Source organism: Pezoporus wallicus, unplaced genomic scaffold (assembly GCF_028554395.1).
Source record: "Pezoporus wallicus isolate ANWC-B61680 ecotype Strahan unplaced genomic scaffold, APGP_CSIRO_Pwel_v1 contig_8218, whole genome shotgun sequence".
NCBI lineage: Eukaryota > Metazoa > Chordata > Aves > Psittaciformes > Psittacidae > Pezoporus > Pezoporus wallicus.
The window spans coordinates 119108-177433 of NW_026636063.1; the positions used below are offsets into that span (position 1 = coordinate 119108).

The 58326-nt window shown below is 45.1% G+C and overlaps 3 protein-coding genes across 7 annotated transcripts in view; all 3 read right to left on the reverse strand.

The window, feature by feature from the left end:
* Positions 1-2764: 2764 nt before the first annotated feature.
* On the reverse strand, positions 2765-11618 carry LOC130593647 (extracellular tyrosine-protein kinase PKDCC-like). Its single transcript, XM_057398959.1, has 7 exons — positions 10752-11618; positions 10437-10559; positions 8085-8356; positions 6892-6971; positions 6695-6799; positions 5035-5211; positions 2765-3631 (listed from the first exon to the last, which is right to left on the reverse strand). The coding sequence occupies exons 1-7, from the start codon at positions 11616-11618 to the stop codon at positions 3528-3530; spliced, it is 1728 nt and encodes a 575-aa protein (XP_057254942.1). The 3' UTR covers positions 2765-3527.
* Positions 11619-12697: 1079 nt separating this feature from the next.
* On the reverse strand, positions 12698-34913 carry LOC130593649 (cholesterol 24-hydroxylase). 5 transcript variants are annotated; one of them, XM_057398965.1, is made up of 15 exons: positions 34758-34913; positions 31065-31142; positions 30682-30763; positions 30060-30133; positions 28454-28540; positions 27677-27815; positions 26700-26810; positions 25759-25915; positions 25371-25433; positions 24225-24297; positions 23696-23780; positions 21728-21838; positions 21383-21471; positions 20430-20496; positions 12698-12867 (listed from the first exon to the last, which is right to left on the reverse strand). In XM_057398965.1, exons 1-15 carry the CDS (start codon positions 34883-34885, stop codon positions 12742-12744), a joined length of 1470 nt encoding a protein of 489 aa, XP_057254948.1. In that variant the 5' UTR covers positions 34886-34913; the 3' UTR covers positions 12698-12741. The 5 variants fall into 5 exon arrangements, with proteins under 5 accessions (XP_057254948.1, XP_057254951.1, XP_057254947.1 ...); XM_057398968.1 differs by having other exon boundaries at positions 12698-13126; XM_057398964.1 differs by lacking the exon at positions 12698-12867 and adding an exon at positions 17962-19552.
* Positions 34914-43494: 8581 nt separating this feature from the next.
* HHIPL1 (HHIP like 1) overlaps positions 43495-58326 on the reverse strand; it is a 21036-nt gene continuing 6204 nt past the window's right edge. Inside the window, exons 2-9 of the mRNA XM_057398970.1 lie at positions 57624-58270; positions 55243-55386; positions 54675-55003; positions 52694-52820; positions 51674-51819; positions 48572-48653; positions 46706-46788; positions 43495-44110 (exon numbers count right to left, since the gene is read on the reverse strand). Of these exons, the coding sequence (XP_057254953.1) occupies positions 43509-44110; positions 46706-46788; positions 48572-48653; positions 51674-51819; positions 52694-52820; positions 54675-55003; positions 55243-55386; positions 57624-58270 (2160 nt within the window). The 3' untranslated portion in view covers positions 43495-43508. The remainder of the gene's footprint in view (positions 44111-46705; positions 46789-48571; positions 48654-51673; positions 51820-52693; positions 52821-54674; positions 55004-55242; positions 55387-57623; positions 58271-58326) is intronic.

Genomic DNA, 58326 nt, shown 5'->3' on the forward strand with positions numbered 1-58326 from the left:
ACAAACCAACCACATGGGCCCACAATCTGTAGAGAAGATGCTTGCTCCTGTAGCCTCCCCTTTGGGCTGTGATCACCCTGGGTATTTCACACAGCCCTGGTGCAGGAGCTTGGTGGTCACAAGCTGCTCACTGCAGGCTAGCAGAGAATTCATTCTACATGCTTTTAAACTGGCACAGCCACTGGAAAAGGTTTCTTAGCAGATGATAACAGAAAGAAGATGGGTAAAGCAGGGTGGGAACCACTTTTTCCAGTGACTGTGTTTCCTCAAACGCATGACAAACTATAGCTGTAGATGTGGAGGGGCGATAAAACATTTTCCCTCACCCAACATTCTCTGGGCACCACTGGGCTGCACTGGGATGTCACTCCAAACCACTGAAACTGGTATGCCCACCAGGTGCTACGTGCTGTGGGGAGCTAGCAGACATGCAGTGAGAATGGTGCATATGCTTTTACCAGCATATTTGCAGCACCTTCCAAGTCTCTAGCACATGAACAGAATTGGACATAAATGTATGCCTGTGCCCTATCCCTTTGTCTGTGCAAGTGTCCTGGGTTCAGCAGTAGCAGTCGTTTTTCTCCTTCTTAGTAGCTGGTGCAGCGCTGTGGTTTTGCCTTTCAGCCTGGGAACAGCACTGATAACACCGATGTTTTTAGTTGCTGCTCAGTAATGTTTACTCTGAACAAGGACTTTCTTGAGTCTCACGCTCTGCCACGGAGGAGGGGAAGCTGGAGACAGGACACCTGACCCAAACTGACCAAAGAGTTATTCCATACCACAGCACGTCATGCCCACTATATAAACAATGTGGGGGCAGTTACCTGGAAGGGCGAGATCACTGCTCAGGTCGGGCTGGGTATCGGTCGGTGAGTGGTGAGCATTGTATTCTCTTCCCTTGTTATTCCCCTTATCATTATTATTATTGGTGGTAGCAGTAGTGATTTGTGTTATACCTTAGTTACTGGACTGTTCTTATCTCAACCCGTGGGACTTACATTCTTTGGTATCTCCTCCCCATCCCTCCAGGAGCAGGGGGGGAGGAAGCAGGGGAGTGAGAAAGGGGCTGCATGGCTGACTGAGTTTAAACCATGACAGCTAGCACAATGAATGTGCTCATAGGGGTCCAGGTCCTAAGAAGGCACCTACTTGTTTGCAGGGAGTGATCTAAATGCCCTCGAAAAGCCACTTGCAATGGCAAGAGCAGATTGAGCATTGGGATTCCTTGAAGCCTGGCTTTCCTTTTTATTTATTTATTTATTATTATTTGCTAAGCACTGTGTCCTCAAACCTTTTAAGGCAGGAGGATAGGGCCTCTGCTCCCAGGCACTAACTGCATGTTTGAAGCTGGAACCTGCATTAAGACAAGTGACAGTGACATACCCTGCCCCATGTGCCAAGGGGTTGAACCTTACTGCCTGACAGGCAATTGCACAATGAAAACTTGATGGAAAATTCTGCAGTGTGAAAGGAGCATCACATGGCTAAAATACACACATAAATTTTTTTACCAGGAGAGATTTTTAGGGCAGGAAGATTGTTCTAACACAAACCGGAATCAGTTTAACTTTTGTATTTTCTCTCTGTTTCTTCCTCTCTGAAATGACCTCAGGCTGGCCCTTGCCCTTGCTCTGGGGAATGTACTTCTGATTTGTATCTCAGGAGCCTGAGAGATATGGAATAAACACTCATTACCTCTTGCTAATGTAAAGCACCACACAGCAGATGCCTGAAGCTCTGCTCAGTGGGTTCAATGTAAAACAATAGTGGACCCCTGGCAGGAGCTTTCCTTCAACTTCCAACAGGACCCACTGTAATCGATGGAGTGGTCTGTGGCTGTCCATTTAAAAAGTGTTGACATCACAAAGCCTGTAGCAATGTGGCCATTACTAAGAAGAGCCTTCTTGTTGTGCTAACTAGGAATTCTCTTTAACTGATATCACTATCAGAGTCCCCCAGCTTTAGTGTAAGCAGCAGGCGTTGATGTGTATGAGAAAGCACACATGCAATGGCATTGCTGTGGGTTAATAGAGTACTAACAAGCTGAAAGGTGAGATCCTGCACTAGGAAACACAGAACCAGATCATGAAAAATAGCACAACCCCGGGCAAGAACTCAGGCATTTTTAGTCAGGGGGTATCCCAGCTGCTACAGAGGTGCACATGGAAATACCCACAACTGTCATAGGCTACAAGGAGTCAATGGCAATGTCCCAAGAGCTGTCATTTCCACCAGAATTATGGGCTAAGTGGAAAACTCGGTATGGCATTGCACAGAGACCGCAGTGTGGCTCTCCTGCACGAGGCTGGGGACCTTCCTTTGCAAGGCATGAGGTGAGCAGTGCTTTGGGCTTTCCCCAACTGCACTACAGCAGAAGAGGTACTGTATGAGGTACTGTACGATCACTGCTTCCAGGCGCTCTCAGGAGTGGAACGTTATGTTGCCATCTAGCCTGAAACTAGACTAACCCCTGCCTTTTTTTCATTGGCCACATCTACAATGGGCCCTTTTAGCAAAGGGCATAGGCAGGAGGCTCTTGGGACCAGACTGTTTCTTCTTCACCTATGAGTCTGCAAGCAGAGCCACAGAACATCCTCCAAGACCTAAGTGCCTAAGGGGCTCAGGCATATTTGTACACAGGTTAGAGCACTCACAGATTGTCCTGAGGAGTGGGTATGATGCAAGCTGAGCTCAAGGTGAGAAACGATTGCATTTCTTCATTTGGTTGCAGTAAAGACTTAGACAAAAACTTCTCACAGTGTGCTTAGAATAAACATAGTAATTCTTTATCATACAGAGTCACACCTTACACATAAATAATTTGAATGTCTTGTTCTTTCATGGAAAGTAACAGAGAAAAACCTTCAAGGTTGATACATGGGATCTGGCATTACAAATCACATCGGGTCAAACCCAAATCCTGCATCCAAATATGCAGACATTTGGCTCCACAGCTGACTTATACACCACCTCCCTCCCCTGCCCTGGAAGGAATGGAATCAGGACCCTCCTTGGAAGACCACCCCCATCATCAACCTCTGGTTATAGACCCCAACCCTGCAACCTTGGCCCCATAGCTCAGATCCAGTCTTTTACATCTGCAGTGGTATGAAATCCTGGTTGGCAGCTGCAGAAGGAGCCATTGTCTTCTCCAAGATGTGTTATCCATAGGTTTTCAGAGGTGACTGAACTAACTAAGCATACCCAAGCTGGAGCCCGTGCAGCTATTTCTATTTCTTGGCTGACAAGCTGGTTACCAAAGCAGCAAGGCGACGGATTGTACAGTCTAGCAACATTTGACTACAACTGGGACTGCGGAACAGCTGTGTGGGAACAAATACCGAAGCTAGCGGGGCTGCAATGAGAAATCTGAGTTTTGATCAAGGAGGCAGCAGCATCTGACTCTATCTGGGCTGGCAGGGTGATCGCATCCCAAAGCAAAAGAAAATAAGCCATTCTTTTCAGCAGATGAAATTCTCCCCAGTGGTTTGTTCCTCCCAGGATCATTTTATGTGATCTCATTGTCTCTAAAGTCTTTCCCCTGAGGAAGGCGATCGTTTAACATAGACTACGGCGTTATCATCCGGTATTAAATCAGTCAGGCTACTCTGAAATGAGGCGAGTGGGCGTCCTGGGAAGGAAATAAAAACCCAAGTTTAATAGAGGACATAGGTTCACTTTGACCCATGCTATTTGTTACAGAAGACATAGCAACACACAGCTCGCTCAACAGAGAGCCACTCCACCCTGCCAGAGATGTATTTCACACTCCCAGCAAACTCCACATGCTTACTGAATGTGCACAACTAACACACAACTGGACCCCAGGGGCTTTTACATCTTGATTTGCTTTACCAAGCTGCCCTAAGAGGAACTAAGCATGTTCCCACAACTTTTCTTAATCCAAGTGGCAAAGTTAGGCACTCGGCATTTCAGCCATACACTTTCGGCATCTTTGGCTGCAAAGATGAGCTGTAAAAATGTGGAAGAAAACTGGCAGGAAGGGAAATATTAACAGACCGCAGGCATGGTGCAGGATGGCAGGGAACAGCATTCAAGCCAGGAGCAGCAGGAAGGGTCTTCTACTGCTGTTTCTTCATCCCCACTGCTGTTTTAAGGGGGTTCCTTGCAGCCAGGCACTGAACACAGCAATTAACAGCTGCCTTGTGAGAAACCAGATGCAATGTGTTGGGCACAGCTCACACAATCCCTTGTTGGTGTGAAACAGGCTCAAAGAGCATTGCATCGATATAAGTGTCCTTATGTCAATAGTTAGCCACATTCCAATTGCACACGAACCAATGGAAAAGCTGTGGTTTGGGCAGTTTTGGTGTTTGGGGTTTTTTTTAAATGTCTTCTAAGCCAACTAAGACATGATTCTTTGGCACCATCATGAGTGAAAACACCCATTTACCTCACTTAGTGTTTCACTTCATAAGTAACAATTTAGCCAGTGATTGAAGTGTCAGTTAAATGAGGTAATTTATAATAATTCTGAAAACCTGCTAACCATAAGAAGGTATAATCAGAGCTAATTACAGGGACAATTTGGAAATCCATTGGTTTAGGGCTTTAGTTTTGATAAAGGGGATAACAACTTGTAAGCTATGATTCTTTTAATTATAACAATAGCAACCACCTTCTTTTACATATCTTCTTTCATCTATAGAAACCCCCACAGCTTTTAGCAAACTATACATACCACAGGAATCATTTAGCCCAACACCAAAGTGAGGCTATCTCTACATGAAATAAGTAACTGTTTAATAACGCCTAGCAGTCCTGTGCCAAATTTGCAGAGGAAAGAAAGTGCAGAAAGTGAATGTAATTTCTTTCATGTTTTCTTATGAACACTCAGGGGATCCTTGGATGCCCACCACAGCAGCCATCTGATCTTGCGATTAAGGAAGGCAGTTTTTGCATGCACCCATAGACTCATGGCAGTACGAGGAGGACAGCAGCATCATCCCCACTCATGACTAAGGAAGCAGGGGCACCACATGGCAGGACCCCATCACATTTGCCTAAACTCACCTGTCCAGGTCCTCTGCTGGGTGATGATAAAGCTTTGACACTGCGATTGGGAGTTACAGATTGCGGCAGCTTCCTCAGCACTGTGAACAGAAAGCAGGCATCCCAGATGGCTGTAGGAGGGCCAGCACTTGTAGTCTTCTCCTTCCACCATTCGGAAGCCCTTTAGGGAGATGTAGTCTGGAAACAGGAGGAAGGTTTTTAGGGAAACTCTTTAGCTGCATTTCCAGTGGCTGGTTACACTATATACTTAGTGTGTTGCACTTCAGTGAAGCTGTAAGGAATGTGATAGTGATAGGTTGAACTGATGTACCTAGATGGAGTGAGTGCAGCTGCAACGTTCAAAGAAACTTAAATCGTGACTTTTGGTTCTGCTATGTAGCACACAACAGCAGTTTCTCCACAGATGTAAGGGAGGGATCAGAGCTCTCAAGGGTGAAGGGGCAGGGAAGCGACCACAGGGGTGTGTGAGAGGTGAAAGCTGATGTGCTTCTTCTCCAGAGAAGCCAACACCACAATGGCCTCTCCTACACCCCAGCCCCAACAGCTGAACCAGCTCATCACAGATCCAGCACTCAGCTACATGGGGCACATGCTGGCCCACCCATAGGTGTGGGAGACTTAGGAACCTCACTGGGGGAAAGGGAGGCCAGGTCTTGCTCCAGTGGGATACAAAAGACCTGACAAGCCTGAGCAGACATGTTCAGGCTATTGTTCGTTGACTGCTAAGAGTATCTCCCTACCTTCCCACACCCCTAGGATGGTGATTGTTTTGGCACATTGCTACTGGGCAAGTTGTGAAGCCAACAGGTAGGTGTTGCTGGAAAATACTAGTAATTTCTGTTAAAGCTGCTGGTCCTTCAGTGCAAATGACAGGATATCTTTGTTCATAATGGTGCAAATTCCAGTTCTTTCACACATAAAGAGATTTCCTTTGGCAGGCCACCAGTGCCACTCCATCTCAAGTGAACGCTCAGGAAAATGTAAGCCACAGTAACCACTGGGCTTTTGAAGCATTTCTTTTGATTAGCCTCGTTTCTACCACCAAATGGGTCTCTTCCTCATAAAAGTTCATTTATCTATCCACAGGTCCAATAAGATGGTCTTCAGAAAAAAAGAAAGTTAGAGGGCACCAGTGCCCCAGCTCCTCTGCCACATTCATCTCAGTGTTGTCACCCCCCCCACTGTACATTCCCACAATAACTTGTGCTAAACAGCCAGAAGCTACCAAGTGAAACAGGAAGTTACAGTATCAGCCTGGAAAACTGACCTATTGGTCCATAGGATAAGCTGACCCTGAAGAGAGACAGGAAACACTCAGTTTGCCACTCTTGTCTAGTCACTTAAGCAATCCCAAATATATTCACTTGAAACACTGGTGTGCGTTATAAGAATTTAGAAGTATTATAAGTATTTAGAAGCAGTGCAAGCATACCTCCATATGGAGGCCAGATTGTCTGCACTGCTTTTACTTTGCAAAGCAGTGCAATCATGCATAGCATCCATGAAAAAACAACAAAAGACTGCTCAAAAAAAAGATACTTTTGGTGCTTTTCCCAGTGACTACACCCTGCCTGAACGTATGGGAGATCAGAATTTGACCAGTTACCAAGTTCCTCACTCCCTCAGTAGTCATGTTATTAAAGCATTCAAAATCATGTACCTTTTAAAAGCAGAGGTCTTTTCTGCAGGTAGAGCCCAGACTTGTAGAGATGTAAAACCTTTTCAAAAGCTTTCAGGGTTTCATTTATTCCATATTGTAAATCACCTACATTTAAAGGAAAAGATGACAAGATGAGCCATTCCAAAAATAACATTTAGAGAGTTCTAATAAAGAAGTTTATGAATATTAGCTGGTACCTGTTGCATTCAGAATATCGCTCAAGAAGGGTCGCAAAGCTGGTGGTGCAGAGTGTGGCAAAAGATAGGTGAAAAAATACCTGCAAAAATCCCACATACTGATGAGAATGCAGTCGCTTCATTTCCATGGTAATTAAGTTGTCTACGTTTTCCTGTGACTCCATCATCCATATGCAACTAGTAATTCTACTTGTTTGTTGAGCTATGCTTGAGCCCTTCATTGGTATCTCACAGACAGCTCCTGTGACTTGGGCTGAAAGCTTGGTCCTTGCAGCACGGCATGCTGGCAACCACTACATGAAAAGCCTTGCAAAGGTGCACGCAATGGAGCTTTCCCTCATTCTCAGGGCCCATTTTGTACACTAAGCAGTGCATTTCTCACCAAAAAAAAAACAAAAGAAGACTCATGCAAGACCCTTCCCTTGCCCTGTAAATGTTTGGCATTCTTATTGTCCCTGGAAAAGCAGGACAACTCATTCCCTCAACCTTCCAGAAAACTGTTCTACAAGAGACAAGCTCGCTAGTGCAAGGCTGCAATAATCTATGCGGGATTTGCCCTTTAACACTGAATCCTGCAAATTCAGGCTCCCTAAGTCCTTCTATGTAAATATCCAGCTGCCAAGGTTTGCCCCCACTCTCAACCTGCCAAGCATCAATGGTGAGTGAAGTCCTCACACTTTCAGCTGGTGGTCTATAAGAAATGCCACAGCAGTCTCAGCCCCTTGCCCTTTTCCTGTTTCACTGCTCTTCCATAGGTTCCCATAGTCTCCACAGGGATACTTGGAGTTAAAGGGAAGAGTTAGCCTGCTTGATCCCAGCAATGGGGACTCAAAGCTGTCAGGCTGTGGCAGGCAGCTGGCACTGCCTTCCTTCCAGCAAACACAGCCGGCGGAAGTCAAGTGCCAGAGCTTGTTTGGCAAACAAATTCACAGGTGCAACCTTTGGGGCAGGTTTCTAGAGGGCACTGGGAAAGGGAGCAGCAGAAGAAAGATGCCTTCATTCTCACCAGACAACAACTACACTGTTTTCCTGCCTTATAAGGAAAATAAACTTGCTTCAAAGTAATCCTTAACTACCGTTTGACAGAGGTGAAGGGGAATCACTGCATGGAAGAAACACAAGATGCCAGAGGCTACACGGCAGAGTGTGAGCTCAGCCACCCCAGATCTTCCCCCTCATCTCGCTGGACATACCGATATGCATTGAAAAGATTCTTCTTTTCATTTATTCCTTCACATTTCCCAACTGCAGAGCAGTTGAGAGGGAAGCTTTTTGTAGGGAAGTCAAGTGTGCAGTCATTATCTTCCTTGCATGACAGTTCCTCAGTGCTGGCATCATCCATGTCTGTCACTTTTAGGTTTCCATCCACCATAACAAACTGCCTCGGCTGGAAATCCAAGAGGACTATTGAACCCAGAGGAGAATGTGCCAAGTAAAACAGCAGTTCCACAAGACTCAAGCAAATCTGAGAAAGAGATGAATATGCATGGGAAAATCAGATGAAAACCGGCTATTAAATTGGAAGTAGAACAAAGGGGAGAGAGTATTCAATGAAATTAAAGGCAAAAAATGCATATGGTACTTAAAAGGTAATTATATGTATGCTACAAAATTTATTATCAACATTGCCACAGGATTTGACTGGTAAGTAGTTTAGCAACGTTTTTAAAAAACATGCATATACAGACATTTGCAGTTAGAGGAACTAGAGGAGAAAGCTGTGAGGAAAACAATAGCAGCCTTCATGTTTCAGGAGCTATACTAGCTAGCTGAAATCAGAAGGGTTTTCTCCCACTCCGGCAAAGAATTAATACATTCCCCTCCCTTCCCCCATGCTGCTCCATACAGACTGAGGCTCCATGGTCATTAATACCAGATTCATGCCTTGCTGCATCACTCAGCAGTATGAATTTGGGCACACAATCGTGCTTCTGCTAAATTAGCCAAAGCACGCAATGTACTTATTGCCAACTTTTTTGCTTCTATGTCATCTTTCTGGCAGCAGGGAAAGGTCAGGCAATACCTGATCCAGCAAAAAGCTCGGCAAATGATTTTTTAACAAACTAGAGCTAGAAGAGTATATTCACAGTGCAACAGCACTTTGTTAAAGTAGCTTTTTGCAGCAGTTTTCAGTCAGTATCGGGAGCCCTGGCACCAGACTATCATCAGCGAGGTGTGCCAGGCAGACCCGCGCCACCCCTCACTGTCTCTGATAGTGATCTGTGCAGGCTCGAGGGTTTGTTCACTTGGAACAGCTTGCAGAATCCCTGGTATCTGATGTGGCTCATCAGAGGGGAATCCCATCCGTTTAGACGCCCTAATTAGTACACAACAGGACTAGACAGTACCAGTGTAAATCCTGAATCCATGTCTTTATCACTTAAAAGATTATTAAAGCCTTAATGCCACTGTGCCAGACCTTACCAACAGCTAGTCCAGCATCATGGGTTTCTAGCTCTGCAGGATAGCTTTGACTAATTTGAGATGAGGTGCTGGGAAAGCTGTGTAGAAGCCAGTATGAAACAGTTTGTAAGCAGAAGGGGAATTCTGCAGGCCAACAGCAATGACTCTGGAAGCTATGACACTATTTTAAGTTGATTAGTGAAGCAACCATAGGAATCCCAGCTTCACATCCCACTGCTGAGCAAGCGCAGTTGCCACACTCCCCTCTGCCTTGGATGGCAAGGCTCCTCTTCAACATTAGGGACCACATGCAGGCAGGGATTTTTATTTTGGGACTTCTGCTGTGTTTTTATTTTGCCTAAAGCATTACTTGGTGACATTAAGGTATCCATGCTTCTATCTGATGCTCTCTTTCATCCTGGGAACCAAGCAAGTAGGAGTGAACCCCCATCTGAGACCTTGAGGCAAAATGTAATACAAGCTATAACCAAAATAAGTGCTATGTCACAAGTTATTTATGTTCCTGGGGAGCTTAAGAGGATGCTTAGGATACAAGGCAGATCTCACTAACAGGGATGCAATCCTACAGCAGAAGGAAAGCAATTTAGTAGTGTTCGTACTACAGTAATGCCTAAAGGGCTATGATGAGGAACATCAGACATACACATGGCGAGAGACAGGCTGCTCAGCTTGCTGCCTCGGACAGGTAATACATAGAAACAGCAAGCTTGGAGTGTGGCAAGGCAGTTTTCCCCAGTCAGACCCATCCTGCTGAGGGGCCTCGCTACGGAAGCCCCTCTGTGGATTGGAACAACATCGAAGCAAAATCAGCAATATAGTGTAATACTGGGTATTAAACACCACCCCTCTGCTGAGAAAGATTCTGCGGCCATTTCATCCAGATGTAGCTCTTTTAACATCGCCCTAGAGAGAAGGACAATAACCCTGATACGCCAGGCTAGGGCAATGTTAATGTGCTTTAAAAGGATTGAAAGCAAACCGATCTAAGGACAATTTGCGGGAGCAAACAGAGTGTCAGCATGACAACCCCGTTTGCCCAGCAGTCACCACGGGCTCTTCGCATTTACCCAGTTTGCGGTCTAAAAGCGACTGATAAAACTCCCTTTGTCTTGTTTTCTTACTTTAAATCTCTCCTCCCAGGGGGTCTGCAGAAGCTGAATCATCTCCAGGGGGGATCCCAGCTCCAGCATAGCTGTGACCCGTATTTCAGGATCTCCGCTATTATCATAGCATTGACCGTGCAGCTGTGGGGATGGAAAAAGCGATTGTCAGAGGGATGCCGCTGCCAGTGAGAGTGGGTCTGCCCCCTCCCCCTCCCCCTCCCCCCCCCCGGTGACACGGAGGGCAACAAGGGCGGATCGACCTAGCCCCAGCAAGGAGCCTCCCCCCTCCCCATCCCCAAAGGTTTCCGTGCCGTGGGCGCAGCTCCGCCGTACCTGTACGATGCCGGGATGCCGCAGGCGCTGCAGTAGCGTCACCTCCTTCAGCAGCTTGTAGGCGGCCAGGCGGCGGCAGCCGGCCGGCGCCCCGTAGCGCTGCACGCACTGCCGCACCTCCCGGCCCGTCCCGTGCACCGATTTGAGGGCCACGGCGCCGCCGCCCGCCAGCGCCGCCCGAGCCACCACCTTGGTGAAGCCCCATCCCAGCACGCTGACGCCCGTCGCCATGCTCAGGTCGCTGCAGCCCAGCCCGCCCGTCGCCGCCTCGCCGCCGCCCGCCGCCGCCTTCAGGCGCCGCAGGTCGCGCCGCCTCTGCCGCAACTCTTCCCGCAAGCCCGGCGGCAACTGCGGCAGCGGCGGCGGCGGGGATCCCGGCTGCCCCACACCGCTGCCACCACCACCGCGCCCGGCCGTCAGCGCCAGCAGCGCCAGTGCCAGCAGGGCCAGCAGCGCCAGTAGGGCCAGCAGCGCGGCCGCGCTCAACCGAGCGCGCCGCCACGCTCGCCCCACCGCTGCCGCCGCCATGGGGAGCGGGGCTGCGCCGCAGCGGACTCCGGCCGCTCTGCCGCCCGCGCTGCTCCGCACCGGGGAAGGCGAGCGCTGCCGAAGGGGCGTGTCGGGCAGGAGCCCCCCCGCGCCCGAAACCTCCACCCCCGGCCCGGCCCGGTCTTGCGGGGGCAACCGCTCCCAGAGGGGGGCCCCCGGGGCTGCGGTGCCCGGATCCCCTCGGGGAGGGGTGGGCGCTGCGGCGACAGAGCCGAAGAGGTTCAGGGAGAGGCGGCCCGCGGTGGGAATCAAAGCTGCCGCGAGCAGCGGTACATCCCCGCTGACGCCTGCCCCGCCCTCCCGACGGAGGCTGTTCATGGCAAAACCCGTGGATCTTACGGGTGTGAAATCCGTCCGTCGTGCTACGGCTACCGCAGAGTGCAGCCGAGGGATGGAAAACGGACTGAAATTAGCACAAGTTGAGATATCACGTTCCCGTGCCTCCGAAAAGCCGCAGATTAGGTTTCTAAGAAAGCAAACGCTGGAAGTCTCTCTGGTTAGAAGGTTGAAACAGCAAAACGCTGGTGAAAGCATCGAACTGTAATTCTTTTCCAGGAAAAACGCCACCAGAACCCCTCTGCCTAAACCCGCCAATCCAGACAGAAAATGCAATATCATTTATTTGTGAGGACATCCATATGGCTGGTGGTACACAGGCAGCGCAGGGCTGCCTTCTGCCACACGCAGACATCTGCACAGGGGAGAGCGCTGCCGGGATAGCTGCGAGGAAGCGGAGCGGAGTGCTGCCTCCTCTCTGTCCCTGCGTTTATACACCTGTCTGCACCGGGCGCTGCTGCGCAGAAGCTCGGTCGGGTTAGCTTAGGCCAAAGGCAGATGCATTTTATCTGCTTCTGATGTAGGCAGTATGCCGCTAGCTCTCCTCACTGAGTGGCCTGAAACACCAGCCCCCTCTATACTACTGGGTTAGAAATTAAACAACGGTCTGCCTCTCTGCCTGCTTTGCTTCAGTATCTGCTGTAATCTCTTATGGCACAACTGGCCTAAGGGACCCTCCCCAGAGGGAGCAGGGTGACATTTAGACTGGTGACGTAGCCTCCTCATGAGCACTCCTGCCAGCACGAGGAGACCAGCGGTTGCGGTGGGTGAGATTACACAGGGGTTGTTCTAGCCATGATCAGGCAGCGGGACCACTCAGTCCTGCAGTATCGGCATTGCCCTGGGACACGTCTGCTCCTCCTTGGCTCACTCAAGGTACAGCAGTGCTGTTGTCTCTCTCCTGACTCACAACACAGAGCACACTGCTCAGGTTGCTTTCTCAAGCCACCCCTGCAAAGGAGCCTCTGTGAAATCTCCCTAAGAAACTCGACTTTAATATCATGGCCCATAGGACAGAGATTTTCAGAGACTACAGCAAGACAGTTATCATGACCGGTGACTCCCCAAGACCATTTAAATAGAAACAATGAATACGAGTGATCACTTATAAATAGTTTCCTTCCCAAAAGCCTGCAGAAAGTTCCCTCTCCACTTCCTGTTGGTTCAGCTTCCCTGGAGCATCCTGTGGGACAGGGTATGACCAGGAGCACTGGAGCAGGGCACAGTTGCTCTGTAAGGCAGCAGGGAAAATGAACTAAGGATTCACCAGGACATTTCCAGAAACACAGTTGGCCACAGTCTGTTCCAGAACCCACAGTCTGCCAGTGCATAAAATAAACGAGGAAATCTCACTGCCTGTATTTATCCACACACATACAGGTTAGAGGCATGATCCCAGCATGGCTCTTTCAGGAGCTGAATTTCCTTTGTTGTTTTTTAACCTTAATAGTTCTTTAATTACCATCCTTATTTTCAAATCAAGTATACATCTGTGTCATAATATTGTCACCAAAGAGCTATTAAATGCATTTTTACCTGTGTTTCCAAGGGAATAGATGCCAGCTGAGCATAGTATTATCTAATTTAGCCTGTCCTCAGCACTGTAATAATATCAAGATCTATTAAAGAAGACTCACAGATACATACAAATAATAATGGTTGATTATTTATTTCCTTTATAGTAGCACTTGAGGATCCCTACCAATATCATGGCTCTGCTGTGCAAGGCTTCTTGCAGACAATGGCTCAAGAGGTGGCCTCACCTTTAGAGCTGATGCCTTAAATGGGAAACATGGCAAAATACTGCAGCAAGGATGTAGCAGAAGAGTACGTGGTCATCCGAATGTCCTTTTGTTCCTTGGAGGCACTGCACAAAAAAAAGAGGGGAGAGGAGGTAACAAGGGAAGAGATGGAAGGTGAGGGTAAGCAAGACAAGGATCAACCCTTACCAGACAAGCTTAAAGACCCCACAGAACTGGAGTCTTCCCTAGTGCTTGGCACCAGTATCCCCTGCAAGAATCCACAGGGTGGATCCAGCATAAACTCTTACTGGATGCTGCTGGTGCCTCAGGTACTGGAGATGCTCCAGTGCCTGCTTGTAGCTTACAGTACTGTGATCTTTTGATGAACTGAACCAAGAATGAGGCTTAATCAAATAAAGTCCATTTGAAAAGGAGGAAGCAGTTCTTTAATATTGTTACAATAGGTCTGTACTGGAGGAACAATTTCTCCCACACCAGTCCAGTGAGGACAGTGGCATGGGTTAAAGAGTGCAAGACCCTCAACTGGAGCTCAGTGCGGGGGCACTTTAGAGCAGAAGCAAATCCTACAGGTGGACCAAAGAGGAGAAAGACAACTGGACCATGAGACATCAGTGTGGTGATGTTTCCAGAGAGAATGAGATGTGTGGAAAGCAGCATTGCTGAAAGAGGGAGGGCATAGAGCTGAAAGGGAAGGATGAGAGGCAGAATTTCGGAATTGGAACTAAACAAACTGCTATCAGGGTTAGCCTATCAGTACAGACTGACTCTAAAGGTGGGCAGGCTTCGCACTAGTACAGACTGGAAAAGTTAAAAGTGACAGATACATTCCTAGGTCACTGGTACATGATCTTCCCCATAGCTACATTGTTAGAGCAGCCCCTGGCCACTGTCACTCTCCTGACAATTTCTGGTATGATCTTGGATGTGCCAGACAGGCTTCCTGATACACAAGTTGCACATGACCACCCTATTTTGACGGATAAAAGAGCTCGACAGACACAGTTATTCTGTCTCAGTCCACCTCAGTGCCAGGGAAAGGTCCAGGACATACTTCCTTTGTTAATATAGGCGTCACCTAAGTGTTTTGAAGAGAGAGGAGGAAACAGTACCAGTGTTTGAGGAGGTTCTGCTTCTGAGCACTGCCTCACTCCCAGCAAATCTGGGGGCCTTCGCTGGCAGGAAGAGGATCAGAAGATGGCTTGTTCTGAAAAAAATATTGATTCAGAGTAGATCTTATGTGTATTGTGGGTCCTGGGAGGGACGAAGAAGTGCTGAACATAGAGAGAGCAAACTCCCTTCAGAGAGGAGTCTACCTGCTCACTGTAGTGGGAGGCAGATAGCTTTGACCATGTCCATGTCCACCACAAAGCCTGTTGAGATAGCAAGACAAGTCCAGGAGACACTTCAGGGCTTGAAGGGAGAATATTTGAATCAGTACCTCCTCTTTCATAAAATACCCATCACTGCCAGTTCAGTGACAGACAAAAACCACTTGCAACCTCACACAGACCCGTGCATGGGCATGGTGAGCAGGGCAGGACTTGCCACCAAACATTTCACATGGAGACCTCACATGAGAAGGGAAGGCACAGTAAAAAGACTTCTGAGCTCACTAGCTTTGACCTCTTTATGTCATTTTAATTTCCATTTTCTGAGCCTCCCTGAGTTGCAGCACATGCAGCTGGGGGGCTGCAAGTCTACAGCAAGGGGCTGAGCTCACAGGGAGTAAAACAGAGGAAAGGGCCCCCTTCAGTTTCAGTGTAACCTGGGTGCAGCCTCCAAACTTTACCACGAGGCAGACCAGCAGTGATTAATTACAAATAATGTCACCAAGTGTCCTGTAGAGCAGACTAAAGCATTGGCATGGGCAGCAACATAGAGAAACCTTAAAATGATCCCACTGAGGCAGTGTTCCATTGTGGGCAGTTCCTCCACCCTGCTGGTGCCTCCCTTGTCACTGGTATCACTGAAGGAGGGAAGAAGAGCGAGCCCACTGCCTCAGTGAGGAAATGTCACCTCGTCTGCAAGTACTTCTTTTGTCTCTAAGTCCAGAAGAACATAAGATCTTGCAATTTGTGGGAAAACGGAGAGAAGGCACAACAGCTCTGTCTGACCCAGTACATGCCATCCCTCTTGTAACACAGCAGAAAGAAGATTCTGTCTGACATTATTGCCTTTGCTAGCATATGAGCTAGAAGAAAAATGGGCTGTGTTGTGGAGACCTGCTTTGTGACTGTGTTGTCTCAATAGCAGATGTTGCTTGGATGCAGCAAAGGTCTCCTTCTACAGCTCTCATCGTATAACCACACTCAGCACAAATACATGTATGGTTAACCTGCATGCTCACACCACATCCTGGGAGCCCCAGGTTTTTTGAACATACAGTGACTAAATGTGCCACATGCACCTAGCACAGTGCTCTAAAGCTGGTGCAGTGAAGAAAGGAACTAGAAGTTGACCATGGCTGGATAGATGATCCTGAAATATCCTGGTTCTTGCTCTGCATACTTGGCTCCAGCAAAGAAAGACAGTATTTTATGCTTTCTTATGTACACTCAGTCCTCCAGAGGGTATAGATGGAGCAAAAGGCTGTCCACCATTCAGAATATATTGGGCTGAGCTACAGTTTCCATGAGCATGATTGAATCCCATACCTTTGAGCTTCTCTTGGCTTCCTGCAAGGGTTATAATGAGATTCCTCTCATGAAAACTTGTGGAGATTTTTTCCACTTTTGTCCTGGCACAAATCTAGAGCTGGGGTCTTCTCTGGAGATGTAGGCTAGTCTGTACATGAGGTGTAGATGCAAAAACGGAGAGTCTCCTGTGCTCCAGACTAGCTGGGATGAAAAAGCATTACCTTCTCCCTTGTCAGCAGTAAGGGGGTTTGCTGCTTTCTAAAAGACAGAGGCTCCTTGGGTGCATGTCCCCTAACCGGTTCCCTCCTTCTCAAGAGGCCTAGGCAGCAGCTTTTTCCTCATGTCTTGTCCTCAACACCGATCTAAATGGGATAAAATGAAGCTCTTGGGTTAGCATAAAAAAAAAACAACTGGGAGAAATCCTGGAGAGAAGTCTTCACTCTGAACTCATATATGAAAGTCCTGGGCCTAAGTCCAGAAGAGGGAGGCAAAGAGTTTATAAGTCTGGGAAAGGGATCAAAGAAACCTGCGTCAGAAACCTGCACCAGCCATCTGTCAGAACAAGATGAAGACCTAGACGCTGCTAATAAAGACAGACTCTTGTGAGTAAGTGTCACCACCAGTGCCCACACCTTTAATGAAGGCAGCTACTTACCTTTCTGCCTCCATCCTCCAGGCATCCCACACACAGCTGTGCTGCATGGCACCCAGGGTAAAACCACCCCAGCAGCCACTTCCAGGTTTTTCTTTGTTTTGCCCAAAAGCCAGGAAAAGGGTACAGGAAAAAACAGCTACAGGTATGATACTTTCCTACAGCCAGTTGGGAATAGCACTGGGGAGACAGCCCTTGCTCTTCTTTTTTGCCTTACCAACCATGATCTCTAGCAGAATTCTTGGTGCAGGTAATGGTTGTTTGCGCCAGAAGTGAAGTAACACGTTTCTCCTCCCCAGAATAAGGAAAACTGTCCTTTCCTGTGGTGTCTGAGAAAGCTGCAGCCCCCAGGTCTTTTGCAGCTTATGGCAGACACAGCTATTTCTCCAAAGCCACTTCTGGCCGCAAGTTTCTCCACAGCATTTGGCAAACCCTGTACCGGCACCCAGCTGGCATTCAGGGCACCAGGGACAGCTTTCCTGACCCTATTTGTTTTTTTTTTTGACAGAGCAGGGATCACGTCCTGGCTGGGGGTGCAGGATGAAGCCATGAGAACACTGCGGGGTGTTTGCACAACACCACAGGGTATCATCCTGTGGTAGGATGTCCTGGAGGAGTCAGGACAGCTTGTCGCCAAAGAGGAGCTGTCAATGAAGAGTGCTGCTCCAGTTAGGTGCATCGCCAATGAGAGCTTGCCATCTGCTGGAAGGCAATCAGCATTGACAGGCGACAATGGCGAGAGCTTTTGGGGGTCCGAATAGGAGAAAGGCCCGTGTCAGCAGTCCCTGGAGAGCTGGATGGCATTTGGGCTTGCAGAGAGAACAGGAAGAGCATCCGAGGAGGGTAAGCACTAAGCAGACAGAAAGCTCTGGTCTCAGGCAGATAAGGTCTGACAAAATTTGCTGCAGGGCTTTAACATGCTATCACCCCCTTTAAGCTCTCCTTGGAGGTGCCCATAGCCATTGCAGGGGTAGCAGAAAGCAATACCTGTTTGTGCAACTCATGCATTTCAACTAAGTCATTAGGGCAGAGCGGAGAGCTGGCACAATTGTGCCTCACATTTCCATGGCACAATCATGCCAGCATGTCTATCAAGCTGTCTGTGTGCTGTTCACAGCATACATTGCTCCCCGCACCACTGAGATCCTTCCCTCCGACATATTGTCACAATTCATCCTTTTGTTACACCACCAGCCTATCTAGACCAAAAGGCATTGAGCATCCTGCTCTTGATCACATCAGCTCCCAGGAACACACATCCAGCAAGAAAGTCCTCAGGTTTTCCAATGACATTTTTATTAATGTCTAGAAGGATACAAGAGTATGTCCAGCACAAGGGCTTGAAGAGCTCATCTACTAATAGATGGACTAAACCTTCACTAGCAATATAGCTATTGGTACTGCAGGGTGTAAATCATATCAGTACATTATATGACATTGCTTGTATTACCAAAACCACATCACCCTTCTTGGCCTCCTATCCCACTCTCTGCACTGAATGAGACGGTGTACAACAGGGAAAGCTCTTTGATGTTACATTCCTGGTGTGGAAACTTGACAGTGTACAGACTGTGTTCTTGCCCTTTCAATTCAAAAAGGTAAGAAACAACAATGGCAGCACCAAATGCCTTGAATTTCCTGTATTTCATGATAGATGAGGCCCAAACTCATATGAGGCATCCACATATTTATGGAAAGTGGCAATTTCACGATACTTTTTTTTTTCCCTAGCAGAACTAGGCTGCAAGCCAACATGCAGTGGGCAATTTTGGCACACTGGCAGAAGGGGGTGCAGGACCTTTTCCTGCCTGTGGCTCAAGTTATAGACACACTTCAGCAGCAATGTCACTTTAAGCAGCATGTGGCTACAGGCACTTACCACCAACCCTGCTGCACCTACTAAACCATCTCGTTCAAATCCTCATGTAGCTTCATGGTAAATCAGACAGGGAAAATGGTCCAGGTTAAAATATACCTAGTAAGGCCCCCATAAAAAGGAACAGTGTCTCATGAGAATGAGAACAAGCTGTGGGGAGGAAGCAGAAGAGCACCCTTCAGCAGCATGGACTGAGAATCTATGTTCTTAATGATACTGGAAGAAAGGTAGGAGAGACTGAATAAAAATGAGGCAATAGCAACAGGGAAAGTAGTGCCCTCAGTTTCTGATTTTCATTTCAGATTGCTCCTATTAATTGTTCTCATTTAGAGTAGGGATGGGAAGATTGCTTTCACCAAGAGAGTATCTCCAAGCTTTTCTTCCCAAGTTCAGCCCAAATCCTGTGCTCTACAAAATCTTCCAATTTCATTGTGTAAGTAGGAAACTCCCCCAACAAGGGCTTACTTAGACCATGTTGTGTTGTAAGGAAGCTTAGTGGAAACTATCAGGTGGGATTTGAGTGCAGGTTTGTGTGGAGCTCCAGATATACTCCACTGAAAGGACGTTCTTTCCCAAATCTGGTCAGAACCAAATAGTTCCCCAAGAAAATAACAGGCTTTGCAGTTCCCGGTAAGCTTCCAGATTGAAGATGCTCATTAGAGTGACTCCTATGTTTTTCTTCAGTAAATTATGAGAAAGGTTAAGAAAAATTTCAGTCTAGTAACCCTCTGAAGGGGCCTGAAAAATCTAATCTTTGATTAGCATGAAGATCTTCAAAATTAGAAGACACACTAACATTACCATGCCATGCTTCCCTCCCTGAGTAGTCACGCCTGGCAGCTTCTTTCAACACTCCTTGGCTTTAATTTACACATTACTCCATCTAGTGGCCTCAAGGTTCCAGCATCCAAGAGTTTAAAACTCTGCCCTGGTACCAGCTCGAATTCAAACCTCTGCAGCAGTTTTGCCATCACCACTTTCGCCTCCATCTGTTAAGAAAAGCAAACTCATTATCAATGACAGCAAATATAACTTGGACTGCAGATTCTTACACTCGGTGTGTTATGTCATGCTGCTCTGTCAATACAGAGATTTAAAAGTTAAATGTTACTCTGTTAATGCAGCTGGCTGAGTTTGAGCAGGAAGAAGAGTCACCTGGGGCTTCCTGGATTTGAGGACCACTGACAGGTACTAAGATCAGTCCTTGTGTTTATGCGTTAACCCCGTTTTGGAAATTAGAGTGTAAAACTAAGCACTTTAACCTGAAGATCTTGAGCACTGATGCTCAGATGAACTCAACAGCACAGACCCAAAGAGCCGGCCTCCTACTGTTCTTCTGAAATGCTCCCTGCCATGCTCGTTACTTCATTAAGTTGTTCCTCCCATCCAAGCAGCCCCCTCCTCACCTCCTCAGTGCCAATTCTGGCTTGTGCCCTTCTGCTGGCTGATGTTTTCCCTGCCCTGACTCTGCCAGCTGCACTCATGGGATGGCCCTTAAACCCTTGCACACCCCCCGTGTGTCTGACCCTGGCTGGAAAAGGGATGTTGACTGCAATTCCCATCAAGGGGGCTGGATTCAAGCAGGGTTACCCAGAAGAGTTCAGAGGGAGAACAGCCTGCTGCCCTCTCACCTGCAGACACCTTGGTCTAATGAGTGCAGGAGTGATATGGGACCAGTTTGATACATGTATGTCTGACAGCATTTAAGAGACATGCCTGGTCATGGGCATGGTGGTGATCTTCCCTCTACAGGAAAGAGGGGCAGCACACCATCAGTGTGGCCTTTGGTACCATCACTACCAGCCGCAGCCAGCACACCCTGAGCTGACCCAATGCTCACTAATAAAGTGTCATTCCAGGACTTACCTGTGCAAACGCCTGCCCGATGCAGGACCGGGGTCCCAGAGAGAATGGAAAATAGCAATAATATGGCCTGAAAAAAAAAACCAAACTTCTAAACTGTCACCTTGACAGCTTACAAGGCAACAAGTGAATATTTGATCACTGCAGCAAGGAAATGGTCTAAATACCAACTCACCTAGCTCACTTAAGAAAATCTCCAAATTCTCATGGTTTTGCTTCAGAGCAGCAGTACAGCTCTGCAACAAGCTTCCTTGTCATGTACATAGCTTAGCTTCCAGAACTGTTCTGATATGTGAAAACCTTATTTCAAAGCTGAATGTCAAGCATACTCTAAATGCTCTCCAGGCCATCATGAGGACATAACAATCCACTCAGTTATTGCTCCTTTGGGCAGGTCTGAACCATGTAAGTGAGGAGGGCATTTGGTTCAGGAGACCAGACTAAGCTGAAGCAAAATCCATGACTCATAAAGTAGCTAGATGCAGGGATCAGCACCATCTGTTTAGGTAACTGGTCCCTCCTACTGCACTCCTGACTACTGATCAGATTACTGATTAGGCTGCCTGTCCTGTGGCTGAACAGCATCTTCTGTCCCTCAGCCTCTTGTCCCCTCTCTAATGTGCAGACATATCAAGCATCCCGGAGCCAGGGCTACAACAGATTAAATGTCTGTATTGGCAAAATATTCAACCTCGTACTGGCCCAAAGCTTTGACCTCAATATAAACATTAAACAACATTAGAATTACTCTTTTTTAGACAATATCATGTGGTCTAAAGAACTTCTGAACAAAAGCTGTGCATTATGACTCTCTATTTGCATTTGGATAAGGGTTTAGCAATACTCATACTGGAATGGAAAAACAGTTTTATTCCTCTCTCCCTCCCCCTTGAAATCTCTTCCTTTAATGGTTCCTTATTACATATTTAATAACCTAGGAGTAAAAACAAACTCACTTAGGTGCATCCTTGCTAAATCGGTCTGGATTGAAAGTGAGTGGATCCTTGAAATACTTTTCCATCCTTCCCATTATGTAAGTGCTGAACTGTGAAGAAAGAGTTTATTTATGTTAGTCAGGAGCAGAACACTGAAAATGCCTTTTCACTGTCATGGGTACAAAATCATAACTTCCTGCCATACCCCAGACAAAAGGAATCCAAATTCTAACCCAGTTTTGGACAATAGTTTAGAGAGGCTGGTAGAAATATGATCAGGGAGGACTTTTGCCCCCTGATACACAAATCCATCACATTTGGATCAACTGCAGCAGCTAAAAGCTGATGATGGTGGATGGAACTCACAAAGAGAGTTGTTTTTGCAGGAATCCTGATGCCATCGATGACATGCTCCTTGTCTATCCAGCGCAATGTCCCCGGGACAGGTGGGTACAGCCTCAGCGATTCCTTCAAAACCTGCATCAGTGAAAAGCACAAAAGGTCAGTTAGTTAATACAGTGTAGGAAGCAGAAATAAAACTAATTACTTCCCTATGACCTTTTACTTTGGCTAAATGGGAGTTTTGGCTTGTGGAATAGATGCTGATATACCTGCCTTGGACTCCTGTGGGCAAAATATACGGCTAAGTCAGTTCTTTCAGGCCTGGTTCTTTCTTACAACTGGTAAAACACAGAGAAAAAAAGTACAACCACAAGAGATCCCATGAACTGAACTGATCTAACACCTCAAGTCAAGTCAACAACTAAGTGAAAAAGTATTGGGAAGCAAAATCAAAGACAGTATCTGAAAGTGACGTCTCATGCTCCTGATGAGCTGTTCCCAGTGCGGGCTGCCATGAGGATGACTGGTTGCTCCCACCTCCTTCCCACTCTCAGCACTGCTCCCACCTTTGTACTGCTTCTGCTGCTCAGGGAGCTGAGCCAGGTCACAGCACCAAAATGACAAAGCAACTTGGCAAAGGAAAATGAATAGGGAACAGCGAGTTAAAATAAATGGAGTGAGACCATTTCTTTTGGTGGCAGTGAGCTGTAAGAATGGCTTATTTCATCAAAGTGAAACCTAATTAACAGCACACATTAGCATCGCACTGCAAATGCAATTAACAGTGTGTATGCATGAGTGGATTAATGAAAAAAAAACATGGACAAAAGGATTCAGAATTGCCTGAGCGGCAGGAGAGGAGTCCCATGGTCTCTGATACTTCAGTGATGGACTGGCTCTGACCAAGGATGACTGTGATGTTGGTTGTATAGATCCAAGCTTGTTCATTAAATAATCTGCTTTGAGAGGGTGTCATATGAGCTGTCTCAAAACGGAAAGGCTTAGATACCTCATCCTAATTGGAGCTGTATAATTGTGATGGTGTTTGGAGAAGCCTAAGGAAACCTGTTGATTTCTGTAATCACACAGAGATGCTTTTCTTAGGAGAAATACACCTTTGAAATGTACCTACTGTCAAAGCACAGTGATTTGTGGAATAGGATACATCAAATGGTAAAACAGCATCATATCTCCTCAGCAGGGCAGTTTAAGGGAAAAGCAACCATAACACAATACTAAAATCACATGGAAATCTAAGCAGAAGAATAGCTGCCATGGCTGCAATTCAGCCTCTCCTGAGGGCTATTGGTATCCCCCTTCTTGTAAAAAAGGATATGCAATAAAAACACTGGCGAGTAGCCAAGCCCTGGCTTTGCATTTCATTACCAACTAGCATTTCTATACACAAGACCTCTTTCTTAGGACCAAACTCTCTTTTATTTAATCCCAACCCCCCAAGTGACTGAAGAGAGTTTCAAGACTGAGTAATAAAAAAATGGAATTACAAAAACTACCCTCTATTTTCGGATGTCCTCAAATCCCGTTGAGTTTACGGTGCATGGTGAGATCGTAGCTGGAAATGCTTTAACAATAATCAAACAAAAATAGAGCTGTGAGTTTGGGAAGTGCGTGGGATTCAGACACAGGTTGGGCTCAGAGCTGCAAACCCTTCTTTACATATGCCTGTGGTTTCAGTGTAAACAGGTAGGGATTAAGCAGCTCCACTCTAGCTCCCAGCTTGCTAATAATTAAGGAAAGCAGTGAAGGAATTGTGTGGGATTTTGGAAAACAATTTGAGGAGCATCCTTCCCAACAAACCTGGGCTGCTGCAAATGGCTCATGGTACCTGCTTGCTGAGTCTCTGGGGACAAACACCATCAGGATCAAATTTGACATTGTCCCTAAAATGTTAAAAGCGTGGGGCTTCTCCACAACATGGCAGAGGTGCTAACAAACAGCTACAACTGGTATTTTACCTCACTCCTGCAGTACCTGAGATAAGTAGGTGAGTTTGCCAAGATCCTCATAGTCAAGGTCTCTCTTAGCACCAAGAACATCATCCACTTCGGCCTGAAGCCTGCAGTTCAATTAAAAATGGTTAGCTGCAGATGCACACCTCTTGCTAGGCAAGCTGACAATTACATTTGTAATTTCCCAAACACTGAGTTGGACTTTGACTTCCATCCTCAGGCTAAATGCCTACTGATTCCCAGCCAGCCTGCCTGAACTTGTGCCTCTTATCAGCAATGGGCTGATACCAGGAGTGGGTGTACAGCACAGGCAAATCAGGTATGATTCAGGACCAGTATGTATAAAGGCTTTGAAATAAAAAAAGCTCACAAGCTAGATGGAATTGAAATAACTCCCCTTAAGCCTTTTTTTATATTTTAAATATACTGAGACAATGAGACAGTTTATTTTGGAAGGGAGGCTAGAATTTACTGGGAATTTATCCTAGCTTTTTAGTAATCCTTATCAATAAGTTCACCTCGAAATTAACAGCAAGCTGGAGCACATGTACCTTTCCAGTATTTCAGGATGCTGAGCCAGTGCCATTACGGTAAATGACAACTGATTTGCAGTGGTTTCATGACCTAATGACACCAAAAATAGGTTTTATTGTTAGTATGAAATAATATAATGACAGAAAGATGGTCTGTTAGTGTGATTTGTGAACAGGAATCTTTAAATGTCAGGCCCCAGATGTTTTATTTCAAGTATGCTAGAAATCAAAAGAAATACTAAAAAGGTGATAAATCTTACATAAGGAGCTTCCAGGAATGACAAGAACAAGTTGCAGCTGGTAAAGATACGAACCATCTTGCTCAACTCAGTGCTAGCACATGGCACCTACTGGTCATGAGCTCCCTAACATACAGGCCAGTAAGGTTCAGTATTTGCCTTGCCACATCATGGGACACACTGCTCTGCCGTGATGCAAGGATTTACTGGTTCTGAGGGAAAACTGAGTTCTAACCATCTTTCCTTGAAATGTCTGCTTTATGAGGATAGCTTCAATTTTTTAATGGATGGGCATATGTACTATTTTAAAACAGACTTCTACAAAGATGTCTTTGTTGCAATAATGTTTTTCTTGTAGAAGAACAGTGTATGGATCTCACCTTCTTAGGAACCTAAATCCTACTGATTTGCAAGACTGATCTTTCTAAGTTGTTTACCTCATGTGTTCACTTCAGCCCCTGCTTTTTCTGACAAGCCTGACAGTGCCCTCTCCTACCAAGTGTTGACTAATAAGCCAAGAACTGTGTTTAATCATGTGGGTGGGGTGACATGAAGACACATGGAACATGTTACAGATTTAGCAGTATCAGGGAAGAAGAGCAGAACCCCATAAGGAATAGCACTGCACCCCAGGAAGCAGTGGTGCCCTCTGCACTGCAGGCTGGAAACCACTGGCCTGACATTATTTGCTGTGTTGATAGGACTGAAGGAGGATAACACTGCATTTGCCTATGAGAAACTGAGTTCTCTTCAGACCTCGCCCAGCTGGTCCTATGCCAGTGTAATACTGCTGTCTTCCAATGAAGTGACTCCTTGTTAAAGCAGCATCACATAGAGTGAGCAAGTATGTTAATCATGGCCCCGTAAGACAGCCCCAAAATGAGTACAGATTCCCATGCGACATATCCAAGTGTTAGATACCAACCTGCAACAAAGAAAGTGATAAAGTTATCCAGAATATTTTCATCATCTCTAGTTTCCTCCAGAGCTGTCAGGAGAGAAAAGCAAACAAGATTAGAAATTACCAACATGCACCATCTGGAACAGCCAGACTACTCTGCCCCATTTTGCACATTTTGTCTGAGGTGGTATTGGGAGGGGATGCTGAACATTCAAGTCGGCGCTGAGCTGCAATCAATATTTGATCCAACACAAACAGAGAAGTTTCAAAACAGCTCTCACCATCTTCAGTGTGAAAAATACATTAAAGAAGGGCCAACGTTCACAAAGTTCAGACCGCTGAAACAATCCCCCCCGAATCTCATGACAAGTCATAACACAGAAATTCACTCAAACAGCGATGTGTTCCCTACCATCTCCTTTCAGTATCTGTGTAAGAATATCCAGTGTGTCTTCCTTCCCACTCTGGATGGCCTCTCTCCTCTGGTCAAGGCACTCCTTCCCCACACGCCGCAGCAGCCTCACACTTTCCTGGACCTCCTTTACCAGCTTCTGTTTCCCTGGCATGTACTGAATACAGAATTTCTTCAGTCATTTTAGTCCTTTTGTTGGTAAAATATATTGTCAGTCTTATTTTTCAAGCAAGTACCTTGTTTTCTGCTAAGCTGCATTTGTCACAAATCTGCTCTCCACAGAACAAAGTGAATATCCCCAAGGTAGAAGGTTTGGGCTGACATGAGAAATACTTCCATCACTGCATGCTGATGTTCTGCTTTGTCAGAGCTGATGTTTTGGACACAGTAAGCAAAATCCCTCACCTCTCCATGGAAAAAACTGCAGCATGCAATACAGAATCTTACCTCTGGACCCAAAAAGGAAAACAGGAGCTCTAAAAGCCTGAACTACAGTTTTTGTGAGAAAATGGAATGATTTTCAACTTAAATATTTCATATTACATGTGTAATTTCCTAGTATATGAAATTAGGTCAAAAATATGAATTTCTTATTTTAAGACTGTTCAGACTTCTTCCACCTTGAGTGATGGCTGCCATCCTTCTTGGGCAAATGGCAAAACCCACAATTTTTGTAGTGATGGGTGTGAAAGTGTAAAGCCATATGAGATGATGACACATGCAGGGTGGAGAAAAGGCAGAAAGGAAGCATTAAATATAAGTTTTGCAAGTGTTATAAAACATTACTGAATTTTATCTTAAGGCACATTGGAGGGGAAGAGATACTGATGACTTTCCCCATTGGATATGGGCCTTGCACAGCTCCAACCCACTAACTCATGCAGGAGCAGAGGGTCCACATGGACACAAAGGGGGAGGACTGAAGTGCGGAGTGTACAGACCCGCAAGAAGGGGATACGCATCTTGGTCATTCCCTCCAAAACCATAGTCACAGCATGCGGGAAAGGCGTCTGGTCATCACTCAGTGCATTTAATTCCAAGCCAAAGGCTACCTGAGGAGTGGGAGAGAAAAAGGCAACTCACTGCATCCTCCTGGCTTCCTGTGGCTGAGGTGAAAGAGAAAGACTGCCTCACTCCACTGCCTTTCCCCCTACAGATACCTCAGAGTAGACCCTGCCTTGCAGGAGGCTGCAAGGGAAGGGTAGTATCTACATTTTACTGCCTCCTTATTTGGAGGATTAATTTACTATTACTCTCCATTCATCCAAATTGTTTGCATAAAGAAGGGAAAAGCCAGTGTAAGGCAGACTTCATGCTGACATATAAGGGCAACAATGCAACATCCACACATGAATGAGCACTAGTGTGCCCCTTCTGGCACAGAGGGATGTGAGGTATGAGGCTGTAAGGGCTTTTGCAAATGATCCCTGTCCCGCAGGCCACGCTTAGGATGTGCAGTCCCTTCCCTAACTGTCCCTTCCTATGGGTCAGCCCAAAATGAAGTGACAGATAGGACAAGAGGAAACAGCCTCAAGCTGTGCATGGGGAAGCTTAGACTGGGTATTAGGAAAAAAATTCTTTACCTAAAGGATTGTCAAGCATTGGAACAGGCTGCCCAGGGAAGTGGTGGAATCACCTTCCCTAGAAGTGTTCAAAACCCATCTAGATGAGGCTTTTAGTGACATGGTTTAGTGGTGGAGTTGGCAGTCCTGGGGTAACAGTTGGACTTGATGATCTTAAAGGTTTTTTCCAACCTAGCTGATTCTATGACACAATTAGTCCTTCAGTTCTTCCCGCACTACTGAATAAAGGTCTTGTTCCCTGGCTCCAGTTCCTCACTCTGTCCTGCTGCTGGTACCCATTACTTCTGTATCTTCCTGCTAATTCAAGAGGAAACAAGAAAGTGGACAGCTGGTACCTTTGCAATGACATCCATAGTCACCCGGTTCATCATCGTCAGCATGCTAAACTCTTTATTTCCATCTGCCTTTTCCTCTAGCTTCTCCATCAGCTCCTCTGCTTTTTCATTAAAAGTTTCCATCAGACCCACCAGGTAGCTGAACAATCAATAAGAATGAGTGATGGGGGCTCTGGAGAGGACATCTTTGCTCAGGCAAATTACCTTCATTATTTTCCATAGAAAAGCATAAAGATGTTATTATTAGTAGTAATAATACACTTGCCTTGATATTTTAAAAAGTAAACAGTTAAAATTAGTTAAATTCTTCTTACAGCACCCCTGCTCCACCCTGCCATGTAATCAACAGCTGACATGGCAAAGAGCTTTGGCCCTGTGCATGCTAAAGCAAATGGACTTTATCTTCAGACCCTAAACACAATGCAACAAACAAACAAACCAGAACAATCCCCTGCTTATCAATCAGGTGAATGATCAGACCCTGAGGTCTGTTCTCCAATAGGATAAAATAGCCATCACCACACCCCTGAATACAATAGCTTAGGATCTTTCTGCTATCACTGAGCTTATATGGGTGCCGCCCCCCCATGGGAAGGCTGGTCACATCATGCTAGTCATGGAAATGGTGTGTTGTACTCTAAGTAAAACGTGATTTTAGCATAAAAAGTTTGGTTTTTTTTACTTCTTTCTAAATATCAAATAATGGATCAATGATGGAGAGAATCATAAAATACAGCAGAAATTACAGCTAGAATATCCCAGAAATATTTGCCTTACGTTCGGCTGAAAGCTGGATCCATTATCTTCCGCTGCTTGTGCCAATGCTCATGGTTGCAAACTGTTACCAAGCCATTCCCTAGGAACCTATCATTTAGGAAAACAAGGACAGGAACAGTTGTCACCAAGGGAGCCAGCCAAGCCCCATGAAGCCACAAGGATAAGTCTTACACATAGAATCATAGAATGGCTAGGATTGGAAAGGACCTTAAGATCATCAACTTTCAACCCCCCTGCCATGGGCAGGGACACCTCACACTAAACCATCTCACCCGAGGCTTCCTCCAACCTGGCCTTGAACACTGCCAGGGATGGAGCATTCACAACCTCCCTGGGCAACCCATTCCAGTGCCTCACCACCCTAACAGGAAAGAATTTCTTCCTTATATCCAACCTAAACTTCCCCTGTTTCAGTTTTAACCCGTTACCCCTTGTCCTATCACTACAGTCCCTAATGAAGAGTCCCTCCCCAGCATCCCTACAGGCCCCCTTCAGATACTGGAAGGCTGCTATGAGGTCTCCACACAGCCTTCTCTTCTCCAGGCTGAACAGCCCCAACTTTCTCAGCCTATCTTCATACGAGAGGTGCTCCAGTCCCCTGATCATCCTCGTGGCCCTCCTCTGGACTTGTTCCAACAGTTCCATGTCCTTTTTATGTTGAGGACACCAGAACTGCACATAATACTCCAGGTGAGGTCTCACAAGAGCAGAGTAGAGGGGCAGGATCACCTCCTTCGACCTGCTGGTCACGCTCCTTTTGATGCAGCACAGGATACAGTTGGCTTTCTGGGCTGCAAGTGCACACTGAAGCCGGATCATGTTCATTTTCTCATCGACCAACACCCCCAAGTCCTTCTCCACAGGGCTGCTCTGAATCTCTTCTCTGCCCAACCTGTAGCTGTGCCTGGGGATTGCTCCGACCCAGGTGTAGGACCTTGCACTTGCCATGGTTAAACTTCATGAGGTTGGCATCTGCCCACCTTACAAGCGTGTCAAGGTCCCTCTGGATGGCGTTCCTTCATCTACTTCCTTGTATTTTTCCCACTTGTAGGGGGCACCGTGCTGCTCCAAGTACACAGTCATTGCACCACTGTGGGCAATGATGGAACTGCAGATATGTTTTGCCTGATAGGTGTGGACTGCTGAGTCCAAAAAGATGCTGGTTCATTACAACTGCTATGCAAATAATTAAGGTAATGACTGGGTTATTATACATTTAAAAGCTTTAGCCTAAGAGAAAATCCCCTTTTTTATTATTGGACATAGGAGCTGGAAACTCCCATGCAATAAGGAATAATTCAGTGCTCTAAAATTTAAGTGAGAAGTTTGATGATGGTCTTGAGCTAACTGTTCTGAGACTAACTGAAGACCCACAGGGAAAAAAAAGTATGATCAAGGTCAAAGAAATCCAACATAACCTCCTCTCTGCCTGGGAAGACATATGACTTAGCACATAATTTAATAGGTACACGCTCTTAGGTATGTCTGGAATTAGTCATTAATCTCCACAAAGGTAAATGGTCTGAGTTAAAAGCAGTGTCATGCCTGCAACTCTACTAATCTTGTAATTTTCAGATCACTATGGCTTTAGATGGGTTTCACTTACCTCTCACCAAATATATTGAAGATACGACCATATACGAACCGATCCTTTGGGTACTGTGGTGACATCAAGAACTCCTAAAATCAAATCTCAGGTCAGTGAATACTGCATGTGGTCCATTTCCCAGACAAAACATAAAAAGCTGTTCACATATTCACTGTTTTCCTCCTATAGCAATAGGCTGAAGACTAGAAAATTATTTGATGTGCCCTGATTCCCAGTTCCTGTGCCACTAGCTTGTGTTGCATGCCTCTAGTACTTTTTGCCAAATGACCCAAAATCTCACTCTGTGGTTATTGCAAAGATTTAGAGGAAGAAATTCAGTCCCTTCTGCCTTGCTCATCAGAGATATTAAGCTCTTGCAGCGAATCTGCTTTTCAGCAATGGTGGATGCTTGCTCTGTCGGCTCTTTAAATAAAGGTAACAAAGTAAATCAACCAACTGATGAGGAAAATAAATCACGGAAGCTGGGTGAGCAGAGCATCTGGTACTAACCCAGCCAGAGCTGCCCTCTCTGCAGGGACAGACTGGCTGCACTGTGCTGCCCTGAACATCAGGCACCACTTCTCTCTTTCTGGAGGGACAGGCTGATCCCCACTGTTGATTCAGCTTTATTTTGCAGTACCTTCACTCCTTCAGGACTCAGAACCATTACTGAGACTCTGTGAAAGGCATTAAGCCGTACAACAGGTCCATATTTCTCTGCCCTACAAGAAGAGAAGGGGAGGGGGAAAAAAAAAAAAAATGGAGAGAGAGAATTATGGTACAAACCACCAACACGTAACAGTTCAGACCTAATAACCTCAAAGGACCAAGCAGCATGTACTGGGAGCTACTGCAGTCTTCAGCACATAAAGCCATAGAAAGAAAGATGAATACTCTCTCTGTAGCTCTTCTACCAACCTTCTGAATGATGCTAAATATTTAATTCAGGGTGTCTGCACCTTGATTTTCCAATTTGTGCTACAGAACTACTCCATTTGACATTACTGATGTGTCTCAACTTACCACTGCAGGAAGAAATCATGCACCAACTCCTCTTTCCTCAGCATTCTCCATAAGATCGGCAGATGTCCAAATAAAAAGCTGCAAAAAGTAAGGTTTAGTGTCACAAGAATGCAAACACAAGGTTTTGGGTGGATTGTAACCTTTGTGCTCAGTGATGCAATGTAAGTGTTGCTCATGGTTTCCTCCTTGTAAGGAAAAAGGAAAGTAACACCTAGCTGTGCCAATACCCAGCCCTCATGTGAGTAAGCAGGGAACCGGGCTCAGGCTGCTGCACTCGTGAAGCCAGGAAGACGAGTGCAGAGATGCGGGACAAGATAGTTATTGCTGCTGCATTAAAGGATGATCACTGATCAATATTGAGTTGCAAAACTGAATAAAAAAGGTTAACTCTTCAAATTCAACAGCTGCATTAAAAGTTAGAGATCAATTCCTTCTTTCAGCTGCGAGTGGAGAGTCCCCACCAGCTTTGCATACTTCTGAAGGAAAATCTGGCCAAACTCCTCTCTTATGTGAGATTCTCTACACTCGAGATTCGTTTTTTGTTTGAGACAGGCAGCAATGCTACCACCCTTTTCAGTATAAACAAGCAATAGGGGAAAAACAGGCTCTTATTTTAAAATAAAATACAGGTTAAAAATAGCAAACGCTCAACTAAGTTCTCCAACATCTACAGAAACTTTTAATCCTCCACTTGTTTAACTCCTCCAATGTAACTGGACTCCAAAAAGACGGGAAAGCCCTAAATATAACAGATGAGTTCTTCATTAGCTAAAGCTCCAAAACCCACTTTATCTGCAGCACATGAGGCAAGGTCCCACTCACGGCTCCTCTTGTGAAACACATGAATCCTCAGATATTTTTCATCTGCTGCAGCATCATTACCCAATTAAGTCAGGTGTTACAACAGGCCTAAAGTGTTAATCTGCTAATGAGAAGTCCCAATTACTTACTGCATGCCATCAAAAAAAAAAAAAAAAGGGCTTGGTTTGGGATACGTAACTATGTGACACTATCAACTGAAAACGTGTATTTGCAAGAACCCTTTTTCCATTTCTTGCTATTAAATCTTCAATATGAAGCAAACCTTTGAAGAGATGACCTCCTGTCTTCACAGGTGAGCCATTCATGGGGTAAAAAGTACAAAATGCCACCAAAACTCACTTTTCCAGCCTGTTCTGCACAGGTCTCCTTTAGAGATGTGCTGTATTAGTGTCAATAAAATAAATCAGCCCTGGAAATTAAGGGCATTAATACAATCTTGTTATCATGCAGCTGTAAGACTCTGAGCAAAGTCTGAGGTTTTGATAAGATTATGTTGTACTTCACCCTAAAAATAAGGCTTTCTTAAGCTTTTATCAAAGGGCCCTTTGATAAAGGAAAAAGGGAAAGTCATGCATATGGGACATAGTAACACCTCGAAAGGACACAGGCTGTGGACTGGCTGGTTGGGGAGCAAGTCTGCTGACCACACCCTGATGCCAGTGGTCAGCAATCTAGACACAAGCCAGTGTTTGCTTCTAGTGCTGCTCTTCTCCAGTTTACCAGATACAGTCCCAGTTGAGAAGGGTTTGGATTTGGATTAATCCCATTTCAGAGTAATTTGGGTTGGCAAGAACCTCTGGAGGTAACCAGTCAAGTTCCCTGCTCCAGGCCAGTCAACTTCAGAGCTATGGTACACACGGTACGTGAGTCAGGGTTTCACCCTTATGGTGAAAGTGTTTTGCCTTACATGCAACTGGATTTCCCTTGAGGCAACTTTTTGGCCAAAAAGTTGTGCCTATTGCCTTCTGTCCTTCATTTCAGAACTCCATGGAGTGTCAGGCTCCACACTTCCATAACCACCCATTAGGTAGCTGAAAATGGCCACTTCAGTAGCTGCTTCTCCACCCAAAGCAAGCTGAGCACTCAGCTTCCTGGGCATCCTGGCTGCCTTCCATTGGACCTACCCATTTGTCAATGTTAGTCTTGTAACAGAGGGAAGGAACGCCATCCAGAGGGACCTTGACCTGCCCATGTAAGGTGGGCAGATGCCAACCTCATGAAGTTTAACCATGACAAGTGCAAGGTCCTACATCTGGGTCAGAGCAATCCCAGGCACAACTACAGGTTGGGCAGAGAAGAGATTCAGAGCAGCCCTGTGGAGAAGGACTTGGGGGTGCTGGTCGATGAGAAAATGAACATGAGCTGGCTTCAGTGTGCGCTTGCAGCCCAGAAAGCCAAATGTATCCTGGGCTGCATCAAAAGGAGCGCGACCAGCAGGTCAAAGGAGGTGATCCTGCCCCTCTACTCTGCTCTTGTGAGACCTCACCTGGAGTATTGTGTGCAGTTCTGGTGTCCTCAACATAAAAAGGACATGGAACTGTTGGAACAAGTCCAGAGGAGGGCCACGAGGATGATCAGGGGACTGGAGCACCTCCCACATGAAGACAGGTTGAGGAAGTTGGGGCTGTTCAGCCTGGAAAAGGCTGCATGGAGACCTCATAGCAGCCTTCCAGTATCTGAAGGGGGCCTATAGGGATGCTGGAGAGGGACTCTTCATTAGGGACTGTAGTGATAGGACAAGGGGTAACGGGTTAAAACTGAAACAGGGGAAGTTTAGGTTGGATATAAGGAAGAAATTCTTTCCTGTTAGGGTGGTGAGGCACTGGAATGGGTTGCCCAGGGAGGCTGTGAATGCTCCATCCCTGGCAGTGTTCAAGGCCAGGCTGGAGGAAGCCTCAGGTGAGATGGTTTAGTGTGAGGTGTCCCTGCCCATGGCAGGGGGGTTGAAAGTTGATGATCTTAAGGTCCTTTCCAATCCTAACCATTCTATGATGGTCAAGCCTCAAACCCTTAAGAGACAGAAAAGCAGTCACAGGGTTCTTCAAGCTGCTATTACTTTAGGGTGTTACTTCACACCTTGAAAGGAACCCAAGGACAAGCAGTTTCAGGTATGATAAGATCCATCATCTCTTTATCTTACTATTTGACCTAATTACACAAGCAAATTGAAGCTCAGTGTTAGGCAGCCAACCCTGGTGTCCCTGTAGGGTGGTTTAAACTGTAGGCTGTGTAAACAAGTGCTGGTGTGGTGTCTTTTCCTGCGACATGTGATGGAGAGCACGTGCACCCATACGTCATGTTGAATGGGAAGCCCACAAGGAAGGTGTCTGGTGGAGTTAGCATCAACACGCCTGCTGGAACGGTGCAGGATGGCAAGCTGTGCTGGGATAGCGGAGGGCCCCTCCTGCATGGCCGGTGCTGCCTGTCAGGCCCCTCTCGCCTCCCCAGCAAGCGCACAGCTGAGATAGCCAACTGTGCCGCTCACTTCATGCCGCTGCAAGCAAGGAGATGTGGATCAGCACATCCCACCACGCCAGCCCAAGCCAACAAGGCAGCGCTGCAGAAGTCCCCGGCAACGCCTTACTGTGCCAGCCTTTCCCAGGGAGGGGCCACGGGCGTGACCTCCTCGCCGTTGCCCTTGCCTACGTCAGCGACGTCCGGTCCGGTCACCCCGCAGGTCACAGGCTGGAGCGTTTATTTCTGCGCTGCCACCGTCTCATGGCTCCGGCAGAGAGAGCGGCCAAGGTGCCATGTCTGCCGCTGTGCGCGGTCACGGGGGGGGACGGGCATCGGGCTAAGGCCAGCGGAGGGACTCGCCCTGCAGACGCCTGAAAATTCCACCCGCGCCGCACGCGCCTGCCCACTCCTTACCTCTCCCGCGGGCCGCTGGGGATGTGGTCGTACTTCATGTGGATGTATTTCACGTAGCAGCAGTACAGGCCGAAGGCCAGCAGGCACAGCGCCAGCAGGAGCCCCCCCACCGCTCTCAGCGCCTCCATTGCTAGCGGGTAGCCAGCTTACAACGCCGTGCGTGCGCGTCTGCGTGTGCGTGCGCGTGCGTCCCCGGGCAGCGAGCGGCCTGCGCGGATCTGCGGAGCGGGCGGAAAAGGCTTCGGCTGCGGGCGGGGCCGGCATCGCTTAAAGAGACCGGCAGCGGCGGCGCTGGGGGTGCGCTGAACCAAGAGCCTTGGGTTACAGGAGCACGGAAAACTGCCTGGCAGCGAAGGGTATATACAGGCATATATGTGAATGTCTATGTACATACATATATATGTATGCTTTCCTGGGTAGAGGTGTGCTTTGTAGCAGTGCGTGAGCAGGTCAGGAAGGATGCTGCATCCTCATATGTTTGTTTACAGAAGCATTTTAAGTAAGTCTCACTGCTGAAGGCTTACACAAACTAAGCCAAATCAGGACAAGGAAGGCAAAGGCTTTTTGTTGACTTTTAACTGCTTAAAATAGAAGAGGCAGAGGGAATATATTATTGATGCCTGTAGGAATCAATAGATGAAGACTTTCAGAGCAGTTTGCTTTGGGCCCTGTGTTATACAATGTACTTAGTCATCATCCAGACACGGAAACGAGAGATTATACACTTCTATTCAAAACAGGGATCTAAAGCTGCCACAAATTGCATAAGGATTGCAGGATACAAGGTACCAAGCTATAAAGTGGTGAAAATTCATTTCTGGTAAATGAAAAGTAATGCACAGGCAAAAATAAATTATGTATCTAAGTACAAACCTGTTATATGTATTCAGTGGCGGCATTCATTCAGGAAACGTCAGCTTAATGCTCACTACAGATGGAAGAAGCAAGCAGAGCATTGGCAGTGATTGAACAAGAGTGAGTGAACAAGATGCCTAAGTGTATCAGTACATAGAGGATTCTGTAAAGCCAGAGCACACCCACTGTGTATGAATGCCATACATGCTCTTCCTCCCAGCTCAGCAGAGGTGTAGAAATAGAGACAGAACAAATTAGCTTCAAAAGGATGAGAGAGAAGGTTGTGATAGGGGTCTGGAAAACCATCAGAGGTTTGGAGATAAGTAGGGACAAACCAATCATAACTTTGCATTGGTCAAGAGCAAGGAGGAAGTCACGGAAATGATAGCAGCAGGAAAGAGGAAGATACTTTTCACAACAAACTGTCACTCATGGTGACAAGCTGCTCTGGATGCTGAATGAATAAATTGGCTCACAAGGAGCCAAGGAAAGTGATGTGGGATGAATCCAGGTGTCGTCACTGGCCTCAGCAGGAGCGCTGTATTCTGGTGATTTCTGGTAAGGAACAGCAAGACCCCACATGGCCCAAGAAGACCAAGAGGGCACACAAACCACCCAGTGCATCCTCCTGTCTTTCCATCCTGCCCTCAACCCCATCATGCCCTTTAGAGAAAAGCAGCCACACCACCTGCCTATCAGAGTTTCACAGGACAACACCATTCACTTGCTCTTTTTCTGCACAAGCTTTACTCACCTGGCTGGACACAGGATACTAAGCTACCTGGGGTTTTATCAATGTCTATTTGCCACCTGTGGGCCTCTGACTTGTTTCACAGCACCATATGAGGCTGCTGAAGTTTTTATCTGCCATTTCCATTGGGGTGACTTTTCCCTGCTTCCCTCCCATGGCAGCTCCCATATGGCCATGCCTCTCTGCAGCAGGAGGAAGAGGATGTAACTTACGGCACCCCCCCGTTTTGTCCATCTGATGCAGCAATCATCTGCCACATGCCTCCAAGAGTCAGATTGCTTCCGTTTCCAAATGGAAGCAATGGCTGTGCTAAAGGGCCACAATCTGCAGGTTTTCTTCTGTTTTCTTGTGTTATTTCTGTGTGTGTTTGAGACTAGCAGATCAGTGACTCTTGGTAATGGTCAAATGGTGCAAAAAGCTGGAAACCAGTCTCCAGCCGTCAGTACACAATGGAGCATTTGTGGTCGTATTTATTTTAAACATTGTTTTTCTTTCTGTTAATCTCAACACTGATTATTCTTGAACTGCTAGTTTCTTCTTTTGCTCAAAATAATTGCAACAACCCTGAAATTACTTCCCCCTCTGGTTAGGGTACACATACATTCACACAGACCTTTTTTTTTTTTTAATCTGGAAATTACATCATTGTTATACTCTCAAAGACCAAAATATTATCTAAATATTATTTCTGTTTACCTTAATTGAAACTAGGGGCTTGGTTTTTTTTGGGGGGGGTGTTTTTGTTTTTTTTTTTCCTGTTAAGGCTGGGTTTTTACAACCTCTTCAGAAAAAAACCCTATCATTCCTTCCCATTGGTCAGGCAATATATGATATCATGATATGAATACCCATCACTAGGAAATACATCTAATCACAAAAATAGCATTACCCAGAGGAAGTGCTTAAAAAGTAAAGCTAACTAATGTTACCACATTCTTAAAGCCACTCAATTATCTTCCTGATGAAACATTGATTTTCTGAGTTTCATCAGTGCTCTTTTCAGCATAATTCAAGAATAGATCATAACTATTTATAAGGTGTTCTTTCATTTGAAATCACTCTCAGAATAATTCCTGTGGAAAATTCCTGCTTGTACCCTGTTTGTGAGCAGCTCACGTGGTGGTGATAAAGTATTTGGCATTTTATATATTTTGATGGGATAGAGAGGCCATGTGATACAGTTCTGATCCCTGAGTGGATGAGGCAAGCTCTCAGAGTAAAGCTTCTCATGCAAATACAGTTATCAGCTGATAACTCCTCTTCCCTCAGTATTCAGCCTTGGTAGACTACAGAAATTACCTTATATTTTAGGCCATAAAGATAAGCTTAAATAAAACCTTTTGTTTGTGTTCTAACGTGTTTCTATACCATTGAGTGAAGGACACCAAGGGGCTGTCATGTTTATCTGCCTGGGAGCCCCACGCTGCACTGAAGGAGTGCAGCTTGGGCAAGCTGAACTTCGTCGTCTGTCACCTCTGTGCTGGCAGCTGAACTGCCATCGCGTGGACACTTTCCCAACCTGCACATTCCCATAAACACAAAGAGCAAGAGAGACTTGGAAGCCGAATAGAGGAGCAGAGAGCTGGTAACTGTTAACCGCTGTGAAGTTACAATGTGATTTGCAACTGATGGGATGTAGGGTTAGTCCAGACTCCTGCTCTTTCGCTTATATTTGCATAGCTATTTAGGTTTGAAAACATCTACTGCTCTCCATCGATGTCCAGCATTGTGTAGACTGTGAGGACAGGAAGAAGGCATAGCACAGGCATCCCTTGTGCTAGGAAATGCCTTCGGCAGCACACAGCCAGAGGGCTGGGTATCCTGGAACACTCTGAATTTACCAATAAAATGCATTTCTAAATAAAGAGCTTTTAATTTTATTGTTAAATGTCTCCATCTGTGGTGTGCTACTGGTTAAGTGCAGGTGGTGATTAAATAGTACCTCTCCTGGAGAATTTACAGTCTGAGACCTCACCCCCTCTCTAAAGGTCCATACGGAACTAGTGGGAGTCTGGGACATGAGCACTGCACTTCATCCATCTCCAGTGAAAATGCAAATTTCAGGACTGGTTTTACTATGCATCTCCTCCTTTCCTAGGCAAAAACACTATCTAGGTGGAATCCAAGGACCAACTGCTGTCAGGGATTTTGGCCCTTCTGTCCAGCACTAGCCACTCTGCAATCCCATGGGTAATCCTGCAGGAAACACTGTGTCCCATGCACTCGTTTTTGTGCACAGTGTGCCTCAACTTTCCTCCCTTTAATCATCCCATGTAGTTGCTACATTGTGGCAAATAATAATTTGTTTTTAATAGTGCAAAAGATAAAGTTCTCTGCTCCAAGGATTGGAAAGTTCAGGACAGAAAATTTATTCTCAAGCCTTCTTGCTGCATGACTGCAGCTCAGCTTACTATTGAGTTTACTCCTGAGAGTTCAGATAAATTCATATTTTGCCTATCTTTGAACCCAGGATACGAATGCTGTGATGCCAGCAGAATGTTGTCTGGCTCAGAGCAACACTGGCGGAGGAATAGAACCAGATTTCAAAATACTTGTTGAAGTACACCTCCAAAACCCACCTTGTTCTTCTGACAGCCAGGTAATAGTATCTGCCTGTTTTTTACTACTATTATGACAGCCAATGTGAAAAGTAGTGAGGTAGATAAACTTATTTAAACTAAGACCATACAGAATTTTTTACCAATTTTTTTGCCAAATACAGAAGAGACATTTACCTGAACCGCCCTTCCTTCCTCCCACTGACTTCAGTCAGTGATTGCTCTGTTTCTAGTCATTTGCAAGGTATCATTTGGGAAGATATTTGTTGCTTTGTGATTTTGGTTACATAGCAGATCTTTTGCCACAGATTAAACTACACTGGATATAGGAGTCAACCATACCTTTCTGAAACAAAATCTACACTGGGCTTAGATGTTACTCAACACTGCTAAATACAAACCTTTCCAGTGATTTTCACACTAAATAAGTTGTCACCCAGCTCATGTACACTGAGGTCCTGATCCTTCTCAGTCAATAAGATTTTCCAGCATGGAGTGGGCAAGTAATTGGCAAGATGATTAATAATAAAGAAAACAGTCCAAGGGTTTAGTCATTGCCAACAGCTAATGCCGCTGAGGAACAAGCTACTTGATGTCAGTGCTTACAGCTGGCTGAACACTGAAGCCTTACTTTTTTTTCCTTTAAAAATAGCATCCCTATTTACCACATTATTGTTAAGGAATGATTGCTGCTTCCATCATAGCTACTTTTCTGACTACATTAAGAAGTTGCTCAAGGCAGTTCTATTGCTGCACCTGTGCCCCAGGTTAAAGTCTAGATTGAAAACCTTGGGAAAGACATGTACAAGGCAACAAGGTATGGACACACATCGAATGGGTTTGAGGTCTTTTTTGTTCACAGAGGAGAAACTGTGAATTCTTAAAACTTAAATTTGGAATGCAGTTATTAGTTATCAAATGATGCTTACATCTTTTTTCATATAGAAGAATATGTGTTTGTGTATGAAAGTATCTAAGGGGGCCAATGCATCTCACATGCTGAGCTGACCTTTTAAAGAGGTCTACTGGCATCTGAGAGGAAAAGCAGGCTTGGATATTGATATGTTGTGACTGGTTTTCTTCTCTGCACTTCTGAATTTCCATGTTCATCACAACCAAACAATGCTGGGCTGAGCAAATGCACAGGAGGAAGGGTTTGTACTGTGGACCTCCCACCCCATACAACCGTATCAATGCTAACAGGTTAAAGAATAGGCAGGCTTTGCTCGGTGTGTTCCTGGGAGTGTTTTGGTTTGGGCTGTGGGGCAGTGGTGTATGAGCTGCTGTTCTCCCTTGGCCATACTGAGGCCCAGCATGAAGGTATGACTGGTGAGAGGTGGAGGAGAGGCTGGTAGGAGAGATGAAGGCAGGAGAAACACTCTGGCAGCAGGCAAAGTTGTGCCCCCAGGCTCATGTCTGCTCCCCGTGCCCGTGTCTTCCACAGTGCCACCGCTGAGCTTTCTGAACTGGAATCATGGCTTCAGTGTCATTTAATTGCAGGCTGCTGTGCTCAGTAATGTGATACATGTGCCTCATGCTATTTATACCCTGCAATCTGTCATAGGGAAGCTGGGCAGACCCCAAGCTCCCCCAGCATAGGGGATGTCCTCACGGCTTGCTCCATCCAGGGCGCAGCACCCAGAAGGGTTTTGCCAGCATTTGAAAGAACATCCCCACTGCATCACCCTACTTATTTCACTTATTTCACTATCTCTCCATTGCTTTGACAGCAAGATATAAGGGCTTTTTTTTACTAGATACATGTGGGAGGATTTGTCTTTTCGATGTCTTGGAAAGAACATGGTTAAATTCAAATTATTTTGGCCTGAAGATAATGTCTATACCACAGACTGCAACACAGCATGGGTGGTGCTCGGGCTGGCTTCTGGATACCAGAAGCAGTGTAAGTGAAAAAAAAAACCCTTGCACTTCACACAGAGCTACTCTGCCTTGGAGGTAGAGAAAAAGATGTAGCAAGGCTGGGTCTACATTGTTCCCTTAGAGATATGCTTCATCCTGTGTGTGATGTACCTGTGCTAACATAAGGAAAGGGAAACCGTGAGGAAAAATGCAGATGCTCCGGTCTCAGTCACAGAGGTGAATCAGAAGCAATAAATCATATTGCTATTGGACAAAATCTGGGACTGCTACATAACACATGCGGAAGGGCAGCTACACTGTGGTAACCAGCATTATTTTGGGCTATTTTAAGACCTTTATCCTGAAACAGCATCCACACAGAATACTGGCATGTTCAAATGTAACAGCAGGGTTTATTAATTTATCTAAAGCTGAATTTGTGTGACATCCTGGTATTATACAAGTGCATTTTAAAACAAATAAAAAAGCTATCAATAAGAATCCTATTAAACAGCAGATGACATATCAGGTATTGAAATGCACATGTACTCCTGTGCTTTAAATAGTACAGGCTCATTATTTAAATACCAAGGAACTAGACTAACAAACACCAGGATTAGAACAGATATATTTCAAGCTTGGAAGGGACTATGATGGTCAGAAATATCTTCCCAGCATCACAGCAGCATACTGAGCTGGCATGCTCCCACTTGAATGCTTTCCCCACTCAGTGTAGGCTGGGAGAAAGGGTAAGAGAGAAAAAAAACCAACCTATTTACAAGTTTTGTCTCTTTCTATGCTGATAAATAATTCCCCTGTGGAACACCGTCAGCAAACACAGGGGTGTACAGCTCCATGTTTGCCATCAGCCAAGCCACAGTACAGCTCTCTCTTGCCAATGGCAAGAGCCTTGTGGGCTGGTTTCCATATGCCTTTCACTGTCACCAAAGACTGCCTGTCTATGGCAGGCATCCTTGAATCATCTCAATTCCTTAAGAGTAACTTCTGTTGTGCAGGCCTTTTTTCTACCCAGAAGTTTTTAAGCATGACTATGACCAAGATTCTCCTTAAAATCTCACAGCTAGAGCTAGACGAAATCTGGCTAAGGAGCCAGAAGAAGTGGAAGAGGAATTTGGAAGAAGAAAGACTGTATCTCTGCTTTTCATTTTTTTCCAGACCTCGAGTCCCATCAACTCATCAGGTGCCAGCTCTTTTAACAGAAGAATTTACAAAGGACTCTCTTGTTCCCTGAAAGTTTTGATGTACCTGAAGTGAATTTCTGCAGTTTAAACAAAAGCATTTGCACATTCATTGCAATGGGAAAAGCCTAATGACAGTCTGGTGCCTGATGGCATTTGTAGGTTTTCCAGTGAAATGAGCAGGATTTTGCAAAAGGCACTTCATATGTTTGTTCTCCACTTTATACTTCATAGGAAGCAGGGAGACAGTGATATTTTTCTGACTGTCTGGTTTTGTATAGTGAAGGTGTTCTTTAATATCAAAAAATACTTAATAAGTATATCAGAAAGTTCAGAAAAAATACTTAAACCAAGCTTATCTACTTTATACATCAATGTTTTAGGCTGAAGAGAACAGTTAATCAGGGAATTGAAGTAAATATCCACAGTAAGAGCTTTACATACTAAGTTTTGCTTGTGGACTTTTCTGGATGCACTAGTCATTTTGCATTTATTCTGTTTTTCCCATGTTCACATGTAAGCAGCAAGATAAAACCTATCCTGATTACAACAGGGAAAAAAAACCCTAGGCAAAATGCTATCAAATGCAGAGAGACCACAAAAGGAGAACACGTGTCCTCAATCATCACGCAGGTGAAAAACACATTTCAGACAAAATTACTCGTGTTGCGTTTTTTTATATCCTTTAAAAAGAGGTAAATGTTACCAGATTATTGCCCCAGTGCATTACCTCTTGTCTAGTTATTCGCACCTGTGAAAACTGAGTGCAAAACCATGTTGGCTTCACAATGTTTGGGGAAGCGAAGAAACATGTACAACTATCTTCAGGGTTAAACTGGATAACAATCCTGTTCATGTAACAAAGGCCAGATTTTCTTTTCACTTAGGCTAGTGTAAACTGCAGAGATATTTTCCAGGCAGTATGCAATGACTTTTTCTAATTCATCTGATTTTGCTTGGACACAGTCACCTTTGATGACCAGTAGGCCTATACCAATAAAAAGCACATCAGAGGAATCACTTTCCTTTAAACTAGTGCATGGAAAGTTAAAAAAATTAATAAAATCAACTTTTGTATTCTGCAAAGGAAGGCACAGATTTATGCATAGTTAAAAACCACCACTCAGGAGCTGCGGGTGGCAAAGCAAGCCAAGCAACACAAACACTTCTGCAGGAGTGATACAGGGTCATTTGGGAATCTGTTTTTGGCAAAACATTGGGAAGCACAGCTGGGAAATGCTGTATTTCAGAAAGGGAAAGGGCAACAGGATGCATCTCTTTTCTGATCAATATTGGCTGATGTTTGGGGTAGAAACGCAGTGCCTGCCCTCATCGTACTCAAGTCACTGCTTCATTTTACTTTTTCTTTCCCTCCAAGACAGATGCATGGGGATGAACATGAAGAAAACCACAAGATTACTTCAAACACATGCAGCATCCTGAAGGCAGGGCACACCCTCCTCAACACTGATGCTGGTATAGGGTGTTGGGCAAGAAAGTGACACGCTCCAGTCCTCCAGCTCCTCTGTCACCAGTCTGCCACCTCCTCCCGGCTGCACACCACACCAGCATCCTCCTCATGGGAGCAGTTGTGCGTGCCGATGTCGGCATGGGCACACTCCAGTAGCGTCTTCTCCTGCCCGGAGCACTGGACATCATCCAGGAGAATGCGAAGGGAGGTCCCTTCCCCGAACTCTGCCTTCTTGCTGGCCCGCATGACGTAGGGGAAGCCCAGCTGGCGGCACACCACAGCGGCGCCGAGTGAGCTCCAGCCATCGTCACACACTGTGCCCCATTCTCCATCAACATAAACCTCCACCCGGCCCCAGCTCTGGCCGCGGTTCTGCTGCTGCATCAACCGTACGGCACCATTCTGCAGTGGTGGGGCCGTGCCGGGGGGCTTCTTCCTGCGCTGTCCTCTCCTCTCTGCTCCCTTCCTGGGCTTGGAGGCCCTGCCACTCAGTGCCGGTGTGGTGGATGTCCTGCTTCGGTTCCCTGGTGGTGGTGGGACTTGTGCCACCCAGTCCTCAGATGGCATGCGGGGGGTTCCGGGGTTCGGCCTGCCACTCCGTGGGGCCTCGGTCATGGCCTTCAGCTGGGGACGTGGTGTTGGTGTCTTCATAATCAGCTCTGTTGGGGAAAAAAAACAGAAAACCATCAGTCTGTCCCTCTATGGACAACATGTAAGGACAACTACATAAAACCAGCACTGATTTTTGACTTACTTGTTTCTTGGAATTTGCTTACTTGATCCTGTTGAGAAGTGACAGTGCTCCCGGTGAACCAGTATTCCCAGCAAAAAATGTCGGCTGCTTTTAGTTAGCAGACAGGACTGCAAGGCTTAATGCCAACAAGCAAGCCTCTTTCAAGAAGGAAACTCCAAGCAGTTTATTGGCAAAACCTCACCCTGGCCATTAAAGGGTGGGCACTGGAGTTTCACAGTCAGAAGCAGAGCTTCCCACCATACCCTTCTCCACTGCTGAAAGCATGTTGAAGACAAGCACTGTTTCTGCCCTTCTCTTCATTACTAATGATTGGATCATTACCAGACAAGACCGCTGGCCTCCCCACTGGGTCAGATGTTTTACTGAGAGGAGCTGAAATCAGGAACATTCAAAATAAATTCTCTCTGGCAAGTGGAATGTGCAAAGGGAACGGAGTTGCCAGGACAACACATAAAACAGGATTTGGAGTTGTGTTTTTTTCTTCCTTATAAAAAAAACAAAATAAAAGAGTCTTGAACTCTGAAGAGCTGAAAATTCTTTGCTGTCAGAGTTTCCAGGCGTTACTGGACTTGCTTATTCACATGCGCTCTATTTTTAGCATAAAAATAAGTTTTTCCTTGTCAGAAAGAAGCAATTCAGAATTGTTCAGAATAACAATCAACTGAGCTGAGAAGTGTCAGAGACATCATGACTTTTTGAATTATATCCTAGATTTACCCGTTCTCATTCATCATGTGCTTTGTAGTACTGAGACAAGGGAAAAATATGACTTTCTTATTTGTGCTTAATATCTGTTGTCCCCAAAAGACAAACCCTTGCAGTGGTCCAGTTTTTCCAAATGGCACTCTATGGAGATAAATTGTATTTGTGGCATGAAAAGATTTCCCTTCTTTGGAAAGTGAGGTTCTGAAGGCAACAAATAGATATGAAAACCCTACCTGTGTACACCTCAGTTGCTGCAGACTGATCTGGCAAAGTAGTTTAAAATCCTGGAATCCATATAATGGTATATAGGACTGCATGAAAGCTAATAGTCATCTGGGAATGCTTTTCACTTCACTGAATCAAGTTGTTATTATATATTACTCTTCATTAAGCTATTTATTAAATATACTTCCAGCAGATGCACTTATCTTGCTAATGCAAACCACATGCTTTGGTGGTTCTATTGCATTCATACTAAACACTACCCAAAACAGCAAAATATTTACAGTTACACATCCTCGCTTGCATGCTTCTGAATCAAATTTTTCATGCTTGGTTTTCACTTAAAAATGAATTTAGTTCTTGAGACGCTTAGCAGAATCTCTCCCACTGTTTCTAAGTTTTACTTTATGATGAAAACTACCTTGTAAACAAATCCAAAAGATTTAGTTATATGTACAGTTTAAAAATCTGAATTTAGGACTTGCATAAGCAGAGACAAAAACTGTGGAACACAAACCAGAAAACTAATGTTTGGAAACTGGATGCACAGCTTGCAAAGGAGAATGTTTCTGAAGATGTGGTGAGTGCTCAGACATGTCAATAGTCAATAATTAGCCTTAGATCTTGTTCCACCTTAAAGACTTAATCTTGCAAGGTGCTGAGTGCCATAACTCCTACCTGAAGTCAAAGCTGTAGGAACTGTCAGTGACTCAAATGCAGCGTAAGATGATGAATGTTATTAAAAATTAAATCATGTATTCTGCCATTTGAGTTCCTACAGTAATAGTAATTTCATGACAAAGTTGTTAGAGTGCTTCCTAGGTACTTATGTGCGTAAACAAAATGCACAGGGGAAAAGAAAGATGATGCTGCCTAATCTAATTTTGAGATCCTAATACTGTATTTAAGTTTTTGCACTTAACACAAATAGTACTTATCTTGCTGCAGATTCAGCAACATCATTGAGTGCTCCAGCTTTAGCAGTAAAATACTTAATTTAGTATGAAGCAAAAAGCCCTGGAGGGTTTGGATAAGCCAAAAGTTCACCTGAATGGCTGATCTCTTCAAGTTTTTCAGGAGGGTTTTCTCATCCCATATTCTCTCACTTACATCTAACAATGATTCAGCTCTCATCTTGCTCAATGAGCTATTTCCCAACCCTTTAGCCATCGTATCCTTCAGCTCCTGAAGTGCTCCTCACTACCTGAAGGCACAGCAAAAGATCACTTATCATTGAAAAGTGCCATTGAGCACAGAGAGTATCTCACTATGGAAACAATTACAGAGAAACCAAGTTGGTGGGTAATGAAACAGGTATCATGTACCATGGAAAAGGGAAAAGGGGCAGAAACTACAGAGAAGATTTCACATAGCCAGGAGAGGGGAAATATGTTATGCCTTATTTGAACCAACTCTTCTGATCCAAAAGCAGCTGGTAAGAATTAATTTTGAGGATACTCTGAAGAGTGAAGTTCTGGGTGGTCTCCACACACACAGAGATAGTACGAGCCTGGAGTTCGTATTTACAGCCAGCTAACATGCACCAATAATAAACAGCGACAGTGACACTCACTCTCCTTTGGCACAAACTGGATGCGCTTGCTTTTTACTTTCACTGGCGATGGCTCAATTCGGCATTTTCCTGGTGGTGCTCTCCTGCAAGAAAAGGGACACGTAGAGTGCACAATTAGTTCCTTCCTCCTGGCACTCAGAGTCTTTATTTCCCATTGTTTTTCTAAGAATGTAATGCTCAGTGGGAAAAAAAATATGTCAGTTTAAATGATCCATGTAATCTCTTACAGTAGAAAACATAATTAAACAATCACATCTCTGCATTGATCAAAGTCCAAATATTCACAAGGGAGTGGAGTCCTCTAGCTGTGTTTTCACTTGCCATTGCTGAATCCATTAAGGAAATAAAACATTGGCACGTTCAAGCATCACAGAAAGATTAATCAAACTGAAAATAAAAATTACAACTGAAAAAAAATTACAAAACAAAAAGAAAATTACAGTATACGTTGAACATCTGACATAAAGGTCACGTGTATGCAAGTTTTCTGACTGTCTGTCTTCAGAGAAGCAAAATAGCATGCTATTATTCATATATAAAGCCCAGACAAAAGGCTAGCTACTACTAAAGTAGTACCAAAAATGCATTAGTTTCACAAAAGAGCTCCGTCTCCTACAGAAATTCCCTCTTAGTATGGTTTGCCATGGAGGTGTAGCTCACTTCTGAGAACTTACATCCAGTTTATCATCACTTTTCCTGTCTTGTTAATCTGCAGACTTCTTCAGTATTCAGAGGTCTTCAAACTGGTTCAAAAATGCATGGTGTTTGCATTTGGAGGGTGTAACTCCTTTGTAATTAGGATTGTTTGCCTTTGTATTTCTGTGGAAGCCAAGAGCTTCTCTCTCTACTACTGACACATGGATGTTCCCTACTTTTATGATTTCTTTCTGTACTCTGCACATGAAAGAAACTTCTTTTTAAACTTAGGACTTGGTTTTGACTTCTGCTTTAATTTTGCAAACCTTGCGTAATAACGGCCTCTTAATACACAATTTACAGGAACTCTGCCGCTGTGTTAGATAATGGAAAATGCTCCTGATAGAAGAGTGTCAGAGGAAAACATGCAGCAGCTCTGAGGGTTGCTTAACTTTGGAGTCTGGTTCCGACATAAAACCAGACAAGTGGTTTTATTCAAAGTGCTCAGATAGCTAAAGCTGTAAATGTAATCCATTGAAAACAAAAACAGCGTAAAAGCTACAAAAGTCTTACTCTCCATGTCTGGCTGAAAGTAGTTTGGTGTTTAGCCTACAATAGTAACGCTTAAAAACAGTTATAAATCTTCCCATGAAACACAGTTATTCCCTGCCTTGCCCAGTCTCAGATACACACACACAGGATCCAGAAGGTTTAACAATGGTCTTCTTTCCTTGTCCAAGACATTTTCCTCTTTGAAATACAAAAAATAATGTACTTTTTTAATTAAGTTCTGGTTTGTGCAAGAAAGCACTTCAGGTCATGCTGCAGGTCAGCTTCCTGTGCATGGGACTCTTACAGGAGATGCAGCTGGCTACAAAGGATGGAGAGGAACTGAGAAAAAACACCTTGAGGAAAAACTGCCTCCTCTGGGGCACAAATCTAGAGAAACTTTGCCTGAGAAGGACAAAACACCCATAAAATCTTCCCTTAGCTTTCAGGAACAAATTTCCCAACCCATATAACACCAAGAGGCCCTATAACAAGTGCAGACTCCCACAACCGCAGGAGCAAAGCAGACCCACAATGGGTTGCTCCAGCCATTCCTTGATCAAGCTTCACAGAAGGACCCAGCATAAGAGGAGAGATAGTAATTCAGTCAACATCATTCATCACATCCACATTGGGACACACTGCACCACACTCAGGCTTTGCAACAAGAGCATCTCATACCTAGAGGTGTCCACCACTTTGTACACCACTCCGTGGGGAGCCGTGGCACTTGGTACGCCGGTGGACATGAAGTAAAGCTCCCCTGGGGAAAAAGATAAAAAGCAAACAGACACAGCCATGAAAACTCTCCATAGAGCTTCTGTCCTGTACAGCAAAAAGGCATCAACTCTGCATCACAGGTCAGAGAGCATCATGAAACATGGGACCAATGTGGGGATCTGTCTACCAAAGGAAATTAGTCAGATTTGTGTTTGGGTTTGTAGTGAGAGTTCATCTGCAATCCAGTGGCATAAAATACACTTAGTGAGTGGGAGCTTTTACATATTGTCACGAAGTATTATTTGGACAAGTTTCCACTGCGGGTCATCTCAGTCTGATCTGCGCCCTTTAACTTCTCTAATGCAAAACAGCCAAACCCTGAATTCCCTTTCTCAAAATGAAATGAAAGGAAATTAAGAATGATCACACTGTCTTCTGCTCTTTTGAATGAAGTGCTTCTTTGGGGTGAATTACAGGAGAACAAGGTTTTGCTTTTGCTTTCTCTAGCACACTCACAAAGTGAGGTATATCTCACACGAAAGGCATTTGGTTCATCACAGCTCTGTCAAGCCACATGGGTAGGGCTTGGCCTTCATCCAAACAATATCCGCCACCATTTATTTAACTTATTTTCTCTTATCTGCATTTCTATCCTTCTGCTCCCATTGTGCAGGTGACACCAGGATAAGCAGTCCCTCTGGCAATTTCCTTCTGCCAGCTCAAGCTCTTGAGCAGTGCAATGAAAAGAACTGGAAAGAAAAAATACACTTCCAATATTTTTTTTAAAGGGAAAAAAAAAGAAGAAGAAAAAGAAGCAACAGAGAACTGCTTAGTAAGGCAGATTTCTTTGGGTGTCCTATGGGTACCCCAATGGGAAGAGGGGAAAGAGCAGAGGGGTCAGAGTGGGCAAAAGAAGGTGTGGGTAGTTGGTGGCAGTTGGTGCTGGCTGCTAAGCCTCTCTCCTCTTCCCTGCTCTCCTGTGCTGCCCTGGGCTGAGCTCCTCCATATGTTCCCAGCATCCCAGCAACCCCTGGGTGGTTTCTTCCTTTTTCTGGTGAGCTCCATTAACCACAGGCCACAGGCAGCCTTGATGCAAACAGTGGTGGGAAACACTTGTCACTGCGTCTTACGGTGCAGTGATGGGTGGTTTACATCCCACTCCTCTTTCCTGGAAATTACCAGGCAGAAATATGGATGCTCAGGCCATGAAGTACGCAGGCTGTCACACGTGTGCCCCACACACATAGCACAGTGCCTGGGATGTCCCCGACACGTTCAGCTGCCAGGGGATGGGGCTGCTGGCTTTATGATGGCTGTGCACCGAGCCAAAAATATAGGTGTCCCCAGCCACATAAACACATCCAGTGCACCAGCCACATTAACATTCATCAGAGCAACAACCCCAAAACCAAACACTTCTGTGAAGAAAAGCTTGTTAAAACAAACTTGTAAAAGACAAGCTGTGTAAAACCCAAGATTCCCATCACACCATAAAGGTGCAAGAGAAGACTCTTCACTGCAGATAAAGCAGCTTCCCTAAGCTGTTACCAACAGACTTTTTTCCATTATAATAAAGCAAACACAAGGCAAATAACTATGTCTGAGAACAGACTCCTGCCCCAATTTCCACTCAGCATTACTGTGCTTGTGCAAATCACGAAAGCACAGGACAGAAGAAGGGTAGCAGGGTTTTAGCCCCACTTTGCATAGGCTCTGCCCACTGGTGCAGGATGAGGGCATGAGCAAGGGCTGCAATTAACAGCTTGATACTGCACTTAGCAGCCCTCTGAATTGGCATAAAGCTGATTTAAGCTAAGTTATTCTGATTTTAGGGTAAGACAGCCTTCTCACCACAGCACTGTGAAGCAGCTCTAACTTCCGTGAACATTAACCATTAAAGGAAATATATTTACCTCCCCAAAAGACAAGAATTCCAAAGCCAAACTTTTGAGCTAATACTTAATCTGGATGATTTGCATTTACATGATAAAATTTGCATTTATATGGCATGCAATGGATGTTTTGTTTGTGCATCATCCACACCTAATGTTATCTGCAGGAAAAACAGATGTTTAAAAAATGGGGCATTCTGGACACAGGTGCTTGTGACTACGAGCCAAGACCTCCCCACAGCAGGGCAGAACATCAACTCCTGCATTGCCAAGTCACACACGAGGCTAGCTAGCAATAGGACTAAACACTGCAGGGTTCATCCTGCAGCCATCCCCAGCCGGGGGCTGCACACTGCCTGCCCCACTGCAGGGCTGGGCAATTAACCAACCCTTGTATGACCAAAGGGAGAGGCCACCAGCTTTCCCTCCATCCAGGACTCTTTATTTTCTCCTTTTCAAATCACAGCATCTCCCTTCTAGAAAGAAAATATCTCCAGTCTTAAAAAATATAGCTTTGCAAAGCTCCACTGAGACTGCATCCTTCAGCCCTATGCAAGGCAAAATCCCAGCTGGCACTAATAAAATATGGACTTAAGCAGACTTTTGCAGATGCCTACACTTGAGACATAGCATAGGGTTTTCATTCTGCTTCTCCTCAAGAGGTACAAATATTGCAGGCTCGGGAGTGGGTTCATAATTACTGTTCATTACCTCTGCTTCCCTGCATCTATTAAAACCACTAACAGCCTCCTTGACTAGCCAAGAGGCATAGACTTTCTTTCTCTTGGGTATCATCTTCTCAGGGCCTGCATTCCCAAAGGCATGGAACCTTGAGGTTTCTTTTCTAAGCTGTGCTTTATTGTATTTGCTCCTTTGTTCCCAGCCCTCCCAGAGGGTAGGCATGCGGGTAACAGCACACCCAGCCCCAGTGCCGAGGGATGTGCCTCTCCAGTTCCCCCTGCAGGCACTGCCTGGCACACTGGCCTCAAAATTAGGGTTGCAACTTTGGTTTGGTATTTGGGAGATGCCTTTTAAAGACTGAAGGGGTCGTGCTCTGCCTCCCCACCATAATCTACTTCCCCCAGGAGCCCTCTCTGACCCCTTCTCTGGTGTTTTCCTCGTAAGAGAAGCAACAAGCACACCATTCAGAGTAACAAAGTTAGAGGATTACCTGCTTCATCTTCAGCAAAAGAGATTATGTATTGGTAATAGTTATTAATAAGCCCAGGGAACATGCAAGTCTGTCCCGTCCCCATGCAGATTTCACTGTACCGCCACTCTCCAGTAGCACGATCCTCCTTCAAAGACATCAGGCGTCTGCAAGGCAAAAGAACACTTCCACAACACAACCAAGAGTATCATTTATGAACATTAATGAGGACAGCTGGAAGGATCTTTATTGGTTCCTACCCACATCAGCTGCAACAGGAACTGCAGGTCCTCAAAAGCAAAGGATAGCTAATATTAAAACAAGTATATGCCCACACAAGACCCTGTCTCTCTAGGGCAACACAAGCACATGAAAACACAATCGGGGAAGGTTTAAGGGATATCAAACTACTGGGGAGGAGGCAGATGCTGCCAGATACACAGAGTGCCTGGCCTCACTGCAGCTCTGTGACCGCTCTCGCGCCCAGGACCAATGCATCACACAGGGCAGGCAGCACAGGCACTGCAGGCAAGAGACCTGGGAGATGCAGATGTGGCAAAGGCAGAGGAGCTGAGGGGAAACAAGGCAGTCTCATGCCTGTCTCACCATAGGTCTTCACCAGACTCACTGCCAAACAATGTAGTTTTTTTCTTTCCATTTCTTCAGTGTCTGGAAACATTGCATCAAAGCATCGGAGCGGGGGGGGGGGGGGGGGGGGTTTAGGATGTATTTGAATGCTTTTTTACACCACTTCCAGGACTTTAAATGAACATTATATCATTGCCTTTTTATTTGTACTGGCACAATGTAGATCAGCGACATCGAGGGCTGCTGGAATGCACAGCACCATGGAATAAGGGTTATGTAAAACATGCCACGTGAACCCTCTGGAATGAGCAGTCAGGCTTTGCATGGTGCTTCCAAACAGCAAATAGCAGCATGGCCTCAGTTGTTAGACTGCATGTGCACTTACAGGTGTAATATCACTGGAGGAGCTTGGCTGAGGGCACAGCTCAGTGAGTATCTGAAGTATTTACTTACCCACTCATAAAATCACCAAATATGTACAAGCCATTCAGGTTTGGAGACTCACAACCCCGATAGACATAGCCTCCTGTAACTGATTTCCCCATTTTGTGTGGGTATGCATAAATTGGAAGTACATCATCTGTAGGAGAGAAAAGATCTGTGACTTGCAGAACAGCTCTTACCTAGACAGGTGTGAGACCAGCACAATACAAATGGAGTCATATTTAGTTTGATTTTCACCTTTTCAGAACCATGTTTGATAGGCCTGCCCAGCTGCCTCTGCTAACCATAGCCAAGCTAGCTAAGTGAGATTGGTCAGTGTTTTATTTGCAATACAAGCTGAAGCTCTGGTAAGCCCAAGTGCCGTCTATCACCCAGACACCTCATTGTCCTCCTGAGCCCTTCTTCTCTCCCTACAACCCAGCTCTGTTAGTGCAGCTTCTGGCCCATTTCTACAGGCTGCTGGTTTTGCTACGAATTTGGAGGTTTTTCTTAGGGTCACTGCACCCATGCAGAGACGTTTGGCCAATGCAGCTTTGTTTTAGGGGTGAAAGGGCAAAATAGAGAGAGGTAACTCCAGACTGCAGGCACTGATGAAAAGATACGTCAGATGTCAGCACAAATAGCTTCTGTTTCTCTGACACAGAGGAGCTTAACCTGAAAGGACCATCAAATATTTATGGTATGGTGCAGGCAAAATGTAGTACTGGTATATTCATTGTAAAACATAAGTTAAAACACAAGGCAGAGGCAAAACAGAGGGAGATGCCCTGATTTTGACAGTCTCCATTAGATGCTTCTTCCCCTTTCTTTTGGAACTCCTGGTATCTCCTCATGGTACTCACCCCTCCTCATCTTGCCGGTGTAGCAGATATGCTTCAAGTAGCAAACCCAGCAGCTCTGCCAGAGAGGAACCTGCAGCAGGGGCACTTCATCTAAAGCAGGTGTTTTCTACATTTCAGCTGCACTTACCATTTTAAAGGGGCTGTGACATTTCACTGTTCTAACAAAAGCGTCTCTAAAGGCATCAGAAATTGTTCTGAATCCCTGGAGATGCCAGTAAAGTGCCTGCCATGAATGCTCACGCAGGCACTGTCACACAGGAGAGCACTAAATGGGCTCTCCGACAACTGCTTCAGCAAAGGCGGTGCAAAAAATCTGCTTCCTGTGCTCCAAATTTCTATAAAGAACAATCACTGCCACTGTACTTGTAGCTAAGTTAATAAAAGGAAGGAAGTCAAACTAAGTTAATAAAAGGAAGTCAAACAACACCACGTAGCACATAGAAGAGAAAAAATATCATAATCTTGGCTAGTGCAAATCAGTGCCAGCCTACTGCACCCTGAATATCAAGGGAGATGCTCCAGCACAAGATGTGGTCACATCAGACCTTGCAACACAATACAGTCTGACTTCACACATGCACTGGAATTTAGCCAACCAGCAAATACCCTGCACCCAGGTTTCAAAAGTTAAAAGAAAGCAATAAAGTTTTCCTTTTTGGCATAGCTAAAAGCAACAAAAATACACTGCACACTCCTGCCTGCAAAGCAGGCAGTGCGTATACTGTTCGACCAGCTTACACAATATGTTTCTTTCTTTTTAAAAAAATAAGGACACTACTTTTGAGTCATGGAGAAAAATACAATTGCTCCAAATTCTTCTCACTTCTGCAGGGAAGCTTATTGTATGTGGAAAACATTAAATTGCTCCCCTAAATCACAGAATCACCACGGAATTTGACTAACACAGATCACCTAGAAGAACAGCAGCTAGCATGCTTCCTTTTCCTCCTAACTCAAAAATGGTAACATTTGGACTTTCAATACCCAAGTCAGTTTCCTTCTAGCCTGAGACAATAGAGGTTTACATCTAAAAAAAAAAAGTATGTTTTCAATCAGGCAGCCAGGCTCTGAGGGCAGGAATTAACAACGACAGTGCAGAAAACTGCACAGTGGGAGGCGCAGTTAATTTGGAGAGCACATCTATTTACCCATTGAAGAGTTGGTGCAAAGTTTTTTATCGTAACAGCTGAACCCTTCCCTCGCCCTCCAGCCGTAATTTTTCCCTTTCTCCACTATGTCAATTTCCTCGTATTTATTCTGCCCCACGTCCCCGCAGAAGAGCCGTCCTTTCCCCTCCTTGGTGTGAGGCTCGCCCCGATCAAAAGAGCAGCGCCACATGTTTCTCACTCCATACGCATAGATTTCAGGGCGAGCCTTGGGATCATTAAGAAAAGGGTTGTCGGGAGGGATTCGGTATAGAGGCCCGCGGTCATTGTTGTTTACATCAATCCGCAGCACTTTGCCCAGCAGAGTTGATCTATATTGGGAGAAGAAAGGAAATGAAAAAATAAAGAAATAAAATTAGACCCTGGTTAAACATCAGAGGTGGGTTTTTTGGGATGTCTAGGGTTTCATTGTTCTTCTTTTGGAAAAGACAAGTCTTTCAACATCTCTGGAAAAACAACCATCTCAACAACTGTAAGCCTTCAAGCAGCACTGACTTCCCACGACCCACTGCACCATGTGGAGCTGCCATAGGGATGGGTCCACTCTCACTTGTTCTGGGCGTTTCCAAAGGTCCCAAAAGGATCTCCAGCCATGCCTCCATCTCCAGTAAATATATAGAGATACCCATCATCTCCAAAAAGCAGCTCTCCTCCATTATGGTTGGAAGCGGGTTCTTCTATTTCCAGGATTATCCTAAATGAAAACAGGGAGGAGGCATTACCTATTGCACAAGCCCTAAACAAAAGGCAGAGCAACTCCAATGTTGACACACCAGGAACAGATTTGTTTTGATGGAAACTCCTCCATATCCACATTACCGCATTTTGCTTAGGCATAGCTGATCTTCTAACTTTAAATAATTCGTACATACTTTCCGGAGTACAGAAATACAAAGATGAGCAATAAGGAAAATCTGGGAAGTCACATGACAGAAGATATTTTTAATTAATCATACTTTTCCTCTGATTCTTCCTTCCCCTTATTAAACTTTTTTTTTTTTTAAGAAAAGCCACCTCAGATTAAATCCAATTATAAACTGCAAGAGAAAGGACTCCTGTCTGCCTGTGCATCTGTGCAGCATTTGGCACCATCCTGATAGGTGCTTTCAAGACAAACCTAAAACTTTTCAAACCTTGAGGAATAGTTAAATTCTTAAAGAAGAAGAATCCTTAAATGATAATTACACAGGACTTCATGAATTTAAAGAGTGGTTAAAAGGAGCCCCACCAACAAATTAACATTTTGACAAAGGTTATTCAAAGCAGTACCAACAACCTTTACCTTAATTTTGAATCCAAACTGACTCTTATGTTTATTTCATACACCTGGCACTCCTTTCACAGTAACAAAAGGGTAAAATACATAAAGTATTACTTTATAGAAAGGTAAAGCCACAAATACATGCAGTGGTGGTTCCTAGGTATAATAATTAAAGTTTATTTTACTCCAGCTTCTAAAGCAGTCCGGATTTCATGCTGGCAGTGCCTCTTAATAGCTGCAAAACCTAATTAGAATAATCACTTATCCACCTTATTTTTAGTTAGGTTTTTTCCCTTCTGAAAGTACTGATAGCTACAATCATTATCAGATTGCAAATTGTGGGAAGGAATACAACTATGTAATTACTGTCTCCTGCTGCTAAATGTCACCACCTCTGAGTTAAGGCAACTGTGCACAAGCACACAGACTCCAGCTGCAGGAGCAGGGAGGATCCTATACGGACACAAAGATGAATCCTTCTCAACCTTCCAAAGAAGACAGAATAAAACAAAACACATCAAGCAGAAATCTGTGGACACACAGACACATGCCTTGCTGCTATGGCAATGCACACCACATGTCGGCCTGAGCTCCCTCTTGGGCAGCATCTCAGGGTGAAGTCAGTGGGACCTGTGCCTACACAAGCACAACCGGACCATAATTTTGTTTTCTTAAGCTTTTGCCGTACTAACCATTGGCTAAACAAGTACAGGAAATGTTACAAATGGAGAGCCTGAGGATTTTTTAATAAGAGAGCTCATGGGCCCTGACTGCAGGTTTAAGCTCTGGACTTGCTTTCCTGAGGACCATGTTTCAGTTCCCCTTACCTGTTACCTACAGTACTGCTTATACTGTAATTTCTTTATAAATCAGCATCCTCTTTTCATCATTAGGCTACATGCATTTCTGAGCTAGAATCATCCACTGCTGAGTATTTGGAAAGCCCCTAATACAACCCCTCTAGCAAAGCAAAAATATTGACATAATATTCAAGGGTCTCTTAAAACAGTGGTTCTATTATGCGCTTATAAATCTATAGACTTACTACACAAACAAATCTCTTATTATTTGTGCATATTAATGTAGATCAATTGCAAGATCAGACTCAAACAAATGAAATTTCCAATCAAAATGCACTCAGTAACAACATAGTGGCTTGCATTTTATTTGATTTTATATTGAATTAGTAATATCACAGGGTTGAGCTGCCATTCAGATAAAGAAATATGGGCCCAAATCTATCTTCAGTCCATATCATTGAGTTTGTTCATACTGAATTTAATAACCTTTGGGATGAATTTCACTCATGCACTGCAGAAGTCCACTTTAAAGGGTAATCATCACAATACCAAAAAAAGCACCAAACAAAAATCAAATTCTAAAATACTAACCCTAATCAATGTTTAAACAATGCTCAGTTAAATCTGCTGACACAGAAGAACTGAGAGATGTAAATGTTTTATCCCTGAGCACTTGCAGCTCATCCATGAAGGACATGTGTATTCTCTGTCTCAATATGCTAGAAACAGACTTGAACTAATATGCTAACACACTAGAATGCAAGAACAATATTCAGCTAAATAAGCCTCATTCAGTATTAGCCTTTAAAAATGCACAAGTTGCCTTCTGATATCTTACATACATTTGCCAGAGAAACGTGTGTACAATACCTTTCAGAACCATGGTCCAAAGTATTCATGTCAGCAGGAGAAATTCTGAACTCACTGATTCGGATTCTCTCTTCATAATGAACTTGAACTGAATAGTAGACATACACTTTACCATTAAATTTGAATTTAGGATGGAAGACAATACCTAGAAAACCTCTCTCGTCTCCTTCCCAAGGTGAGGTAAGTACGGCTTCGCTAATATTCAGAAATGGCTTTTCAAGCCTGGATCGACTGGGGAGGTAGGTCCACACCAGGCCAACCTGCTCCGCAATGAAGAACCTGTGGGTGCCATCGTTGGCGTGCACCATCGCAACAGGATTGCGCAGCCCATTGGCAACCTCCGTGAGGCAAAGCTGGAGACAACCCTCTGCATCAGCAGTCACTAACCCCAGGTTTTGGTTAAGGTTCTGGTTCGCCAGCAGGTGTGGGAAGCAGTAGTCTGTGTCCTCCAAGGACAGGTAGTGGCAGAATTTTGCCACATTATTCTCCAATGCAATTAACTCTTGGTCTGCAGAGAGATAGTGAAAAATGGAGCGGCATTTTTGCCACACTTGCAGGCAATAGTCTTGGCAAAGTCCTGGTATCGTTCGCACTGGGGTGGAGGGATCCTCGGCATCGTACAAGTGAGCTGCATATGGAGAGCATTCCTAGAGGGACAGAGAAAAAGCCTCAAACAATTTCTTGGACCAGATCTGAAACAGCT

Excerpts from the sequence above, each read along its gene's own strand:
- LOC130593647 (XM_057398959.1), bottom strand. The coding sequence starts at position 11,618 with ATGAACAGCCTCCGTCGGGAGGGCGGGGCAGGCGTCAGCGGGGATGTA. Across the intron at positions 6,972-8,084 it reads AATCTTTTCAATGCATATCG|GTATTTTTTCACCTATCTTT; the intron begins GTATGTCCAGCG and ends GGATTTTTGCAG. Across the intron at positions 6,800-6,891 it reads CGATATTCTGAATGCAACAG|GTGATTTACAATATGGAATA; the intron begins GTACCAGCTAAT and ends CTTTAAATGTAG.
- LOC130593649 (XM_057398964.1), bottom strand. The coding sequence starts at position 34,885 with ATGGAGGCGCTGAGAGCGGTGGGGGGGCTCCTGCTGGCGCTGTGCCTG. Across the intron at positions 30,764-31,064 it reads CATGATTTCTTCCTGCAGTG|GGCAGAGAAATATGGACCTG; the intron begins GTAAGTTGAGAC and ends CTCTTCTTGTAG. Across the intron at positions 20,497-21,382 it reads TTTAGCAAGGATGCACCTAA|GCCATATTATTGCTATTTTC; the intron begins GTGAGTTTGTTT and ends TTTTTTTTTCAG.